Below are 72089 nucleotides of genomic sequence, written 5' to 3' on the forward strand. Positions count from 1 at the left end.
TGCAATATTAGTACACAACCACAATGTACTGGTAGGATCACACGGCTATTCCAGTAAGCGAAATATATATAAGCAGTCACAACAAAGTAAAACACGCATACAAAATATATATATATATATATATATATAAATATATTAGTTATCATTTTCGCAGCAATGTACAATTCCACATTCTGAATCACAAGTATATATGACAAGTCAATGGTCCTCTCATGGAACCCAATTCAATGGCCCTCTCATGGAACTCATACCCAAACTGTTAGTGTACCGGAACGTTGTACCCAATCCCAATTAGTGTGCCGTACATGACACCCCACAATCACAATCACAATGTACATTCTCATAATCATACAATCAAGTGTTGATTCATGGCATACAATCATTCATTCATACTCAATTACATTATGTGTGATCAATAAGCTTCATTCATATAGATACATGCATTACGGTGAAGAAATTACTAACATACATCACACAACATGAAATCACAACCATCACCTACCTCGAAACCAAGATTGAATCCTCCTAAGACACTTGAGCCTTCCCTTTTCGGATTCTTCCCGCTTATTCGTGGTCTAAAAACATACAATTGACACAAGGATCAGTAAACGAGGCCTAATTACCCGAATTATAATCAACATTATCAACCCTAGGCCAACCCAAGATTCCAATACCCAAATGTGTCTTTTTCCACCATTAAATTCAGATCAAAACCTTCTCCCAATGATGATTATGAAAGAAATTATGTTCTACGGATCGAAATGTGGATTAGGGGAGTTAAATCCTTAACTTTGGTGCCAAAAGAGGTGGAAGACTGTCAAGAACTTGCCCTGGGTCGTCCCTTAGGTCTCAAGAACGAAACATGTAGAATAACAACATTTTTGGGGTTTATTCCCGACTTTATTCGCGACTGGCCCGCTATGGCGGGCACTATCCCACCACAACATCCCCACTATGGTGGGCACTATCCCGCTACAGCAGCCCCGCCCTGGCAGGAATAATCCCATCTTAGCGGCTTGCACAAAGACAGAGAGATAAATTAAGAGTTCCAAACCCCCATTTCACAACACACCTTCAACCCATGACACTAAAAAAATACTCGTTCATGCTAAGATCAGTTTCGGGAGTTCTACTCACCCGAATTTGATTCTGTAAAGTCGTACAAATTCCTTAACGTCTTAGCTATCCACTCATGTGATCAAATTCATAGTTAGGTCTCTCATTCGTTACGTGATTTTCCTAGATCTCCCTGACTCCAATTTCGTCCAAATCTGGACTAGGTTAGGAATTCCCAAGTTACTACTCAAAATTTTTCTGACCCCAATTTTTTCCCTATTACTTTTCCCTAACGATGAAATCCAGTCGTTACAATAGATATCAATTTACCCATCACTTGTTCCCGAGTAATCAACTAGGAAAGACTGGCTAAAGTAAGGGTAGATTAGTATCTGAATCGTCGAATTACTGGGGATACTTATCTCGCATGTCCTTAGCTTTCAGACATCGCGATCAAGAATTGCAACCGGTTCCTCCTCATACCAAAAGTCTTGTCTAACCAAACTGAGTCCCATTTTATAATGTAATCCCCATCCCCATGATACTTCTTCAACATGGGCGCATGAAACACTGGATGGACTCCAGATGAATTCGGAGGTAAAGCCTATCTATAAACTCCTGGCCTTACAAAGTCAAGAACTTTGAATGGTCCAATGTATCGAGGACTAAGCTTTCCCTTCTTGCCCAATCTCATCACCAAATCAACCCCCAAAGGTTTCACATTTTCAGCCTCAAACCAACCAATTGAATACCTACACACCCTCTCATACACTGCCTCAATGAAGTCATCACAATACTCAAGTGATAATTATTGTTTTATGTAAACTTAACTAACAACAAAGCTATTTCCAACAACTACCAAAGTTGATCGTACCCATGTCCGCAACATGTTATCAAGGACCTCGACACAATCATCAGGATAAATCCTTTCTCACATAAGCATGATAAAATTCTAAATCAATACTCGCTACAATTAGAAGTGAACCTGAACCAACCAACACATATTCATAATACCCAAACAATCATAGTCCTTCTCCATCTCAGAACATAAATTTCCATAAGCTTAAGTTATTAAAAAAATTATCTTTAGACATCAGATACTCATCGAGGATATGCCCAACCATACAAACCCTCTAACCACACTATCGAATGCTAGATTTAGCAATTATGATTGTAGATGACCCTTAAGAATAGTAGAATGGGACCCAATGATTCCCACATTCAACCACACACAATCAATACATGATCTTGATGACTAGATGAAATTAAGATTGTCGGACAACCATGATTACGCAGGGTAGCTCTTCTATGAATTGTCATAAGAAAGTGGTACATGTAGAACCACTGAAATACTTTAACAACTCCAAGACGACGCCAAATATGTCTTATAAAATAACTAAAACATCCCAATCATCCCACTCAACAAGAAGAACATCGCAGGATCAGTACACCTGATCCACCATTAGGGATCCACCCACAAAAGTGAAAACACACGTTAGCATAACTAGTGAATCATACTCACAATCATGTACAAAATGAAATAGATGGTCACATAAGAATTTATGGAATAAGTATTGAATAACACCAAAGGTTTTCCTCTAAAGAGTCGATACCAGTCATTTTCATTCAGTTGACTCCACATAATCCTCACATCATTTCACTGAAGTCCACACTCTCAATACTAACAACCATTATGAACACTCCAACAATTTACCTTACTCTAAACTAACACATTTTAAGTGAAAACCTTTCTTAGATACTTTAACAATCAAAAGTAATAAACTTTACGAGTCAAACCAAGTGTAAATCCTTTCAAAGGTTCAATACCTGATATAATTGATCATTTCTCACCTAATAAATTCATACCTTGACAAAATATATCATCACGAATGTAGACTTACAATGAAAAATTTGAATTGTAAATTCAACCATATAACACAATCCCCTTATCTATCAACATTAGCTTATACCTTGAAGATTTTTATGAATTCATGGATCTTCTCTTATCATTGGTCGCATCTCCATCTATCTTACAATATCTTTCGCTAACAATTCAATCGTACTCATTGCTAAACTCAAAAACAAAACAAAGCACTTATCATCACACTCGAGCTAGTGCATGTACACTCCGTTCTCAAGTCTTTTCCAATAGTTTTCAACCAGTCTGACGGACTTGTGACACTATTACCATAGCCCCTGCAAAATGAATGAAATCACGCGTCTCTGAACCCAATTATCTACCCCTCTGAAGATATCTCTTTAGCCTTTGCAATCATATAAAATATTCGTGCTCTCGCCTCTCTCTAAAGGTTGTACTACATCCCAATATATTTTTCTTCATTATAACTCTAGCTCTTTAAAATTTTATTCAAGTGTTGTCCTACCATCTCTTAAAACTTTCATACAACCACGTTACTCACAAAATATTACAAAACCACAACCTTAGATACTCACAAGTCATAATTACTATAAAAATTCGCTTAACCAACAATCTTATTATATAGCTGCATCCCATCACAATCCATCATGAACTCTTACTACCATTACGCTCCGTTAGCCCTGGGTATCACTACAAAGTCAACCTTTTTAATGACACCTCAACTCAGGTATACCCATCAAATTCAAATTACTAACACAATTTTATACACACTTTCTTACTAAAATTTTCAGTTTCCTTCCTCCAAGTATACTCATTGGGATTTTTTTTATCCATAAGCTTGTCATTTCGGTATCAATCCACTCCTTTATGGCTTAAGATAAAATCACTGGTCCTCGTATTGCCCTCCTTCTTCTTAATAAACAAGAAGCAGGAGCACCCCACAGGGAAGCACTAGGACGGATGAAACCTTTATCAAGAAACTCTTGCATTTGAGCTTTAAGCTCTCTCAATTCTACCAGAGCCATGCGATAAGGAGGAATGGAGATGGGGTGAGGGCCAATTTCCAACTCAATGCAGAAATCTATATCTCTATCCGGAGGCATACTAGGTAAATCAGTAGGAAACACTTCTCGAAATTTTGATACCACAGGAATAGACTCAGTAGAGGGAGATTCAACCCCAATATCTCGAATATGAGCTAAATGAGCCAACAACCCTGCCCCACCAGTTTCCTAGCCCACATGAAAGATACGATCTTTAGATGTCTTAGGCTTGTACACCCTTTCCCACTCTAACCTTTCCCTACCCGAGATCTCTAGAGTTACCGACTTATTATTATAATTAAACTTGGTATAATAGGGGTACAACCAAGTCAAGCCTATGATTATATCAAGTCAGTCATATCCAGTATAACCAAATGAACCCAAGTATGAATATCCATAAACACACAAGACAAACACGATACACATGGGTGACTATGACAGACTCTCCAACTGGGGTGGAAACATTGATGGGGCATCAAGTATATCACAACTGCATCAAATCCCAAGGCAAACTTAACTGACACATATGAACAAGTAGAACCTGGATTCAAACATACAGTAGCCATCTGGTCACAGATAAAAATAGTACATGTGATCACTGCATCTAACGACTCAACCTCAGTCTTTGCCCGTAAAGGCATAAAACCGAGCCTTGTCATCTCGACGGGCAACCTCTTTGCCTGGCTGCACTACTCATCTACCTGCATTACCATATCCCCGGCCTCCACGGCCTTGCTGATTTCCTCCTCATATGCCCAGGTTCTCCACAATTGTAACACACTTAATAACTTAACCAAGTAAGCATTGTTGCTATTGTAGTAGTCGTATCATGACTTTCTTTAATATACAATCAATCGAGGAAATCGTAGTACAGCTTCTAACCTCAATTGGCATAACTTAATTTCACCATTCTCTAAACAACCCATACATGTTATGACAACAATACTAAATGCATTTTCCAAAGTAATGAGGTTCATTATCTAGCCATCACTTACCAAAACTTCTTGAATGTTGTCACCTATAAACTTGAATCTGCAAATCTGACCTTAATCCCTTCACAAGCCGGATAGTAGCTAGCGATCCCTATAAAACTCTTAATTTTAGTCGCAGAACTAAGTCAGACCTAATTCCTGACTGCTTCAATCTTTTGGGGATCTACCATTACCCCTTCCCTTGAAACTACATGCCCCAAAAAAGGCAACCAAAGTCAACTAAAATTCACACTTAGAAAATTTTGCATAGAACTTTTGTTTCCTATGAACACCCAGAATAATACGAGGATGGTCGACATGCTCTTCCTCACTTTTTGAATAAACCAAAATGTCATCAATAAATACTATAAAGAACGAATCATGAAATGGTTTGAACACACCATTCATCAAACTCACGATAGCTGCAGGTGCATTTGTCTGCCCAAACATCATAACTAGAAACTCATAGTGCCAAAAGCGGGTCCTAAATGCCATTTTTGGTATATCCTCAGGCATAATCTTTAACTGATGATAGACAGACCTTAGATCAATCTTAGACAAAAATGATGCACCCTGTAATTAGTCAAACTATCATCTATCTGAGGCAGCAAATACTTGTTCCGAATGGTGACCCTATTCAACTGTCGGTAGTCTATACACATCCTCCCTTGCTAGTGATGGTATTACCACTTTTGTTGCTCTAGTTTGGACCATAGAATGAAGGCGGAAAGATACCAATTTGTATCACCCAGATACCAATTGGATTCAAGACAACATGAAGGAGTAGCAAGAAGTGAGTTCTTCCTAAAGTCCTATAGCATCTCGAAGAAAAGTACAGACGTCTTCAAACTGTTTCACAAGACTCTACTAGACTCATTTTGGTACAATGATATCAACACACCTAGGGCTCTGATACCAAGTTTGTCACGACCCAGACCATCGTGATTAACACCCACACTAATCCTCCGGTGGGAGAACCATTACTACAATCCAACTAAGGAGCTTTAACCAAGATGCTACGCATTTAAAGATACAGAAGCAGATTAAAATGCAGAAATTATATAGAGTTCCAATAAACTGCAAAGGTTTAAATAAACTAGTCAAACTAATGTGGCAGAACAACCGCTAGAACCTGAAAGTCATTATACCAAAACTCTACTAACGATAAGTCTAAGAACTAGGGGTACAACCCCGAAACTAAACAAACACCTTTAATAAAAAGTTTGAGTCCGAAAAGAGTGGACTGAAACAAGAGAGATCCATGACAGCCTGAAAGAACTAGCTCACCCTTAAATCTGGTCACTCTCAATAGTCTCCTAGCTGAGGTCTATCAATAGCCTCTTCAAGATGCCCTGTACTCAACAAAGAACAAACAAGTGCAGTATCAGTACACAACAAGAGTGTACTGGTAGGATCACATGGCTATTCCAATAAGCAAAATATATATAAGTTGTCACAACAAAGTAAAACATGAATATACAATATATATATATCAGTTATCATTTTCGGAGCAATGTACAATTCCACATTCTAAATAATAAGTATATATGCAATTCAATGATCCTCTCATGGAACCTATACCTAAAATTTTAGTGCACCGAAACATGGTACCCGATCCCAATTAGTGTGCCAGACGTGACACCCGATCCCATATGTGCGCCAGAACCTCACACCCGATCCAAGTTAGTGTGTCAGAACGTGACACCCGATCCAATATATATGTCGGTACGTGACATCCGATCCTAGTTAGTGTGTCAGAACGTGACACCCGATCCATTCAACAAGCCACAATCACAATCACAATCACAATGTACATTCTCATAATCATACAATCAGGTGTTGATTCATGGCATATAATCATTCGTTCATACTTAATTACATTAGGTGTGATCAATAGGCTTCATTCACATACATACATGCATACAATGAAGCAATTACTAATATACATCACGCAAAACATAAAATCACAACCATCACCTACCTCAAAACCAAGCTTGAATCCTCCTAAGACATTTGATCCTTCCCTTTCTGGATTCTTTCCACTTGTTCGTGGTCTAAAAACATACAATTAACGCAATGATCAATAAACGAGGCCTAATTACCTGGATTATAATTAACATCATCAACCCTAGGCTAACCCAAGACCCCAATACTCAAATTAAGGCTTTTTCCACCATTAACTCCAGATCAAAACCTTCCCCCAATGATAATTACCCAAGAAATTACGTTCTATAGATCGAAATACGAATTATGGGACTGAAATCCTTACCCTTGGTGCTAGAAGTGGTGGAAAAATGTCAAGAACTTGCCCTGGGTAGTCCCTTAGCTCTCAATAATGAAACTTGCAGAATAACAACATTTTTGGTGTTTATTCCCGACTTAATTTGCGACTAGCCTGCTATGGCGGCCACCATCCCCTCACAGCGGCCCCACCCTGGCGGGAATAATCCCACCTTGGCAGCTTGCACGGAGACATAGAGTTAGATTAAGAGTTCCAAACCTCCATTTCACAACACACCTTCAATGGATGACACTTAGAAAATACCAGTTCATGCTAAGATCAGTTTCGGTAAATCTATAATGAAATCCATATTGATCATCTCCCACTTCCATTCCGGAAGATCTATATTCTGAGCCATACCACCGGGCCTTTGGTGCTCTACCTTGACTTGTTGGCAATTCGAGCACATAATAATAAACTCTGCAATACACTTTTTCATACTACTCCACCAATAGACTTCTCTCATGTCACGATACATCTTTGTGTAACCCAGATGGATAGAATATCTTGAGCTACGAGCTTCCTCTATGATCCGCTCTTGGAGTTCATCCACCCTTGGTACACACGATCTACCTTGATACCTCAATACACCGTCTCCCCTTTGTTCAAAAGCCATCACTTTTTGCTTCTAACATTTACCTTTAATTCAAGAAAAATAGGATATTGGTCTTGTTTCTCTTTCACTTCAGACACTAATGATAATTCAATTCCATTCATCACCACCAGTCCTCCTTCATTGGAATCCATTAATCAAACTACTAATCGTTCAAGTCTATGCACATCTTTTGCTAACTCTTTCTTGTCCTCCTCAACATGGGAAGTACTACCCATAGACAACCTGCTCAAGGCGTCAGCCACAATAGTAGCCTTACCTGGGTGATAGAGAATACTCATATCATAATCCTTGAGTAATTCCAACCACCTACTCTATTTGAGATTAAGCTCTTTTTGACTGAATACATACTGAAGGCTCCTATGATCGGTGAACACATCCACATGAACACAATACAGATAGTGATGTCATATTTTCAAAGAGAATACTAGAGCAACCAACTCTAGATCATCGGTTGGATAATTCCTCTCGTGAATCTTAAGTTGTCTGGAGGAATAAGCCATAACTTTGCCATTCTACATTAATATACAACCCAATCCAACTCTTTACGCATCACAATATACCACAAAACCTTGTGTACCTTTTGGTAAGGTCAATACTCGGCAGTAGTCAACCAATTTTTCAATTCCTGAAAGCTTTTCTCACAAGCTTTAGACCATTGAAACTTAACTATTTTCTAAGTCAACTTGGTCAATGGGGGTGAAATAGATGAAAACCCCTTGATGAACCTTCTATAATAACTAACCAATCCAAAGAAGCTCCTAATATCAGTTAGAGACGTGGGCCTAGGCCAATTCTGTACTGCCTCTATCTTTTGAGTGTCAACTCGAATTCCATCACCAGACACAATGTGACCTAAGATGCCACAAACTCTAGCCAAAATTCACAGTTAGAGAATTTAGCATACAACTCTTTATCCTTGAGAGTTTGAAGAACTATTCTGAGATGACTAGTATGATGTTCCTCATTCCTTGAATAGAATAGAATGTAATCAATGAAATACAATAACAAACATATCTAGATAAGGCTTGAATTTTCAATTCATATGATCCATGAATGCTGCAGGAGCATTAGTCAAACCAAAAGACATGACTAGAAACTCATAATGCCCATAGCGGGTCATGAAAGATGTCTTAGGATTGTCACTTTCTCTTACTCTCAACTGATGATAGCCTGATCTGAGGTCTATCTTAGAAAAACAAGTGGCACCCTGAAGTTGATCGAACAGATCATCAATTCTCGGAAGAGGATACTTATTCTTGACAACAACCTTATTTAACTGATGGCAATCTATACACATTCTAAGAGAACCATCTTTCTTTCTCACAAATAAGATCGGAGCGCCCTAAGGTGAGACACTTGGTCGAATAAAACCTTTCTCAAGAAGATCTTGCAACTGCTCTTTTAACTCTTTCAACTCTGCTGGAGCCATTCTATATGGCAGAATAGAGATAGGATGAGTATCAAGAAGAATACCTATACCGAACTCTATTTCTCTCTCAGGAGGGACTTAGGGAAGATTGTCTAGAAAGACCTCTCGAAACTCACTTACTACTAGAACTGATTGAATATGTGGTGTCTAAACACTAAAGTCAATAACTCAAACTAAGTGATAGATGCACCCCTTGGAAACCAACTTTATCACCTTAAGGTACGAAATAAAATGACCCTTAGGCAGTGCTGAACTACTGATCCACTCAATAACTGCTCATTAGGAAACTGGAACTTAACTACTCGAGTTCTACAATCGACTAAGCCATAACAGGCATGAAGCCAGTCCATACCTAGAATGACATCAAAATCTACCATATCTAATTCAACTAAGTCAGCCATGGTGTCCTTGTGATTCACGAAAATGGTACAATCACGATAAACTCTCTCCGCTAGAATAGACTCACCAACAGGTGTAGAAACAATGAAGGGCCCAAGAAGTTGCTCAGGAAGGATATTAAAATTTATAGCAACATAAGGAGTCACAAAATATAGACTCGTTTTTGGAACTAGCAAAGAATAAGCATCAAGAGTAAAGACTTTGATCATACCAGTGACAACATCTGGAGAATTCTCTTTCTCTTGGCGACTAGTGATAGTGTATAGACGGTTTGCCCCTCCACCTGTCCTTGAAGTTGTTCCACTAGGTGCAGCTCTGTCTGGTGGAGCAACTGAAGAAGATTGAGCTCTATTGCCCCCATTACCACTACTTTGCCATTTATTAGGGCACTCTTTCATAAAGTGACCATTCTGATAAAACTTGAAGCAACCAGTGGAGCCGTCACGACACACTCTTAGGTGGTTCCTACAACACTTAGCACATGTTGGAGTCCAATTAGCTCCTTGTGCCACACTACCTTGAGACTGTGCAGGTCTAGCTCTGAAATTTTGTGAATTCTGATTCTTGACCTCACCTTTGTTCCTTGGTGCAGGTACACTAACAGACGATGGAAAAGGTTGTCACACCTCGATTCTAGCCTTTTGATGTAAAAACGGGACCTTGGATCACGAGTGACCCCAAGCTAACCCTAAGCTGACATAATCATAAGCATACTTAAACAAATACTGTGAGGAAGCTAAAAACCATGAGATAAACTGAAATGATGGGGACTACCCAATCTAAGTCTGAATATATATAAATATTGGAATAGAGTTTATAACACTAAATTATAACTCAATTACTAAGCTGAATCTGTCTATGTCTGAAATAAGCCTCCAACTGACTAGAGATGCTGGGACATGCCCCCAACTAACACTAGCAAATAATGAAAACATAATTAAAAGACTAATTATAGAAATGTGTCTATTGTGCTCAAAATATGAGGACTCACCACTGAAGCTGCTGAACTGGAGATCGGGAATCGATCAATGCGTGATCTGAATGCTGGGCACCTAAACCTACATCACGAGAAAATGTAGCGCAGAGTATGCGTCAGTACTTGAAAGGTTCTTTGCAAGCATGATAGGATAAAGCTGAACAACATACACATAACTGAACATAAAGCATACTAAGTAATGATATAAGCTGAACATGATGAACATACTGGAATGATACTGAATATGAACTAAACTGAATGCAATGACCAAGTACATAACATGCTGAAATTGAATATTGAAATATGACTACGGACCTGGTCAAAAACACTAGAATTTGACTATAGGAGCTACTAATAACCGACATAAAACCAGATGAGCTAAATGTGAAGTCTGATGTATACGCCCCATCGAGAGGACCCAATATACCTTGCCAAGGGTATAGAGGCATGACTGGCGTGATCACTAAATATGATGCCCACAGAGGGGACTTACAAACCTACGGGGGCACGTAGTTCTGGGACTCTGAGGGTGACTTATCCTAGTCCAACTCGGTGTTAAGCATACTCCCAACTGAATATATGTACATTACAACATAACTAAAGTATAATGGATAGCTCACTCTTCTGACATGCTAACTGAAAAGGCAACATTAATGTATTGATAATGAAATATTTGGAACTGATGCATGTATATTTGTATAAACTGGCCTAGGAAGTGTAATTCATGGACTAAACGAATCAACACATCTAGGGTTTGAATTTCATGCAATAAACTAAGCAATAATGTTACGACAACATAAAAATCTGATTAGGAATATTCTAACAACTAATTCAGAACAATTTCTAACATTCAAGAAACCTTAGGTCTAGATAATATGAAGGGAATCAAGAATATGACTGAATTCTACGGACCTAGTGGATGAAAGGAACCCACTAGTGAAATCCCACATACCTGGTAACGAATTTCACAGAGAAATCATTCGATTTTAGGGCTGAAACTGATGAAAACTTGATGCATTCTTGGCGAGAAGTTTGGTCAACTCTTTCTCCTCTTTTGCTCTGAGTTTGCTAAATTTTGGTGAATGAATCGCTTAGGGTAGATTCTAATTAAATTACTAGGCTTAAACTGACCAAAACTACGTACTGTAGCTGTTAAATGATGTAGTGTAGGTGTCCAATGCATAGGGAAAATACCAAATGACCCCTGACTTAAAAGTCTGATGCAGCCGACCACGGCCCCTCTAACGGACCGTCAAGCTGGTCGTGGTCCTTAGTCCCGTGGCTGCTAGTTCTGGTACTCACCTCTACGGTCCACTTCATGTACCATGTGAAGGACCACAGACCGTGAAGGTCGTCGTGGTTCTTCACCTGGGGTTGGGATCTACTGGTCAAGGTTGACGAGCCTCACTACGGCCCATCGTCGAGACCACAGTCCGTGGAGGGCTCCGTGGTCTGACGCCTGAGCTTGGGAGGTCCCGTCTCCCTTCCATGAGCCCCAGTACGGCCCGTGTGGTGGTCCATGACCAGTGTAAGGTCCCGTGGTCCACCATTTCTGGGATGAATGTGAACCCACGTAAAGGTCGATAGACTGTGGTCCCTTTCACTGTCCTTGAATGCTGCCGTGGTTCACTATTTTTGGTGTTCTTTTGCTGCATTTTTCTAAGTTTGGTTTCCGCGGTATGAAAATATCTCCCCCTTGGGAACATCCACTCTTGAATGAAGCTTTAACTAGCTGAGAAAAGAGGAAAAAAGTTGCAATTCCTACCACTAAGTACAACAACCTAATTTCTGACTGAACTGAGTTCTAAGATCATGTAAATACGCTGAAAATGCAAGAATGACTGAAGGAACATGATATTAAGACTGAATTTACGCAGGATTAAACTGGGAGTCTGAAGAGGAACTATTACCTCAAGCTGAAACGGAATTGGAAGGAAAGAGATGAAGAAACTTGGCCTTCATGGCTGCTTTTGCTTCCTAAGTAGCTCCCTCTACAGACTGACTCCTCCAAAAAACCTTAACTGAAGCGACATTTTTGTTTCTCAACCTTCGAACCTAATGATCAAGAATTTCAACTGGCACCTCTTCATAAGTGAGACTATCCTTCACAGCCACACTTTCCAATGGTACTATAGACGCTGGATCACCAACATATTTCTTCAACAAGGAAATGTGAAAGACTGGATGGACTGCTGCTAGTTCTGCTGGCAACTCTAACTCATAAGCCACCTTACCAACCCTTTTCAAAATCTTGTAAGGACCTACATACCTTGGACTGAGCTTTCCTTTCTCTGCCAAATCTCATCACCCCCTTCATAGGTGACACTATCAGGAAAATCCAATCATCAACCTCAAATTCTAAGTATCCTCTTCTCACATCTGCATAAGTCTTTTGATGACTCTGGGCTGTCTTTAGCCTATCTCTAATGAGCTGAACTTTATCCATAGCCTCATGCACCGAATTCGGCTCAATCAGTGCTGCTTCACCTACTTTCAACCAACCACCTGGAGATCTACATCTATGACCATATAATGCCTCATAAGGGGACATCTGAATATTGGAATGGTAGCTATATTGTAGGCGAACTCAATAAGAGGGAGAAGATAATCCCAACTACCCTTGAAGTCGATCACACAAGCTCTCAACATGTCCTCTAAGGTCTAAATGGTATGTTCTGCCTGACCATCTGTCTGTGGATGATATGTTGTGCTGAGATTTACATGTGTACCAAGACCTTTCTGAAATGACTTCCAGAAATAATAGGTAAGCTGAGGACCTCTATCTGAAATGATAGATAAAGTAACCCCATGCAACCTGACTATCTCCTTAATGTAAATATTGGCGTAGTCTTCCATCGACACTATAGTCTTAACAGCCAAAAAGTGAGCGGACTTAGTAACTCTGTCTACTATTACCCAAATGGAGTCATGTTGTCTGCGAGTACGAGGTAAACTTGTAATGAAGTCCATGATGATCACTTCTTACTTCCATTTAGGAATGTAGATCTTTTGAGTCATACCCCCTGGTTTTTGGTGTTCTAACTTCACCTGTTGGCAATTAGGACACTTAGCCAAAAAATCTGCTATGTCTATCTTCATGTTGTTCCACCAAAAGACTTCCCACATGTCACGGTACATCTTAGTGGCACCTGGATGAATAGAATACCTAGAGTTATGGGCTTCTGTAAGGATCTGTTGTCTCAACTCACCCACCTTAGGAACACATAAACGACCCTTGTAGCGAAGCACATCATATCCCCCTTGCGAGAAACCTCAACTTTTTGCTGATGAACGACACCCTTCAATTGAAGTAATATAGGATCATTGTCTTGTTTTTCCTTAACCACCACTGCCAATGAAGGTTTTGACCCATTCTGAATTGTTACACCATCATCTACTATGCTCATAAGGCAAACTCCTAAGCGAGCAAACCGGTGAACATCTTTTGACAATTCCTTCCTTTCTTCCTCAACATATGCTACACTACCCATAGATAGTCTGCTAAGAGCATCAGCTACTTCATTGGCCTTAACAGGATGGTAAAGCACATTCATATCATAGTCCTTGAGGAATTCAAGCCATCTAATCTGGCAAAGATTCAACTCTTTCTGGGTGAAAATATATTGAAGGCTCTTATGGTCTGTGAACACATCTACGTGAACACCATACAAGTAATGTCTCTAAATCTTTAGGGAAAATTTTACGGCTGCAAGCTCGAGGTCATAAGTCGGATAGTTCTTCACATGCACCTTAAGCTGTCTAAAAGCATAAGATATAACCTTACCTCGCTGCATCAACACAAAACCTAGGCCAACTCTGGATTCATCAGAATAGATCACATAACCGTCTGAACCCTCTGGTAGAGTCAAAATAGGAGCTGTAGTCAACCTAGTTTTCAGTTCTGTAAATCTCTTCTCACACTCATTTGACCACTGAAACTTGACCTTTTTCTGCGTCAACTTAGTTAATGGAGAAGCTATAGATGAAAATCCTTCAACAAACCTTCTGTAATAACCAGCCAAACCCAAGAAACTTCTAATATCTATTGGAGAGGTGGGTCTGGGACATTGTTTCACTGCATCTATTTTCTGAGAATCTACTCGGATCCCTTCGCTAGACACTATATGCCCAAGGAAAGTAACTGATTGTAACCAAAACTCACATTTTCTAAACTTAGCGAATACTGGCGATCTTTGAGAGTTTGTAGCATAACCCTCAAACAAGTCGCATGTTCTTCCTCATTCCTAGAGTAAATGAGTATATTATCAATAAAGACGATACCGAACAAGTCTAAATACTGCTCGAACACCCTGTTCATCAAATCCATAAAAACTACAGAAGCATTGGTTAGTCCAAAAGACATTACTATAAATTCATAATGACCATACCAAGTTCTGAAGGCTGTTTTTGAGATGTCACTATCCCTGACTCTGAGCTGATGATAACCGGATCTGAGGTTATTTTCAAAAAGTGACTAACACCGTGAACTTGGTCGAACAAGTCATCAATCCTAGGGATAGGGTACTTATTATTGATTGTTACTTTGTTCAACTACCCATAGTCAATGCACATTCAGAGAGAACCATCTTTATTTTTCACGAATAACACTGGAGCACCCCATGGCGAAATACTGGGTTCGATGAATCCCTTATCTCGAAGGTCTTTCAACTAAATTTTCAATTCCTTAAGCTCAGATGGAGCTATTATGTAAGGAGAAATCGAAATAGGCTGGGTATCTCGAAGGTGATCAATTCTGAAGTCTATTTCCCTTTCGGGAGGAACTTTAGGAAGATCTTCTGGAAACACTTTTGAGAACTAATTTACTACAGGACTAACTCAAGAGTTGGGGTTTCGGAGCTTGAATTCTTAACCCAAACTAAATGATAGAGATACCCTTTAGAGATCATCTTTCTGTCCTTAAGTAAGAGATAGATCGACCCATAGGCACCCTTCCATTCTAAGACTAGTTCGTTTAGAAACTAGAACCGAACAACCCTGGTTCTACAATCGATTGAGGCATAACAGGAATGTAACCAATCCATGCCTAGTGATATCAAAGTATACCATTTCTAACTCTACTAGATCCGCTGAGGTTACTTTATGAGAAACTGTGATAGCGCCATTTCTGTATACCTGTGTAGCTCACCAACTGGAGTAGAGACTGAGAAGGGTTCTGAAAGAGTTTCTGGACTGACACCGAAGTTCACTGCTATATATGGAGTTACAAAGGAAAGAGTAGCCCCTGGATCTAACAAAGCATAAACATCTAAGTGAAATACTCCTAACGTACCAGTGACCACATCAGGAGAATCTTAATGATCCTGGAGAGCCTGGAGGGCATACAACCTATTCTGGCGTTGACCGCCATCTGTACCAGATGAAGCACCCTGGTGAGTTGGGTGACCTGTTGGGGCTGCTGGAGCTGTAGACTGAGCCCTACTATTGTTACCTCTATATCCCTGTTTAGAAGAAGGGCAATCCCTCAACCTATGGCCAGACTAACCACATCCAAAACACCCTCATTTCCCTGTAAGACATTCGCCCGGATGGTTCTTACCACACTTTGGACAAGTTGGGTAGGTTCTGGTACCTGAAACACTCCCAAGTGCTAGGGACTGCATCCGTACTCCTATTTTCTTTCCACTGAGTAAACCAGATATGAGCTACATCCTTAAGCTGGTAGGATGCGAACTCTACCCTGCCATTTACAGTCACTTTCATCATTCCAAAGATTTTCTTGACATCATCAATGAAGTTCTAGGGTCTTCTCCAACCTGCGACCCTAGAAATTCTGGTGGATTCGTACAGAAGAAGTCTCAGACCCTAGCTGCTACTGCCCCAACATTATTTTTAGTAGGAACTGGGGCCTACTGATTATTCTGGTTAGTCACACTCTGAACCAAAAGTTGAATGGCGTTTCGAAACTCTACATTCGAAACCTCATGGTCTGGATATGGAGGAACTACATTAGCATTGTGGGCATTTGCATTCGTTGGATAAGCTCTACGAGGAGGCATGATCTGAAATGCATAACTAGAAGGTAGATCATACCCACGCATGATAAGAATAGCAAGAAAGTGAAGTTTTCCTAAAACACTTCGTAGCCTCCCTCCCATTAGATATGGTGTACTTCACACCCATTAAAACACCTCTACTTGGTGCGGTTTTTCAGAAATCCTAGGACACTTAAACCTAATGCTCTAATACCAAGTTTGTCACACCTCGACGCTACCCCCTTGATGTAAACACGGGACCTAGGATCACGAGTGACCCTAAGCTAATCCTGAGCTGGCATAATCATAAGCATTCTTAAACAAATACTATGTGGAAGCTAAAAACCATGAGATAAATTGAAATTATGGGGACTACCCAATCTAAGTATGAATATATACAAATAGTGGAATAGAGTTCATAACACTGAACTATAACTCAAATACTAAGTTGAATCTGTCCATGTTTGAAATAAGCCTCTAACTAACTAGAGATGCTAGGACATGCCCCCAGCTAACTCTAGCAAATAGTGAAAACTGAAATGAAAAGACTAAATTAGACACATGTCTATTTTCCTCAAAATATGAGGACTCGCCACTGAAGCTGCTGAACTGGAGATCGAAACCGATCTATGCATGATCTGAATGTTGGGGACCTAGACCAACATCACGAGAAGATGTAGCGCAGAGTATATGTCAGTACTTGAAAGGTACTGAGTATGCAGGATAGGATAACGTTGAATAATATATACAAAAATGAACATAAAGCATACTGAGCAATGATATAATCTAAACATGATGAACATACTGGAATGATACTGAATATGAACTAATTCTAGGTTGGGTGTGAACATACGGGCAGGTGGGCCCGTGTGGTGGTCCACGACCTGTGAAGGGTCCCGTGGTCCACCAATTCTAGGTTGGGTGTGAACCTACGGGCAAGTCGACGGATCGTGGTCCCTTTCACTGTCTGTGAACCCTGTCGTGGTTCACTGTTTCTGGTGTTCTTTTGCTGCATTCTTCTAAGTCTGGTTTCTGAGGTGTTACAAAGGTCCATTTTGCTTTTGTTGGAAAGATGACCGGTTTGTATTACTTTTCTACTGCCCTGACTCATTTCCTGATATCTTTGCCTTTCCATTTCGGAACTCCTCTATATCCCTCAGCTTATGTTCCTCAACTTGTTGTACATGGATCATCAACCTTGATGTGTCCATATCCCCTATTAGCATAGATTTCTTGCCTTTCTTAGTTGACAGAGAGACAACCCAACAACAAACAGACTGATCATACTCCTTATATCAACAACCATCTCCGGAGCATAATGGGAAAGCTGGGCGAACTTAAGGTTATACTCGTGTAAACTCATAGATTCCTTCTTAAGAGTAAGGATTTCTCTTACCTTCACCTCTCTTAGCTCACGGGGAAAGAAACACCCCATGAAGGCACTCTAGAACACGACTAAGCTCATAATCGGTGCACCCTCAGATATACTCTTCTTCCATTGGTCAAACCAGATCCTAGCGACACATTTCAGTTGGTATGCAGCTAGTTCCACTCGTTCAACATCAATAACATGCATAACCTCAAACACTTTCTGCAATTCCTCTACAAAGTTTTCCGGATCCACAGTGACACTTGAACTATTGAAGTTTTGAGGATTCATCCTTAAGAACTCACAGATCCTATAAGTATCAACCACTTCATGTCGATTCTCTCTTTGCTGCCCAGCTTGGTTGGTCACAACTTGGCTCAACTTCCTGTCGAAGCTTAATATTGGTGAACTCTCCTTGGGGTTGCACTTCTGGTGCATTAGGTACCCCTTGTTCCTCGACATTCCTCCTAGCAGGACGACCTCTAACAACTCTTCGTGGAGGCATGATCTGAAAGATACGCACCAGCACGAGTTAGAAAGAAATTTTATAGAGATGAACTCTATCGCACAAATGGAGTAAGATAAAAGTGAGAAAGTTCCTAAATATTGCTGCCTCCGAATTATAGATGTGGTGCGCTTCACACCGATACCTAGGACTCTATAGACACGGCTTCATAGACAACCTAGGAATCTTGAACTATGGGCTCTGATACCAAGTTTGTCATACCCCGAGCCTACACCCTAGACGTGGCCGACACTTGAGAACCATTGCTGGCCCAAAGCGAACCCTTGGCCTGGATCACTACTTAGCAGAAGACTTTACTCAAAATATACAAGAACTCAAAGATAAACTCATGTAATGAACTTAGAATGTTTTAAAGGAACATTCAACTAGCCAAAGAGACAACTCAAGTCTCAACATAAACAATGAAAAATGAAAAGACTCATGAACTACTGTCTCTCTATCTATCTATGAAGCCTCTAATACTATGAGGGATGTCTGAGCAAGACCCTCGATCATCCTAAAAACTTAAATAACTAAAATAAAGAAGGGATCCTCCTCATGAACTACTACTATCTATCTATGAAGCCTCTAATACTATGAGGGATGTCTGAGCAAGACCCTCGATCATCCTAAAAACTTAAATAACTAAAATAAAGAAGGGATCCTCTAGAAGAAAGGAGGCTCACCAAATAATTTTGGAGCTCAACTGGATCAACGAAGTGCTGGATGTTGATCCTGGTTATCTGTATCTGCATCATAAAAGATACAGGCCAAATGGCGTTAATACATGGAATCTACGAGCATGTGAAGTGGAATCTAAACATAACCTGCAAGCTTGAACTGATAGAAAGGAAACATAACATACTCACCTTGGCTCTACTGAACTCATTGGTACTCAAATCATTGCAGAAATAAAATAACAATAAAGATGTAGTTTATATAAAGCATTTAAAATAGTATATAACAACTCGATGTATTGAAAAATGCAATAATATCTCGGTTGTATATAAAAATACTAAATAAACTCTGTTTGGAAGATTCTCTAACTGACAACCATTACGGTGAGCTATGTGATGATACAACATCTCGCCCACGCTGCAAGAATTGTCCTACACTTTGCCCGGCTATAGAACACCTCACCTATGTGGATCCACTAGTCTATGCTAAATGCATTAAGGAATCATCTAAAAAGTATGAACCTTTCTACCCACATTGACTATATAGTTTATAGAGACTTTGAGTTATCTGAACTCGTCACCATATCAGTGCTCATTACTACTCCCAAAATGTAACTAGCTCATATGTTTACAAACATAACTCTTTCTGTGGTTTGAGATTATTAATCAAAAGATCTTTCTCTTAAAAGGGATGGTACTAAAATTGCTCATGAAAACTCTTTTAGAAATTGGTGTTTCCTCTCATCTTAAATGTAAAAGAATTTACTCTTGGGAATACTTAGTTCCTATATATTATTTTTAAAGAAAATGAACTCACTCTACTCTTATCAACTTTGTATTAAAGTCATTTAAAACAAGTTGTAAAATAATTACGAAAGACCTCTTATAATGACTCAAAGAACTCTCAAGACTTAACTATCAACTGTACCTTGAATTTGTATTATGGATTCAAGGGTTATGATTCATGTATACAAATGATTTCTAGATGTTTAGAATTAGTTTAGAGTAGTTAGAATCAATAAGAAGTGATAGTACACTTTAGAACGACTTAGACGGGCGAAACGATGGAAAACGGGTGGGGGCAGGAGACCCTAGCGCACTGCTGGCGTGGGGCGCCAACCCCTGACGGTCAGAGACCCCAAAATGGCGCATTGTTGGTGCACCGCCCCAGACCCTCTGGCTCATTTGGGGCGCGCCGTGCCAGCCCTCTCCCAGGTTATTCTGACAAATTTTTCAACTCGTTTTCTGATCTTAATTCGACTAAAATCGATTCTTTTTCTCAATTTCTTCTGAAATTCAATTACCCAATACATGTACACAACAATCTACAAAAAACAACTCTTAAAATCGATACGATTATCTCAAGAACTCATCAATCCCATCCTAATTCAAGAACGAAACCAAATTCAAGAACACTTATCAAGAACATTAAACCTTCAATTTTCTAGAATGAACTTTACGCTGAAATTAATATGATTGGAGCATGGGTGAATGAACCCAGCACTATGTGAACTCACATACCTCTTAGGACCGAATCCTTGGCAAAACAACCTTCGAATTTGCAAGAAATCTTGAAGAACGCCTTTACTTTTATCCTTTATCCTCTTCTTTAACTTCTCTCAAAGGCCTAGCGTATTTTAGGATTTCTAAAACTGAAACAAATCAGTTAGACCCCTAATATTACCCAATTTCATTTTAAGTTAATTGGGTAAGGAAAAGACCAAAATACCCCTCTTAAATCAGGGTAGCTTTCCTTAACTAGGCAACCCGACTTCAGACGAGCATATCTCCCTCATATGAGCTCAAAAATTACCAAACTCAGTGGCATTGGAAAGAGGATTCCAAGAACTTTCATTTGATATCTTATGGGACACCTAATGCATCTTGTACTAAAAGTTATGGTCGTTTGAAGTTGACCCAAAACTTATACTTAACATAACTTGCCAAAATTTCCAAATTTACTCTTTCCAAAAATAGTTATTTCTAATTCTAGTTCTTTCAAATACCGAGGTGTTACAGTTTGGGAGTCAAGAAGAATCTCTCATATGAAGAGGTTCCGATTGAGATTTTAGACCGGCAAGTTAAGAGGTTAAGAAATAAAGAAGTTGCTTTCGTGAAAGTTCTTTGGAAGAATCAGTTAGTTAAGGGTTCTACATGGGAGGCCGAGGCCGATATGATGTCCTGTTATCCTCATCTCTTCACCTCCATCCCTACTCAAGCTTGAGGTATTTAGCTCGTAATGGTTTACTCATTAGGTGTCATATGTCTTAGATATTCCCATGATTTCCTCATTATGCATGATTCATGAAAAGCTTACTTTTTGAGAATATGAACTTACATGATTGATTCCTACATGTTTATGTGCATTTCAGTATGGGTTGCATATAGACTTCATGATATGATGTTTTGAACATTCTTTAGCTTTGAGTTAATGATTCCTCCTCGAATATGTGCATTTATATGATTACATTCATGTTGGGTTGTTAGATTGAGTTTCTACCTTCGTTACGATGCCTTAAATCTCATTCGAGGACGAATGATCCCAAGGGGGGATAATGTAACACCTCAGATTTAAAAAAAGTTAGAAATGTAAGCTTTTTCAAAAATCTGGTGCCACCCCAACGAAGCCACCAATGTTCTGTCGTCTGCCATACGGACCAGAGGTTTAGTCCGTGGATTGGCCAGTCAAGTTTTTTTTATAGAGAAATGTCAAGTTTAAGCGCTTTTTCAATAGTTCACCAAGACAGTTCGTCGTCCATTGCACGAGTCGTAGATAGGTCTCATAGGTGAGTCCCACACTTAGTTGAATTTGAATGATTAGGCTTGGGACCTACGACTGTGGTCCACGATCCGTCGATGGCCCCACGAGCTGTAGGTATTGTCCATCATTGGGAGCCATAATTAAGAGTCTCTGATCTCAACCAAGGCTGACCAGAAAGGTCCGTGGTCTGACCAACAGACAGTAGGTCCAGACGTTGGTGAGGTCCAACAGTTATTTTTTAAGGGTCTTGTGGGTATTTTCCTAATTATTCTAGCATAATTCTAAGTCATTTTACCCTTAATATAAAGTCCTATATAAGTACTTTTAGCCCCAAATTTCCCCAATTAAAATCATTCTCTCAAGTTCTTAAAAGAAGAACAAATCTTCCTCTCAAATATCTCTCTCTAGAAGTTGAAGAAGAAAGATAGGGTTTGCAAGTCAAGTCTTCAATTCTACCATTGAAGTTAATCTTTTGGCATTGAGGTATGATAATTTTCATCCATGGAGCCCTTTCCTCCATAGATTTCCCAAATTCTCCAATTATGAAGTTAGAAATCCCTAATTGATGTCTTTTAAGATTAAGATCATGACTTACGGGATTATCCTAGTCATTTCTATGATAGTAGAAGATTTATGTCAAACTTAATAGTATTCCACGTATTCTCTTATGTACTCTATTAGTATGTGTTTTTTATTTTATGAGTGAGACTTATATTTCTTATTCTCTCTTATTGTATTTCTTTTACGTCATGCTTATGTCAAGTGTATTATTTAGGATATCTCGTGGTCCTTTTAACCATGTATCATCTAGGGTATACTTTGGGTCGTAAAAACATTGGTATTCAAATTATCACGTTTTAGAAAAGGTCCTAAGATGTCTTACAAGACGCGTTCAGTAGAGTCTTTTTCATGAATGTGAAGCGCGCAATATTTATGAATAGGAGGGCCACAAGACATTAATGAAACTTCACTTCTTTCACTATTGTAAGTTGTGCCATAGAGTTCATCTCAATAAAGGTCTTTCTCCTTACTCTTGTTCAATGCTATTCTAGATATTCCTCCTTAAAACAAAAAAGAATATAGGTAATATTTTGGAGCCCAAATTTCCTTGAGTGCTGGTCGATCCTTTTACTGAGCAAGTTTCACATGATGAGTTCAGAGCCTCTTTCTAAGTGTTGGCTCAAGCTATGACTGACAAAGTTAATACAGAGGTCGTTGCTCCTGTTAACCCAAATGAGGGTACGATGGTGAAATGGGTGAGAGACTTCACTAGGATAAATCCTCTAGAGTTTCATGGATCCAAAGTTGAAGATCCCCAAGAGTTTGTTGATGAAATCTACATAATCGTGAAGATTAGGGAGTTACACCGATGGAAAAGGTGGAATTGACCGCTAATCAACTCAAGGGTGTTGCTCAAGTTTTGTTCAAACAATGGAAGGAGGGGAGGGAAATTGATGCAGATCCTCCTGATTGGGAGAAATTCAAAGGGGCTTTTCTTGATCATTTCTTTTCTGTTGAGATGAGGGAGGCTAAAGCTCTTGAATTCATTAACCTTTGAAGAGGAAATATGAGTGTGAAAGAGTATGCACTAAAGTTCACTCAATTGTCTTAGTATGCTCCTACTATGGTTGCAATCTTTAGGAAAATGATGAGTAAATTTGTATCGAGTGTGTTCAAAATAGTGGTCAAAAAGTGTCGTATCACCATGTTGATTAAGGAGATTGATATTTCTCATTTGATTATACATGCCCAACAAATTGAAGAGGAAAAGATATAAGTGAAGTCTAGAGAGTAAAAAAGGGCATGAACCTGTGATGGTGACTTCTCTTATTCAAAGTTTGGTGAACACGATCATTCCTAATTCTGACAAAAGTTCTCCATTCAAGGTTCTTCTAATGTTCCAGCTCTAAAGTTCAACAAAGATAATGTTCCTAACCCTAAGCCTCAAGGAGGTGGTGGTAATGAATCTTCCATTCTCTCTTGCCAAAAGTGTTGCAAAAGTCATCTGTGAAATTGATTAGCCTATACATATGTTTTCTATGGTTATGGGAAGAGTGGTCACAAGATGAGAGATTTTCTGATGCAAGATACTAGGGGAAAAAAATTGTAGGCAAGCCTAACCTAGTGGTTATGGTTCAGGTGCTCCTCATCTGAACATGTTATATGATCTTAAGACTCGACATGATAATTGGGGTTCTCCTGCTCTTGTGACCTGTATGTTGAAAGTCCTTCATCTTAATATATATAGTTTGCTTCATCTGGGTGCTACCACTACACCATTTTAGGTCTACATCCACACTAATTCTGGACTACATTTGTAAAGTGTTGCCTAAAGTAGTTTTGGGAACGCTTTTAAAGCGTAGCCAAAGTTTTTACCTTTTAGCCACGATAATAATGGTAACACTTCAAAAGTGTACTCTTTAATGGTATAAACTACACTTTATAAATGTTGTTACAATATGATATAATTGGCAACACCTATTTACATATATGGCCACACTTTTAAAGTGTCCTATTTTTATAATTGAAAAAATAACACATTATAAGTGTGGCCTTAAAATTTTCACTAAAATTTTATATTCCCTCCAATATTTTTAACTCTTCCTTCCATTTTTTATTGGCCAAAAAAAATAAAGATTAATAAATCATAAAACATTAGTCAGTCTTTCACGCTTCACTTTCCTCATTCACGCTTTCCTCTTTCACTGAGCTAGCTGAACCTAAGTGAAGAGAGGTGAAGAACCAAAGAATCGATTCTCTTCTCCGATACAGATTTGTGAGAAAAAGACGCTGAATAGTTGAGGTCGCCGAAGATGAGCTGAAGAGTTGAAGAGTTGAAGTCATCGAAGAGTTGAAGTCGCTGAAGAGTAAGTACGATTCTCTTTTCGAATACCTGTTTCGTCAAGCTTAAGTACTAAATCAGTCTTCTTGATATCTAAAGTGGTTGATTTTGTTTTAAGTTTAGAAGAGGAATAAGAAGGAATTGATTATTTGGGGTTGTTGGCAAGATGAACTGAAGCTAATTAGTCTCTCCGTCATGCTTTTCTCTCAAATTTCTCACTGAAGAACACAATTTCAGACAGATTTTGTTGGAATAGGGTTTATTAGGTAAGAAATTCTATATTTTAAAGTCTAAATTTTAGCTTTAGGGTTTTGATATTCTTGTGTTTTTATACGATTTTTGGGAGTGTAGCTAGTAATTTAGCTTCATCAGTTCAGTTCACGGTTAGGGGTTGGAAAAAAGTTGGGATTTATCTGAGCAAAAACATTTAGAGCAACTAAAGAAAATAGTTAAAATATATATAGAGAAACACATTCAAGGCAGGGAGAGTTAAGTGTCGATAAGAGTATCACATTTTCTAATTCGTTTCGCATATTAGTATTCCCAAGCTTTGTTCGAGTCCGAGATTCTGCCCAGAATTCTCATCCGTCGTTAGTGTTCGAGTCTCGTGGTGAAGATCGTTTCCCTGCTCGTCTCGTTCCAGTTCACTGCCCGAAGAAAGGGTAATGTCGTTTTCCTCATAGTACTCTTTTCGCCTCTTCTATTTTTAAGAGTTCATATTGTGACTGTTTAAAGCTGTTTTGATTAGTTTGTTTCTTTTTAGTTGATTTATGTTTGAGTTGATGTTGATTCAATATGAGATATTTGTTTCTTAATTAGTTACTTTCGCGGGTCTGATGAATATCGCTTTAAAGATTCGAGAATTTGTATTCATTGTTGTTATTCCCCTACTTGTCATTCAAAGTTTTGTTTTGTTGTTTCTCTTCCTGATCTTGCTTTTGGAATGTGCATTGGAGTACTTGGTTTTGTTCTGCTAAATGCTAGATTGCTCTCAGGGGATGTGCATTGTTACCGCACACTTTTATTCTCCCATAATCTCATAGGTTGCATATGGTTGTAGCTTGTGATATCTATCTATCTATTGTCTTATGAAGAAATCAGGAGCTGTGCTACTTCCATATTCTTGTAGTAAAAAATATCAATAGGTTTATCTATTGTAATTGTAATTTTATAGGAGGAATGAGCACTTATAGTTTCTAATGCAACATCAATTCAAAATATCATTTCTTGATAGATATTCAAGGTAACAATCCTATGTAGCCTTCATATGATTATATAAAAGCTTCTTTTATTTTACTCTCGTCTTATTTTTCATTTTTTTGGGGGGGTGGAAAGTGTGGGATGGCTATCCATCTTTCATTGTTGATATGCTTTTGTGGTCAGTTTATTGTTCAATTCCCAAGTTTTTTGTTCACATTGTGCTCCAATTCCAATAGTTTACATGGTTGACAATAGTTTATGAAGGGAAATTAATTTTTTAATAACAACAAGTGCACACTTGTTATCCACCTCATGAGTAGGAGAGAGACAAAAGGCAATCAATTCCTTTGTAGTAATTTTGATTTCTATGTGATTTTGACATTGTGTGTTTTGTACCTTTCATTTCTTTGGTGCTTGCCATGTGCTTGTACATGATTTTCTAACGTCTGGTTATGAGTCACTCTGAAAATATATCTTTCCCCTCCCAAGAAAAAAACGCCAATTTAATGAAATTATGACGTTAAAATAAAGCAAAAATTGACAAGTCAATATAAGTAATCAAATATTAAGTTTGCTTTGCTTTTTCTTTTAATGGAAGAGCATATAGTGAGCTAACTCCCTAGTCTTGTCCAATGAAATAAATAGTTTTACGATAAATACATCATATTATGTATGTCCATTACATAATTTTCTGGGAAAACGGCTGATGATGCCTTTAGGGCAGTGTTTGGAAAGGAACAGCCTGGCCGACTTAGATGTTATGGCAGATCAGTGACAACAAGTTCTCTAAAAGAAGATGAAGAAATTAACAAGCTTAAACAAAAGCATGCTAATGAAATCAGTTCTCTGAAGGAAGAAATGAATAAAACAATGAATGAAATGAGAGTAGAAATGCGACATTTTTTCAATCAGTTGCTGCAAAACAACCCTAGATTGAATGTTCAAGATATACCAGGGGTTGTTGGATCTAATCTTATTTCACCTGTTGATGCAAGTAGCGCACAAACTGTAAGAGGCAAAAATATTCCACATTCTTCAGGGTCAACTCATGATTCGGTTCTTCAAAAGGTATTTTCTTGGTTCCTTAAGGCTTTTCTCTCACTTTCTCTCCTCTAGAACCTCTCAACTGTATTTTCCTCAACTTTGTCTAGTTGTTCTTGTTGGCTGTTAGTTTGATCTTGCACAACAAGATCATTATAGTTATTATGATTAGAAATAGTAGATTTGGTTGCTGATTTGTATGTGTAATTGTGGCTCCATCTGGCAGTCCATGCTTGGTAGTGATATTTTAGATATTTCTAGCAAAGTGCCCTGCTAAAAAATTGTGATATATGGTGTCTTTTACTGGTTTATAACAGCAGAAACACTTGAAATGTTGTTGACCAAAATTGTGAGCTTGTTTCTTTTCTCTCTAATCTGATCCCAAGTAGATGAGCGTGTGAATTCTACATTTGCATTGGGTTTCTAGATTGGTTGATTAGAAACCATGGGCTGGTAGTGAATTTGAGTTGCAAGAATGGTCGGGACAAGATCCGGAGGTGCATTTTGATAGACAGTTTTTTGTTAAAGTTACACACTTTTTCTGTTCAAGTTACACACTGGAAATCTGGAATCTGGAAATCTGGAAATCTAGAAATCTAGAAATCTGGAAATCTGGAATCTGGAAATCCATCAAGTTTTGAAATAAAAATGAATATTGAGGATTCATATAGCTAAAGAAACTAGTTTTGAATTGATGTATAGTTGTTGTTTTATAAGGTTCCATGCTTATCTTTAACATCTAGGATTCATATAGCCAAACATCTACTTTTGATGTCTTTTTCAAATCAACTCAACAAGCAGCTGACTCATTTTGTGTCCCTTCCAAAGCATTATTTTCCAGAAGGAAATAATAAAAAACCCAGAAAGATTTTTGTAAGCTGTAACTTCTAGATTTCTGGTAAGTTAATGGATATGCATTCCCTGAAACTTTGGTCTTAGTATCATCTGTTCTCTCATAACATGAAGATCTATTAGGCCATCATCAAGCAAATTCAAGTTTATATCTTAGAGAAATTAGCAAAGGAGGCATACGGCATGTGTGCATGATATGCTTTTGGTAAATTCAACTAGGAATGACTAAAATTTTAAAAACTAGGATAGGGGAATAGAAAATAGGAGAGTGGAAATAAGATGCTAATGTTGAGTGTGAGCATACTTGTCAAAGGAAAGTTGAAATACAAGGAAATCACCACCCATTGAATGCAATAACAATATTAACAGCTCCTCTATTTTTTGATAACTGTGTGATTATGAGGGTGTTGTTGGAAAAATAGTGCAGCTTCACAAAATTGGACCACATCTTTCCGTAAAAATTTAAAATCCAGAACTGTTGTGCAATGTGGAATGTGGAACTCTTTGCCTCTTCTATAATTGTTGCAATCTGATTTGTCGTAAATTCTAAATGTGTAGGGAAATTGAGGTGATCAAATTTGAAGGGTTGCTACAAGTCAATTTGATCTCATTGAAGTGGCTGATGAAGAGTTTTTTGAACTATTGTAAAAGTTTGAATACATTATGTTTGATTTTGTGAAATATATTCTGTGATGATGAAGAGTTTTTGAACTATTGTAAAAGTTTGAATACATTATATTTGATTTTGTGAAATATATTCATTGCTAGAATATATTGAACTATTGTAAGAGTACTTTTTGAACAATTGTGTACACATATTTAGAATATTGTTGTATAAGTGTATGTGTAACTGCACAAGACGTACCATCTTTTGAAGTTTATTGCAAATCTATATATTTGAATTACTTATGAGCCAATTTAATGCTTGAGATTATTTATTGCAAAATAATATTGGTGTTTTTTAATTAGAAATTGTGGCATATAAATATTTTATAGCCAAAATGATATGGCCACACTTAGAAGTGTAGCCATAGGACTGTAAATTGTGGTATGCATATGGGCAAGGACTACATTTCAAAGTGTTGTCATACATTAGATAGAAAAGGCAACACTTACAAATCGTGGGCAATAAGGAAGCTAAGGACACGCTTAAAAGTATTTAAAATCGTTGTCATACATTAAATAGAAAAGGCAAAACTTTAAAATCGTGGTCAATAAGGAAGAAAAGGCCACACTTGAAAGTGTAGTTGTATGAGATAGAAATGTTGCTATTTGAGGTACATAAAAGCGTTGCCATTTTGCCTTTTAGGCTACGCTTTTAAGCGTAGCACTCTAAGGTAACACATCTTTCGAGCACCCATGGAAAAGTGTTGCTTAAAGTCCAAAAGTGTAGCCTTTTATCAAAGGCCACACTTTTTGCTAGTTTAGGCTACACTTTATTGGGGTGGCCGTAGGCCTAAAATGATGTAGTGTACATTGCCTTTCATGACTCCTTTTGTGGCTTTAAGATTTGATGTCTATCCCGATATTCTCATAGAACCTTTTTTTATATTTTACACCTATTAGTGATGCCATTGTTGCTAAACGAGTTTATAAAAGTTGCCATTTTTCTATTTCTCATAGAGTAACTCATGTTTATTTGGTAGAGCTTGATATGTTAGACTTTGATGTCATTATTGGGATGGATTGGCTCCATTCTTGTTATACCTTCATAGATTGTAGGACCCGATTGGTAACGGTCACAACCCAGACCACCATGATTTGCACCCACACTAACCCTCCGGTGGGAAAACCACTACCACCACCCGACTAAGCAACTTAAAGAAACTAAATCATTTAAAGATACGGAAGCAGGTTTAAATGACGAATTGAATATGGAGTTCCCATAAACTCCGAAGGTTTAACAAAAACAACTAAGCATGACCCTCACAGAAATTCAACCCCTCGACCTGAAAGTCATTGTACAAAAAATCGACCAATCAACAAGTCTTAGAAAAAGGGGGTGCAACCCCGAAAACTAAACATAAGTAAAAGTCTGAATGTATAAATAGCCTGAGTTTAAAAAGAATGGACTAAACTAAGGATGGATTCATAGCACACCCTCGAATCCGGTCTCGGTCAATGATCTCCTAGCTGAGGTCTGTCAGTAGCCTCCTGAAGATGCCCTGTACTCAACAACGAAGAGCAGGTGCAGTATCAGTACACGAAACAATGGTGTACTAGTAGGATAACGCAGCTACTCCAGTAAGGGCAATATAAGCAAGTAATTACAACACAGTAAACACACATATACAAGATGCATAATTGAATTATCATTTAAGGAGCAATGTGCAATTCCACAATATCAATAACAAGTAGATATGACAGTTACAATGGTCCCCTCATGGAACCCATACCCAAACTGTTAGTGTGTCAGAACATGACACCCGATCCAATATATGTGTGTCGGAACGTGACACCCGATCCAACATATGTATTGGAACATGACACATGGTTTGATATATATGTCAGAACGTTACACCCGGTCCAGTCAGCACAACTATAGTAACAATCACACCCATAATGAACACGACACATAGTCACACAGTCAAGTAACAAATTCATGGCATGTAATTGTTCATACATAATCATTTCATTAGATTCAATTTATGTTTACCTATTCACATGCATGCATGCATACAATGGAGCATTTAACAGGCATATACAACACAACGGGAAGTCAGACCATCACCTACCTCGAAACCAAGCCTCAATACTCCTTAAACACTTTAGCTTTCCCTTTCCGGAGTCTTTCAGCTTGTTCTTGGTCTAAAATAAGAAAATAATGCAAGGATCAATAAACAAGATCTAAATTACCGAGATTATAATCAAAATATCAACCCAAGGCCAATCCTTGATTCTAATGTTCAACTAGGGCTTTCCCAACCATTAATTTCAGGCCAACCCCCCCCCCCCCATGATAATTCACAAGGATTTTATGTTTGAAGAATCGAAATACGGATTAAGGGAGTAATTGTCTGTCATGACCCGAGTCTACACCCTGGACGTGGACGGCACTCAAAAACCATTGCTGGTCCCCAAGCGAACCCTCATCCTGACTTACTACAAGTGGAAGATTAACTCAAGCATACTAAAGCTTAAAAATGGAATAAACTCCAAATACACAACTTTAAAATAATCTAAACAATACTCAATAGATAAACTCAGAGTTAGTAAAAATAACTCAAAGAAGATACATACTGAAAACTACTCAAATTTGTCTATCTATGAAGCATCTAATATTACAGAAGGATACCGGGACAAGGCCCACGACATCTAAAAACTAGTAACTGTAGGATAAAGGTGAAGTCCTCTAGAATATAAGAAGGCTCACAAAAGCTGACTAGAACATCCCATGACCTCAATGAAACCCGTGTTGATGATCCTGAATACTTGTATCTGCATCATAATATGATGCAGGCCAAATGGCTCAGTACATGGAATGTTCGAGAATGTAAGGGGAATTCTAAAGCATAAACATAAGCTTGAACTGGTGGAAAATAAACACACTTACCTCTTTTTCACTCACTCAACTCAAAGAAACATAGTTCAACTCAACTTAAGGAAACACAGTTCAACTCAACTTAGAGAAAATAGGGCTCAACTCAATGATAAGATATTCAACTCAGTGTAATAAGGCTCAACTCAATAATAAGATACTCAACTCAACTCAAGATAAAGCAACAATAAAAGATGCAATACACGAAAATCTTTTAAAACAATAAATAGCAACTCAGTGTATTGAAGAATACAATAATAACTCAATTTGTATATAAAAATACAAAATAAGTCTGTGGGGGTTTCTCGAACCGACAACCATCAATATGAGCTATGTGATGATACAACGTGTCACACACGCTGCCGGAACTGTCATATACCTTGTCGGGTTATAGAACTCCTCAACTAAGTGGATCCACTATTGTATGCTAAAAAACACTAAGGAATAGTCTAAAAAGTATGACCCTTTCTACCCATGTTGGCTACATGGTTTTTCAGGGCTATGAGTTGTCTGAACTCTCCCTTATATCGGTGCTCAATACTACTCCCAAAATATAACTAGCTCATATGTTTAAAAACATAACTCTTTTTGTGTTTTGAGATTACTACTCAAAAATCTTTATCTTAAAAGAGATGGTACTCTAACTACTCAAAACTCTTTTGGAAATCTCAGTTTCCTCTCATCTTCAATGAAAAAACATTTACCCTTGGGAATACTTAGTTCCTATATATCATTTTAAAGAAAATGAAGTCAGCTCTACTCTTCCTCAACTTAGTGCTCAAGTCATTAAAAAATGTTTTAAAACTATTTGTAAAAAGACTTTTTAAAATAGGGTTCATGCCGAATTATAGGACGTGTACAACTCAATTCAAGGTTTCAATAACCATGCATAGAACTCAACAACTCCAGAACTCAAGGAGTCAATGATACTACTCATCTCAAGAATGCTCGACTCGGAGGGTTCATGAGGAATTATGGGAATGAGCTACTCAACTCAAGGACTTAATGATACCTCTCATCTCAAGACTGCTCGACTCATAGGGTTCATGCAAAATTATGGGCATGAACTACTCAACTCAAGGACCTTCATGGGTAACATGTAGTTTCCCCATGATTAGGAATATAATCCTAAAATGATTAGGAACTCAATACTCAGGACTTAGAACTTGAAGATACTTCTCATCTCAAAGATACTCAACTAATGGAGTTCATGCGGAATTTATGGGCATGAACGACTCAAATCAAGGGTCTAAATAACAATAATTAACTCATGTATATGACTATCCTCATGCTCATACTTCCTCAAAAATCATTTTAAAACTCAAGTGTTGGCTTTGAAAAACTTCTCAAAGATTTATAACTCAAAATCAGGTTCATGCTGAATTATAGAGATGAACAAATCAACTCAAGGATCTCAATAAAAATATAGAAACTCAATTATAAGGAATAGAATTTTTAAAAGAACCATGAACTGAAGAACTCAAATCAACTTATCTCAAGCCTACTCAAATCTAGGGGTAAAATCCTAGATTTCTCTTTTACTGATTTGAAAGAAGATGTAGTGTGTGAGGATGAAATAGTCCAACACTATAATAGCCTTACATACCTGAAAGAACAAGGTTCTTGGAGAATCTTGAAGAAGAACTTGATTAGAAGCCTTGAAACCCTAGCTTGAAGGTAAACGATCGAGAAAACCTTTCTTGAGATCTTGAATTAGTTTTTCTGAAATCTCTATGGCCAAAAATAATGATTTTCATTAGTGATTCATAATTGTATGGAGTAATTTGAGTTGAAAAGAATGAAGTTCTTGGAGAAAGACTTACCTTTAAGAATAATCTTTAAAAAGATTGAAAGAATCTTGAATGGAGTCTTCTACATTGATTTTTCCTTAGGGTTTGAGAGAGAAGAGAATGGTGGATTAAAAGATAAAAATTTGATTCTTTTGAGCCATTTATTAGTCAAGAAACTCATTTAGGGTTTTCTTGGAGGTAAAAATTAAAGACAAAAATTACTCTTTTTAATGTTTTCCCGTCAGCTAATTCGTAACAACAATCTATCAGGTTAATAAAATGGTCATAACGTTTTACTCAGAAATTGGATTGACGCAAAATTGGTGGCGTTGTAAATTAGATTCAAATACCTTTAATTTAATATTTTGTGGGCCACGTAACTCTTTATATTCTAAGAGATATGATGGTTTGAAGTTGACCCAAATAGAATCTTACATCAAAACTTAATTGATAAGGAAACTTCAAGAACAATTATCAAGAAATTAAATTGCTCAATATTTATGGATAGATTCGCAAAAGAAACTCATGATTGTCGTGTGGGTGAACAAACTCAACACTATGGAAGTTGACATACCTCAAAGAACTAGGTTGTTGGAGAAATCTTGAATTTCTTGAACAAACAGTTGAAACTTTGAACTTTTTCTCCTCTTGAATCTTCTCTCTAAAACCCTAAACTCTTTTGGGGATGAATGAAACTTATTCTAATCAGTTTAGTCCCTTAATTGGGTGAAATTCGCGTTTAGAATAAGTGGAGGTAAGGAAAAGACTAAAATACCCCTCCTATTTTCAAATAACTTTCCTTAAATGGACAGCCCGAGTTCAAAAGGGCATATCTACCTCATACGAACTCAAACATTAGCAAACTTGGTGGAGTTGGAAAGATAATTTAAAGACCTTTAATTGGATATCTTATGGACCACCTCATTCATCTTGTACTGAAAGTTATGATCGTTTGAAGTTGACCCAAAACGTAAAGGAACCTAGGAATGACTTGAATGAATTCTCTCTAGTTCTTTTTGGAACACACAGTGCTACATCTAGTGCCTTAACACTTAGGAAAAATTTAAATTCCTTTATAAAATCCTACTCATGATGGAGGATGGTTTGAGTCTTAGTTCAAAAAAATTCTAGGGTGTTACAGTATCTCCTCCTTGGGATCATTCATCCTCTAATGACGGCTGGACTTGGTATGGAATGGGGTTACTCTTACTAAGATCTGAGTCTAATGTTATGCTCTTACTATATTCAAGCTTAACCCAAATCCTTAGGTTCATGTTCTATACCTCTCTATAGGGAATCTCATCCCAAAACTATTACTCTTTACCACCACATTGGGCTCATATCAAGAACCACATAATGTTTAACAACACCACATTCAAGCTTAGTACTCTAACAACTCCATGGACTCCTACTAACTAGCTCCTTAAGAAATTCTCGACACTTGACTTTATTTCTCATATTATTATGTCCCCCTTAGGTCTAAAGCTAACACTTAAAAGCTATGGACCTATTGCACATTGACAACTCAATTATGCTATCTAGGCACACATGTAAAATTATAACTCCATTGGAACCTCATCTGGTAACATACCATCTCGGCACACCTCTTAATGCTCTTATTACTCTTGTGACTTAGCCAAACTTCACTGCCCTTATCTCAATGTTAGGGTCTCTCACTTGTACCACTCATATTTAATGTAGCTTATCACCTCAATTCCTCACCTACTCTATGTCAAGTCTTCTAGATCAAATCTCTAGACTAGCATCATCACCGTCATGTTGACATTCTTTTGGTCATGACACTCATCTCAAATTCAAGCTTAATATTTATGACTAAACCCGAATAACAATATGATTGCTTGCTTACTATACTAACTTACAACTACTAGATACAAATTCAGAAACACTCGTCCACTAGGACCTTATGACAAATAGTCAATCCTTACCTCTTAGTATTCATACTTAAAATTTACTATCACATTTCCCTTCACAAGTTGGCTCTGATACCAAATTTGTCACGACCCGAGCCTACACCTTGGACATGGCCGACACTCTTCACTACTACTGCTCATAATTTTGTAGCTCATGCTACCTTTTTGGATGAAATACTACCCAAACTCTAAACATACTTCCTCATAAGGATCTCAGCTGAAACAGGGCATAAAGAAGAGAGTACATCTTGATTTTATCTTGAACGCACAATTCATATGAACATGAGCGCAATCCTTTAAAACTCAACACTTGACTCACTCATGGACTTCTCTCAAGTCCCTCTAGAGTCTCATGACTTCCTCATGATTTTGCTAAGAGTAGCTCATCGATAAGGAAATGACTTTGCTTTTCAACCACCTCTAGTATGAGAGGTATTCAAATGGATATGAGAACACACGAGTTAGAATGAGTCTCTACGGCATAGCTCTATTGCACGATTAAGAATATGAAAGAAGGAAAAGTTTTCTTAAATGTCTATAGTCCCTCATTTATAGAAGTGGGGCCCTCACAACCATAAATAAGATCCTACTTGACATGGATTCATATACACCCTAGGACACTTGAACTCTGTGATCTGATACCAAGTTTGTCACGATCCGAGTCTACACCCTAGACATGGCCGGCACTCAAAAACCATTGTTGGTGCCCAAGCGAACCCTCATCCTGGCTGCCTACAAGTGGAAGACTAACTCAAACATACAAAAGCTTAAAAACTGAATAAACTTCAAATACTCAACTTTAAAATAATCTGAACAATACTCAATAGATAAACTCAGAGTTTGTAAAAAAAACTTAAAGAAGATACATACTGAAAACTACTCAACTTTGTCTATCTATAAAGCCTCTACTGTAAACATGTAATTTTGGATCGAACTTAAGTTTTACACCTTTTTTAAAGCTTAAATATTTTATAAAAATCTAAATTAAATATTTTGACTTTTACCTTATTTGATTAACTTTATTTTGAAAGATTTGGAAACAACAAAAATAGAATCGTGTTTTAAAGTAAGGTTTTATTTTCAATTGTTTAAAAAGAAATGAAAATTTACAAAAAATATATATGTGTTCTTTTAATTTAGATTAATAAATGGTAATATTTCTTAATTATCTTTTCAAATTGGTTATTTAACTTTTTAATCGAAAATAATTAATTTAGTTTTTATATATTTAATTTATAAAATAAAAAATAACCTAAAGTACTACCCATTACCCACTCCATTCCCCACTCCCCCATATCCCACAACTCTCTCACACTCACCCCTATACCGCCCCCACTCACACGTACAACACCCTTATACATACTACACCCTCAAACATATTAACAGACACAAAAAAAAGCCATACATGAGAAAAAGAATTAAAAAAATCAGCAAACATCCAGCAACACAAAAACTACTACACACACTCTCATTTTCCTCACCAACAAAATCAGAAACAAAACCTTACATATTACAACACATTCACACGCAAGAAACAAAAGATAATATCCTTACATTTTACTTTCTTTTTTTTCACTCACCAAAGGCCACCTTACACATTGGAGGACAAAGATTGTTATCGAGGTTTGCTTTCATGGTTTGGAGTTCGTGGTTCCTTATTAAGATTGTTTTCTTTTCGTAAATTGATTTTCGCAAGAGGTACCATTTAATTTTTATTGTAATTTGATTTTCATAATTCGATAATACTTGATTCCAATGTTATGAAGTTGTTCAAATTTTATATGTTGAACTTTGATGCTATAATATTGAAATATTTCCTCTTTATTTTATTCTATGTTATCTTCCATTTTGTACTATATGCTAGTATCAATTAAAATACCTTTTATATCCAACTAAAATTAAATCAAATCAATGAAAATAGTATTCTAATAGTATTTTTGGTCAAATATACCTACAGTAAAAAATGTTTATTTTAGAAAAAAAAAGAGTTACACATTTTTTTTAAAATATTTTTTGTCATAACTTATAAGTATACTAAAGAAAAAATACATAAAAAAAAAAACCCTGAACTTGGTCGGATAACTTACTTTAGTACTTAAACTACACGGGCATTTAAATACCCCCTTTAACATTTTTAAAGTGAATTAAAAACCACCCTGAGATTATTATACCACTCTCACTTGCCACATCATAGCCATGTAAGTGCCACAACATAGCCATGTCAGCACCACGTCATTAATTGATTTTTTATTAATTATTTTCACAATTTTTTCTTTAACACTTCTTAAAATTAATATACACTAAGTAATTAGTTACAAATGTATTTTCTAAAATTTAAATTTAAATTGTGGATCCATTTTTATTCCCCCATACCCTGCCCCACCCACCCCTTTTATTTTCCCCACATACCCAGCCCCTACCCTACCCCTTCACTTCGTTCTTCTTCCTTCTTCTTCACCATTTCTAGCTCTTAACTGTTCATTTTTTCCTCTTCATATTTTTCAATGAGCTTCACCACACCTCCTATTTCTCTTCCTTTTTCGTCTTATTCGGTGAACCAATAATTTTTTTTAGCTCCGATGAAAATCGATAAAATTTATAGGGCGTGAAATTGACGTCAATAATAAGATATTGGTGTTGGGTTTTGTGGATTACTAAAGAGATGGTGAAATTGAAGTAGTTGATAAAGTAGAAGATAAAGATGGAGGAAAAAAGGATGCTTCAATGGAGAAGAAACTTATTGGATAAGACAATAAAATGAAGAGAAAAAAATTATAAGATTTATGGGCCAATAGGAAAATTCATATAGTTTAATAAAAGTTAATATATTAAGAAAATAATATCTAAAATATAATTATATAGTGACCTATAAAAAAAATGACATGTGTATGATTTTATTAAAAAAAATTCGTTTTTAACTCCTTCACACGCTATTAGGTGAGAGAACTCACTCTCTTTGCCACGTCATCCTTTAGGTTTGCATTTAATTCACTCTAAAGATGTTAAGGGGGGTATTTAAACACCCGTGTAGTTTAAGTGCTAAAGTAAGTTATCTGATCAAAGTTCAGGGGTTTTTTTTAATGTATTTTCTCTATACTAAAACTGTAAATGCATCTATATCAAATTTGAATATGAAATAACTTTTTATTTGTTTTAAAATTTTGGACTTTTATTATTTAAATAGTGTTTTTAATATAAATAGTAAAAAGGTAATTTAATCAGTAATAAAACACTTGAACTTTCTAGTAATATGTAAAATATTAAAATATATGACTCGTTTCAAAAGTCCGTTTCGATTAAGAATGTGGTTACACATCTTTTTCTTGAGACATTAAAATAAACTCAAGGATACAGTGACACACCTTGTTTAATAATATAATTAACTGTCGTCAATTTAAAGTAGAAACTTATAGATAGAATTATTAAGTGAGATGTAAAGAAGACAATTATGTCTCTAAATGTCAAGACTAAAAATGCGGTTACACATCTAAGTTCAGACTAATAAAAATTCAACAATAACAATAAAAAAACAAATCATGGCTTGTAAACATAAATTATCCAAAAATATATTAAGGTAAGTATAAGTCAATAAAATTGACCGTGCTATAACCACGGGACTCGAGAGATGCCTAATACCTTCACCTTGGTCAACAAAATTCTTTACCCGAATTTTTAATTCGCGAACCATATATAGAGTCATTTCCTTTTGATTACGGATTAAACAAAAAAGTGATTTGAAACACCATAACTCAATTCTAAGTGACGACTCTGAAAATAAAAATAATCTCTAATAAATATCATCACTTAAATTGGTAAAAATCCTTCCGTCGATCCAAAAAGGAGTGTCACATCTTTGGCGACTCTGCTGGGGACTAACAAGAATTCGAGTTCTGTTATATTGGCTTCTACTTGATTTTATTACTTATTTTGGATATATTACGTATCATGGCCTAATGTGTTACTTGTTGCTCATTTATTGCTTTTTATATTGTTGAACTATACTGAATTATTTTCTCTCGCGCACACCTTATGAGTCTCTGAAAATACTTCACACACATTCACATGAATGCAATTATGCATCCAACTTTTTCTTGAGATAAAATTAGAGTGTTTTGACACTCAGTGAAGGATTCTTAGTCGCACATGTTAGGTGGGGGTGGACCAGCAATGAAGTCGGAATAGCGCTGTTATCGATAAGTTGCCCCTCCCTGACCCGATTTTTCAACTCGAGTAAGCATGTCTAGACACTAATCTCTTTAGGTTTAAGCCTATTAAACCTGATATATAGACATAGTTATTTCTAGTAGGCTCCGCTTATTTGCATAATTTGCATTTGACTTGGTGGGACTCGACATATGAGTCGTATTCGTCTACGACATGTACCCTTATCGTATTTAACCATTTAAATAATTTTCTATGCTATATGAAAATGTATTTATTTAGAAAGTCTGGCAAGTTAATTCATTTTAGGGTGATTAGTGGAGTGAGAGAAAAAATGTCATCTTTCGATTTTAACAAAATAAGAAAAGGGAGAAAACATAAAAATAGTTCTTCTTTTAGAAGTTATTATACCTTTTTTTACCAAAAATGAAATGAAAGATTTTTCACTACTTAACAAAAATTACAAAAAATAAAAAAATATTTTTAGTTTCTTTTGTACATTAAAAAAAATCAAAAGATTTTGCTTTCATAATTCTTAGGAAAATAATGCATTTGTTAAGTCAAGTCAATATCTTAAAAAAAAATTCAACTATCCAATCTGAACGAACTACGCACACCTGATTCTCACCTTGATGAGATACGTAGTCAACCCTCCTTGGGTTTTGTGATCCTTATTTAAAATTTTCAAAAGAAGAAGAAGAAGTTCTTAATCCTTATTTAAAAATTTAAAAAAATATTGGTCATCCTTTCTAAAAAATAGGATTTTTACCCTTCTTCTTCTTCAAAAAAAAAAAAACTAAAACAAATTTTTTACTTCATATATCAAATCTTTTTTAACTACGTTTGACCTGATTCTTGTTTCGACAAGATACGTAGGCAGCCTTATGTTGAGGTTCGGTCCAACTAAAAAAAAAATGTAAAAAGTCTTTGTCACAAAAACTAGGGCAAAAAAAAAGGAGGGATAAAAAAAAATTTGAAATTTTAATTTTTTTTAAAAAATTTGACTTGGTTGGTACCAACATAGTTATGAGTTTGCATAAAAAAATAATAAAGTGTTAAACTATTTGGCAAGACAGACCAACTTTGTTGTGACCTATAGACTTCTTTGGATATCTCTTGATATAGTTATGTAATACTTGAAAAATTATCTTGCTTAAAGTTAAGGCTAAAAGCAAATTCGACCTCACAGATTCATGTGCATTGTGTGGTGAACTTTAGAGATAAAATTCAATGACATGAATTTGTTGATCTAGAACTTGGCCCGAATGTTGGTTGAGGCAAAATTTTGAGCAACATTCAAGTTGAGAAAAGATTATAGGCTTTCTTTGATCCGATTGTGTCTTTCAAGCTTACCAAATGACATGTTATCAATAAAACTCTCATTTTGAGCATAAAACTTTTTTATTTGAATATCCACATCTTAGCATATATCCTTTTGAGTACATAAACAGACTATTCCGTGGTTCCACCTCCCTGAGCGCACTATCAATTATCTACACAGTGCAAAAGATCTAAGTTGGGTAACAACGTGAAAAGATCAGATATGTGAAATTCAAAAGCAACTAGAAAGAAAAATGAAAAAAAAAATCCAACGAAAAGAAGAGAAAATGAGAAAAAAAAGAGAGGAAAATGAATGTGGCGGAGCTTTCAAGAAAATAAAGGTCAAATGCGAAAATGAAAAAAACAGTGAAAGTTGTACTAATTTTAAGGAGGAAATAGTCACTTTATCCCAAATGAATATTCTACCTTTCCTTAAGCCTACATTACAAGCCAATGACAAGTCCTATTTGATCTAATTTTTTGTGTTCTCACATTAGTGGATACTTACATAAAGGCCAAACATATGACATCTCAATCTCATGCACTGAACATCTTTCAAAGTGTGAGTGACCTCTAAATTGACCTAAGGTCAGAACACTTTTATTGTGTGAAGTAGGACTTCATTTGTTGAGAGGGCACTTGAGACATGAGGATATGAATAATTCTATCTCTTAATTTAGACAAGATGAACTCATCTTGTAAATACTCAAGTATGTTCGACATACCATTTGAAACTATAGGGATTACTCAAAGTTAACCTCAAATTTGTCTGAAAGTAGTTGAAAGTGATTAATATACATCATACTAATTGTTGGTACCAACTAAAGTCAAAACATTGTCAACCATGAACTGATTCACTTCTCAAAAGATGTCTTTTGAAGGAAAAATCAAGAAAAAGAAAAACAATTTTTTATTTATATGAACTATTTTTGACCTGATTCTTGCTATACAAGATACGTAGGCAGTCCTACAATGGGCTCGGTCTCAGAATTCTTTTATACCCATGAAAGAGCGAAATTGGATCATTTCTTAAATTTTTTTGGAAAAATGATAAATTAAAAAGAGTTTCAAAGTTCCTCATTTTAAAAATTGGGGCATATTTTTATTTGTTAAAAGGAAATAACACTCTAGTTGCATTTTAACCTTAGGAAACAAACACTCGATTATCTTTCATTTCTAGGGAACAAACTCCCTAATTGCATTTTGTCTTGCATTTTTTCTTTGGTACAAGTATTTCTCATTCATGCTAATAGCATAAATAATATTTTTCTAGTGCAAAAACAATGTGGTGGTGAATCTATTTGATGATTCTGTTAAGAAGGACCCTCCTACATAATGGGATTAGCAGGACCTTCTACATAATGAGATTCGCAGGACCCCCTTCAAAATGGGATTAGCAGGACCCTTCAACATAATGAGATTTAGATTAGCAGGACCCTCCTACAAAATGAGATTAGAAGGACCCTCCTACATAATGTGTTTAGCAGGACCCTCCTACATAATATGTTTAGCAGGACCCTCCTACATAATGTGATTTAGTTTAGCAGGACTCTCCTCATAATGGGACTAGCAGGACCCTCCTCATAATGGGGTTAGCAGAACCCTCATACATAATGAGATTTAGATTAGCAGGACCATCCTACATAATGGGATTAGCAGAACCCTCCTACATAATGAGATTTAGCTTAGCAGGACCCTTCTACATAATGGGATTTAGTTTAGCAGGACCCTCATACATAACAAGATTTAGCTTAGCAGGACCCTCCTACATAACGAGATTTAGTTTAGCAGGACCCTCCTAAATAATGGGATTAACAACATTCTCCTACATAATGAGATTTAGTTTAGCAGGACCCTCCTACATAATGAGATTAGATTAACAGGACCCTCCTACATAATGAGATTTAGTTTAGTAGGACCCTCCTACATAATGAGATTTTAGTTTAGCTGGACCCTCCTACATAATGGGATTTTAGTTTAGCAGAACCCTCTTACATAATGGGATTTTAGTTTAGCAGGACCCTCATACATAATAGGATTAGCAGGACCCTCCTGGACAATGAGAATTAGTGTAGCAGGACCCTCTGGACAATGTGAATTAGTGTAGCAGGAGCAGGACCCTCCTGCACAATGGGAATTAGTATAGCAGGACCCTCTTGGACAATGGGATTTAGTGTAGCAGGACCCTCCTAGATAATGGGAATTAGTATGGCACGACCCTCCTGGACAATGTGATTAAGTTTAGCAGGACCCTCCCAGACAATGGGATTTAGTATAGTAGACCCTTCTAGACAATGAGAAGTTGTGTAGCAGGACCTTCATGGACGATGAGATTAGTATAGCAGGACCCTCCTAGACAATGTGAATTAGTATAGCAGGACCCTCTTGGACAATGGAAACTAGTGTAGTAGGACCCTCCTGGACAATGGAAATTAGTATAGCAGGACCCTCCAGGAAAATGAGAATTATTATAGCAAGGACCCTCCTGGACAATGAGAATTAGTGTTGCAGGACCCTCCTGGACAATGGGAATTAATGTACCAGGACCCTCCTGGACAATGGGAATTAATGTAGCAGGACCCTCCCAAACAATGGGATTTAGTGTAGCAGGACCCTCCTGGACAATGAGATTTAGTATAGCAGGACCCTCCTGGACAATGGGAATTAGTGTAGCAGGACCCTCCTGGAAAATGAGAATTAGTATAGCAGGACCCTCCTACATAATGGGATTTAGTTACATTATCCTAGGATAAACATTTCCTAGGCTGAGACCATTTTTTAATTTGATTTTCTCCTAGGATAAACGCTTCTGAATCTGAGACATTTAATTTATTTTATCCTAGGATAAGCACTTTCTAGTATGAGTTTATTTTTAAAAAAAATTCACATTTGCTAATAACTCACAAAAAATTTCCAGTGAAAACCGGGGATTTTTTTTTTGTTTATTTCTTTCGTTTATGATGGTTTTGAGGTTTGTGCAAGCGAAACATGGATTGGAAATTCAAGAGAAAAGTTTCAACTCTTTTCAGAATGTTCAATCCCCATGATAGCTAGAATCAACTTCTTCAATGCATGTAACAGCCTGATATCCTGACATTTATTTCTATTCAGCTTCTGATAAACAAAACATGTAGTCATTCAAGAACATACTCAAATTTTCATTTTGAAGTGTGCCAAAAACTCACTCTAAATGACAAGTTAAGCATCAAATTCAATTCAAGATCAAGATACTCACCCAAAAAATCAAGGTGATATTTGAAAGTCAAGACTCAAGTGAAGACTCCAGATAAGCTACATAGATAGAAGCTTGTACTTTTATTTTCCTTTTGACTATTATCTTTCATTTTTCTTATGTAAGGATAAGAGTCGCGACCTGGAGCCTCGATGGAACCTCACTTAACTTCCAACTCATGACCTCATCTTCTCGAACTACACTTGACCTGATTCCCTTATATCCTGGGACATGTAGGCTGTCCAAATCAAGGACTCGGTCGCATTTTTGTTTGTTTCAAATAAGAGTCCGGTCAAAACTTGTCTCGTTGGCTACTTCTTTTTCTGAAAACTCTTTGTGTTTCCAGTCAAAGAGGGGTAAACTGTAGACACGTAATTTTTGACCGAACCTAAGTTTTACACCTTTTTTAGAGCTTAAATATTTTATAAGAATCTAAATTAATTTTTTTCACTTTTACCTTATTTTATTAACTTTATTATAAAAGATTTGAAAACAACAAAAATAGAATCGTGTTTTAAGGTAAAGTTTTATTTTCAATTGTTTAAAAAGAAATGAAAATTTACAAAATATATATGTGTTCTTTTAATTTAGATTAATAAATAAGCTAATATTTGTTAATTATCTTTTTCAAATTAGTTATTTAACTTTTTAATTAAAAATAATTAATTTAATTTTTATATATTTAATTTATAAAATAAACAATAACCTAAAGTACTACCCATTACCTACTCCACTTCCCACTCCCCCCCATCCCACAACTCCCTCACACTCACCCCTTTACTGCCCCCACTCACACGTACAACACCCCTATACATACTACACCCTCAAACACATTAACAGACACAAAAAAAGCCATACGTGAGAAAAAGAATTTAAAAAATCAGCAAACATCCAGCAACACAAAAAACTACTACACACACATACTCTCATTTTCCTCACCAACAAAATCAGAAACAAAACCTTACATATTACAACACATTTACACGCAAGAAACAAAAATAATATCCTTACATTTTACTTTCTTTTTTTTTCACTCACCAAAGGCCACCTTACACATTGGAGGAAAAAGATTGTTATCGAGGTTTGCTTTCATGGTTTAGAGTTCCCGGTTCCTTATTAGGATTGTTTTCTTTTCGTGAATTGATTTTCGCAAGAGGTACCATTTAATTTTTATTGTAATTTTATTTTTCATAATTAGATAGTACATGATTCCAATGTTATGAAGTTGCTCAAATTTTATGTGTTGAACTTTGATGCTATAATATTGAAATATTTCCTCATTATTTTATTCTATGTTATCTTCCATTTTGTACTATATGCTAGTATCAATTAAAGTACCTTTTAAATCCAACTAAAATTAAATCAAATAAATGAAAATAGTATTCTAATAGTTTATTTGGTCAAATTTACCTAAAGTAAAAAATGTTTATTTTAGAAAAAAAAAGAGTTACACATTTTATTTTATTTTTATTTTAAATATTTTTTGTCATAACTTATAAGTATACTAAAAATATAAATCCATGTATATCAAATTTGCATATGAAATAACTTTCTATTTGTTTAAAATTTTAGACTTTTATTATTTAAATAGTGTTTTGAATATAAAAAGTAAAAGGTAATTTAATCACTAATAAAACGCTTGAACTTTCTAGTTATAGGCAAAATATTAAAATATATGACTAGTTTCAAAAGTCCGTTTTGATTAAGAATGTGGTTACACATCTTTTTTTTTGAGACATTAAAATAAACTCAAGGATGCAGTGACAAGCTTGTTTAATAATATAATTAACTGTCGCCAATTTAAAGTAGTGACTTATAGATAAAATTATTAAGTGTGATGCAAAGAAGACAGAGAATCTATTCAAATTCATATTCGAAAATGGGATTATCAACTATACTTGACTGGAAAAACCAGCCAATCTAGTTATGTCTCTAAATATCCAGACTAAGAATGCAGTTACGTATCTAGGTTCAGACTAATAAAAATTTAACAATTCTAAAAAAAAGCAAACCATGGCTTGTAGACAAAAATTATCCAAAAATATATTAAGATAAGTATAAGTCAATAAAAGCGACCGTGCTAGAACCATGGGACTCGAGGGATGCCTAATACCTTCCCCTCGGTCAACAAAAATCCTTACTGGAATTTCTAATTCGCGGACCATTAAAAGAGTCATTTCCTTATGATTAAGGATTTAACAAAAAGGTGACTTGGAAAACCATAACTCAATTCCAAGTGGCGTCTCTGAAAGAAAAAAATAATCCTTAATCAATATCGTCACTTTAATTGGAAAAAACCTTTCTACCGGTTGGAAAAGGGGTGTGACATCTACTATTACAGAAGGATATCGGGACAAGATCCACGCCATCTCAAAACTATTAACTGTAAGATAAGGGTGAAATCCTCTGAAATATAAGAAGGCTTACCAAAGCTGATTGGAACATCCCATGACCTCAAGGAAATGCCTGTTGATGATCCTGAATACCTGTATCTGTACCATGAAATGATGCAGGCCAAATGGCTCAGTACATGGAATGTACGAGTATGTAAGGGGAATTCTAAAGCATAAACATAAGTTTGAACTGGTGGAAAATAAGCATACTTAACTCTTCTCATCTAACTCAACCCAACTCAACACAAAGAAACATAGTTCAACTCAACTCAAGGAAACACAGTTCAACTCAACTCAGAGAAAATAGGGCTCAACTCAATGATAAGATATTTAACTCATTGAAATAAGGCTCAACTCAATAATAAGATACTCAACTCAAAGATTAGATACTCAACTCAAAGATATGATACTCAACTCACGATAAAGAAACAATAAAAGATGCAATACATGGAAAGCTTTTAAAATAATAGATAGCAACTCAATGTATTGAACAATACATTAAATAACTCTGTTTTTATATAAAAAATAAAATATAAATCTGTAGGAGTTTCTCTAACCGATAACCATCACTATGAGGTATGTGATGATACATCATCTCGTCCACGCTGCCAGAACTGTCCTATACCTTTTTGGGGTATAGAACTCCTCATATAAGTGTATCCACTAGTCTATGCTAAAAATAACTAAAGAATCATCTAAAAAGTATGACCCTTTCTACCCACGTTCGCTACATGATTTATGAGGGTTGTAAGTTGTCTGAACTCTCACCCATATCGCTGCTCAATATTACTCCCAAAATATAACTAGTTCATATGTTTAAAAACATAACTCTTTCTGTGTTGTGAGATTATTACTCAAAAATCTTTCTCGTAAAAGAAATGGTAATCGAGCGACTCAATTCAAGGTTTTTAATAACCATGCATAAAACTCAAAACTTGGAACTCAACAACTCCAATACTCAAGGAGTCAATGATACTACTCCTCTCAAGAATGCTCGACTCGGAGGGTTCATGCGGAATTATGGGGATGAAGTACTCAACTCAAGGACTCAATGATACCTCTCATTTCAAGACTACTCGATTCATAGGGTTCATCTGGAATTATGGGCATGAACTACTCAACTAAAGGACCTTCATGGGTAACTTATAGTAACCCCATGATTAGGAATATAATCCCAAAATGATTAGGAACTCAATACTCAAGACTTAGAATTAAAGATATTACTCCTCTCAAAGATACTCAACTGATGGAGTTCATGCGGAATTTATGGGCATGAACGACTCGACTCAAGGGTCTAAAAAAAAATATGGAACTCTTGTATACAACTCTTCTAATTATCATACTTACTTCCTTAAAACTCAAGTGTTGGCTTTGAATAACTTCTCAAGATTTAGAACTCAAATTAGGGTTTATGCCGAATTATAGACATGAACAAATCAACTCAAGGATCTCAATAAAAATATAGAAACTCAATAATTAGTAGTAGAATTTTTAAAAGAACCATGAACACAAGATCTCAAATCAACTTATCTCAAGAATACTCAAATCTAGGGGTAGAATCCTAGATTTCTCTTTAACTGATTTGAAAGAAGATGTAGGGCGTGAGGATGAACTAGTCCAATACTATGATAGCCTTACATACCTGGAAGAACAAGGTTCTTGAAGAATCTTGAAGAAAAACTTGATTAGAAGCCTTGAAACCCTAGCTTGAAGGTAAACGATCAAGAAAACCTTTCTTGAGATTCTTGAATTAGTTTTTTTGAAATCTCTGTTGCCAAAAATTATGATTTTCATTAGTGATTCATAATTGCATGGAGGAATATGAGTTGAAAAGAATGAAATTAATGGATAAAGACTTATCTTGAAAAGAATCTTGAAAAAGATTGAAGGAATCTTGAATGGAGTCTTCTACTTTGATTTTTCCTTAGGGTTTTCCCCTAGTGTTTGAGAGAGAAGAGAATGATGGATTAAAAAATGAAAATATGATTATTTTGAGCCTTTTATAAGTCAATAAATTCGTTTAGGATTTTCTTGGAGATAAAATGACAAAAATGACCCCTTTTAATGTTTTCCCGTCGGCTAATTCGTAACAACACTCTATCAGGTTACTAAAATGGTCATAACTTTTACTCGGAATTTGAATTGACGTGAAATTGGTGGTGTTGGAAAGTAGATTCAAATACCTTTAATTTAATAGGTTATGGGCCACGTAACTCTTTATATTCTAAGAGATATGATCATTTGAAGTTGACCCAAGTAGAATCTTACTTAAAAACTTAATCGAAAAAGAAACTTCAAGAACACTTATCAAGAAATTAAATTGCTCAATATTTATGGATAGATTCACAAAAGAAACTCATGATTGGCATGTGGTGAACAAAGCCAACACTATGGAAGCTTATGTACCTCAAAGAAGTAGGTTCTTGGCGAAATCTTGAATTTCTTGAACGAAAGCTTGAAACTTTGAAAATTTTCTCCTCTTGAATCTTCTCTCGAATACCCTTAATGCTTTTGGGGATGAATGAAACTGATTCTAATTAGTTTAGATCCTTAATTGGGTGAAATCCGCGTTTAGAATAAGTGGGGGTAAGAAAAAGACTAAAATACCCCTCCTATTTTCGGGTAACATTCCTTAAATTGACAGCCTGACTTCAAAATGGGAAAATCTCCTTCATACAAACTCAAAAATTAGCAAACTTGGTGGCGTTGGAAAGATAATTGAAAGACCTTTCATTTGATATCTTATGGCCACCTAACTCATCCTGAACGGAAAGTTATGGTCATTTGAAGTTGACCCAAAACTTAAAGGAACCTAGGAATGACTTGAATTAATTCTCTCTAGTTCTTTTTGGAATGCAAGGTGCTACATCTATTGACCTTAACACTTAGGAAAGATTAAATTCCCCGGTAAAATCCTGCTCACGACGGAGGATGGTTCGAGTCTTAGTTAAAAACTTTTCTGGGGTGTTACATTACCTTACCTTTAGCGCGAGATTTTATGGAAATTTGTTAAGAATCTACCAAAATTAACCCCACCCCGGTGGCTTGCACGGAGACAACAACTCGTAATTTGAGTTCCAAGCTTCCATTTTGCAACACACCTTCAACCCTTGACGTTCAAAAACTACCCTGTCACGCAAACATCAGTTTCGGGAGTTGTATTCACCCGAATTGAATTCTGTAAAGCCATATATACTCCTTAACGTCTTGGCTATCAACTCACATAATCAAACTCATAATTAAATCCCCCATACATTACCGAATTGCCCTAGACCTCACCTGACTCATATTTCATCCAACTCTTGCCTAGTCGAGAAATTTCAAAGTTACTAAGAAGTTTTCTGCTTCAAATTCCTTCTCCATTGGCTTTTCGATAACGATAGGAACAGGTCATTACAATAACATTTAAGGTTTCGAATGAACCTATATTGTAATGGAAATGGGGAAATGTTGCGCCTAAAGGTTAGTTCATAGATTCCCTAAAATCTAGGAAAATGGTTTCTACAGGTTTCATTTATCACCTTTTTAGGAATATGGATACAAATTCCAAAACCTCTACTCTCGAGTTAGTCCTGATTGTAAATGAGTTTCTAGAATTATTTTCCGATGATCTTCCTAGTATTCTTCCCAAAAGGGAAATATAATTCGTTATTGATCTTCTCTCAAATATGGAACCTATCTCTATATCTCCTTACCGTATGGCTGATTAACGTCTCAAGGACACTTCATCCAATTCTAAGTGTCAACGATCGCTAGTCAGTATAATAATCCAACTAAATGAGTTGGGGTCGAATCACACAGGGAGTGTTACGTGTTTAAGATTCAAAAGTAAAGTACGAATATGTTCAAGTCAATCATAGGAATAGACATTTACGAGGAAAAACATAATTCAAATTAAGGGGTGACATGAATGTCAAATATAGGGGTTTTGGTTTTAACTATCAGCTACACAACATCAAATAAGATGAATTTAATAATAATGAGACGGGTTCTTGGGATATGATTGGGTTATAGGCTAAGGCAGATAAATGGGTGATTGCAACTGTTAGTAAATAGATGTAAATCAGTGAATAATCTAAACTTTAGTGGGGATAAACTTTCTCTCAAACAATTTACCCCAAATCAAGTTGGTTTCTCTCGAACACCAACAAGTAGTGTCTGAGGATCTACAATCAGGGATGTATCCACTGGGGCAGCCTTCTTCTTCTCCGCCTCATCTTTCAATTACTCCACCTCAATCCTCCGTATGTCAGTAAAGGATGTGGGAATCGATTCCACATTCTTCTTCTTATCTCTAGGAACCCGAGTTCGTCTGTACAACTCAATGATCAACATCGGAAAGGGAAGTGACGTCTGCCTCTGCTTGGCCCTCATAAGCATCTCCTCTGCCATAATCATCAGCAGATTCAGCCCTGTCCCATTAATGATACACCCAAAACAGGCTGTGTTGGTGTGTTGGAGAATTGACTCGTTCTACGATGGCATGATGGTACTGCTGATGAAGCCAAACCATTACCTCGCAACTACATTGAGGTCGTTCTTTTCAATGGCTCCCCCAACCTCAAGCCATTTGGGAGTACCATCTGATATTAACGGCGCCAACAACTTCTTCATGTTTTCCAGCATTTTTGTCCTGATCTTGTGCTGACAGTCATCCTCAAGCCTCGTCGTACACTCTAGGACTGCATTAATGGAAACATAATCACACTGCACCCTTTTACCTCTGACGACCACATAGTCAACCACTAAAATACTTTAACAACTACAAGACAACACCAATTATGTCATTCGAATAACCAAATCTTCCCAATCTTCCCACTCAACCAAGAGAAGATCGCAGGATTTGGTACCCCTGATCCACCACTAGGGATCCACCCACAAAAGTGAAAATATACTAGAGCATCGCTAGTGAATCTTACTCACAACACTAACAACCATCATAAGCACTCCGACATTTTACCTTATTATAAACCAACACTTTTAAATGAAACCCTTCTTAGGTACTTTAACAATCAAAAGTAATAAACTTTACGACTCAAACCAGGTGTAAGTCCTTTCACATGCTCAATACCGGATACAATTGATTCATTCTCACCTTGCCAAATCATACCTTCATAAAATACATCACCACGAATGTAGACTTACAATGAAAAATCTGAATTGTAATTTCCACCGTATAACACAACCCCTTTCTCTATCAACATTAGCCTATACCTTGAAGATTTTTATGAAATCATGGATCTCTGCTTATCAATGATCGCATCTCCATCGATCTTACAATATCTTTCACCAACAATTCAATCATACTCATTACTAAACTCGAAAACAAAAACAAAACACTTATCATCACACTCGAGCTAATGTCTGTACACTCCTTTCTCAAGTCATTTCCAATAGTTTTTAACCAATCTGACGGACTTGTGATACTATTACCATAGCAATAACAAAACGAATGAAATCACGTGTGTTTGAACCCAATTATCTACCCCTCTGAAGATACTGCTTTAGCCTTAAGAATTAAATAATATATTCTTGCTCTCGTCTCTCTCTAAAGGCTGTACTACATCTCACTATTTTTCTTCATCATGACCCTAGTCTTTTAAATTATGTTCGAGTGGTGTCCCACCATCTCTTAAAACATTCCATACAACCACGTTACTCACCAAATATTAGAAAACATCAACCTTAGGTACTCGCAATCATAATTACTATATAAAATTTGCTTAATCAACAATCTCATTATATATTTGCATCCCATCACAATCCATCACAAACTCATACCACCATTACAGTCGGTTACCCTTGGCAATCACTACAAAGTGAACCTTTTCATCAACATGACATCTCAAACTCAAGTATACCCATCAAATTCAAAGGTCTAACCCAATTTTATACACATTTACTTACTAACTGTTCAATTACCTTCACCCAAGTATACTCAATGGGACTTTCTTTATCCACAAGCTTGTCATTTCGGTATCAATCCACTCATTTATGGCTTAAGATAAAATCACCAGTCCTCATACTACCTTTCTTCTTCTTAAGAAACAAGACATGAGCACCCCACGTGGAAACATTAGGACGATAAAACCTTTATCAAGAAGCTCTTGGATTTGAGCATTAAGCTCTCTCAATTTTGCCAGAGCCATGCGATAAGGAGGAACAGAGATGGGGCGAGTGCTCGGTTCCAAGTCAATGCATAAATCTATATCTCTATCCAGAGGCATACCAAACAAATCACTAGGAAATGCTCCTCAAAATTTGGATACTACATGAATAGAATCAATTGAGGGATACTCAACCTCAACATTCGAAATATGAGCCAAATAAGTCAAACAACCCTACACTAGTTTCCTACCCGCACGAAATATACGACCTTAGCTGACTTAGGCTTGTACCCCTTTCCCACTCTAATACTTCCCTATTCGGGGTCTCTAGAGTTACCGACTTGGCTTGGTATTACAATTAAGCCTGGTATAATAGGGGTACAACCAAGAAGTGCCTAAGATTATATATCATGTCAGTCATATCCAGAATAACCAAATCAACCCAATTCTGGCAAATCCATAAACACACAGGACAACACAATATACAAGGGTGACTATGACTAACTCTTTAACTAGGATAGAATATGGATGGGGGCATTAAGTACATCTCAATTCATATCAAATCCCAAGGCAAAATGAATGGACACATAAGAATAAGTAGAGCCCGGATCAAACAACACATTAGTCATCTGGTCACAAACAAGCATAGTACATGTGACCACTGCATCAGACACCTCATCCTCGGTCTTTCCCAAAAAGGAATAAAACTGAGCCCTGTCATCTTGACGGGCAACCTCCTCGCCTGGCTGCACCACTCCTCTACCTTTATTACCATTTCCCCGACCTCCATGGCCTCGTTGATTTCCTCCTCATATGCACAGGTTCTCCACAATTTTAACACACTTTATAACTTATATCCGATTGTTGAAGAATGAATTAGATCGCAGTGGTTAGTTCAGGTATGATTCGGGGTCCATAATTTTGGCTAGGGGAAAACAGGAGAGACAAGTCTGAGATTCTTTCTCGCCTTGTCCCGCTCTAGTGAGAGGAATCCCGCCCCAGCGGCCCTGACGGAAATAGAACCTCTTCCTACAATTTCTGGGGTTTCTCTCTTTTATATATTTCCCCTAGATATATAGGCTATAAGTAGGCATTTAATAAAATCCCTTTAGCTAGGACAATCATTGTCTGCCCCCCGGTCAACCCAACGAAGTACGCAATTTAAAGTCCTTTTACATCGTTTCAACACTACCACACACATATCCCCAGGATACACCCAGACTCTCACACGGTTATCAATTAGTCGCAACGCACGTCCAGATTTCTCGCTTACGAACTACATCGTAATTTATCTAGACCCTTGCACCTATTCTCGTGATGACTTTCTTTTCACAACATGTTTCACGACACTCAAGCAATTACAACCTGCAGATAAGTCCAAATTATTTAATTAGTCGTTCCATAGATGACCATTACTGATCATCTATGCCTTATACGGTCACTAAGGGCAAATACCAATTGGAACCTTCTCAATTCCAATTAACTTTCTTGTGTCCCTTCAGCCGGGATTACGACATCTAGTTCACTTCGTTGAGATACCAATTGGAATCGGGAGATACGAATTGGACTCAACTCATATCACAAGCGACAATAGTAGCTAGCGAGCCCCACAAAACTGCTAATTTCAATCATAGAACTTGGTAGAACCCAATTCTTAACAGCCTCAACCTTTAATTGATGGTAACCAGTTAAATCAATCTTAGAGAACCTAGGACTCTGATACCAACTTTGTCACGACCCAGACCGTCGTTATTGGCACCCATGCTAACCCTCCGGTGGGCATTACTACAACCCAAACTAACAAATTTTATGAAAACTAAGGCATTTAAAGATAAGACAACAGGTTTAAATGACAATAAAAATGGAGTCCACATAAACTCTAAGGTTTTAGCAAACAACTAACCAAACTAATACGGATATTCAATCCCTAGAACCTAAAAGTCATTGTACCAAAACACTACTAACGACAAGTCTAAGAACAAGGGGTACAACCCCAAAACTAAACAACACCTTAAACAAATAGTCTGAGTCCGAAAAGAGTGGATTTAAATAAGAAAGATCCATGGCAGCCTGAAAGAACTAGCTCACCCTTGAATCTGGTCACGCTCAATAGTCACATAGCTAAGGTATATCAATAGCCGCCTGAAGATGCCCTGTACTCAACAAAGAATAAGCAAGTGCAGTATCAGTACATAACCACAGTGTACTGGTAGGATCACGCGGCTATCCCAAAGGTGAAATATACATAAGCAGTCGCAACAAAGTAAAATACGCATATACAATATTAGTCATCACTTACCAATAATGCACAATTTCACAAGTCTCAAGAGATACAATTATCCTTTTAGAGCAACATACAGTCTTCCAATATCAATCATCATTAGATATGAATGTAATCATCACAAGTATATACACAACATAATTCAATGACCTTCTCAGGGAACCCAATTCAATGGTCCTCTCTTGGAACCCAAACCCAAACTGTTAGTATACCGTTTCGTGGTACCCGATCTAAGTTAGTGTGCCGGAATGTGGCAGCCGATCCCATGTGTATGTCGAAACGTGGCAACCGATCCCATGTTTATGCCGAAACGAGGCAACCGATCCCATGTTTATGCCAGAACGTGGCAACCGAACCATTCAACAAGCCACAATCATAATAACAATGTACATTCTCATAATCATACAATCTAGTGTTTATTCATGGCATACAATTATTCGTTCATACTCAATTACATTAGGTGTGATCAATAATTTCATTCATATGCATACATGCCTTACAATGAAGCAATTACAAACATATATCATACCAACATGAAATCACAACCATCACCTACCTCGAATCCAAGCTTGAATCTTCCCTTTTCGGATTCCTCCCACTTGTTCGTGGTCTAAAAACACATAATTAATGCAAGGATCAATAAACGAGGCATAGTTACTGGGATTATAATTAGCATTATCAATCCTAGGCCAAACCCAAGATCCTAATACCCAATTTAGGGCTTTCCCCACCATAAATCATAGATCAAAACCCTCTCCAATTGATAATTACCCAAGAAACTAAGTTCTACAAATCAAAATATGGATTCGGGGAGTTAGAATCTTACCTTTAGCCTCATGAATAGTGAAAAATGCTCAAGAACTCATCTAGGGTCATCTCCTAGCTCTCAAAGTCGAAAAGTGCAGAATAAAGACATTTTGGGGTTTATTTACTACCTTAAGTCGCATCGGACCCGCCACAACGGTCCTCAGCCCGCTACAGCCCCCCCGGCGGTAGAAATCCTGCTCCAGCGGGTTGCACAGAACCAGTGAGCTATTTTAATAATTCCTAGACCCCCATTTCACAACACACCTTTAACCAATGACGCTCAGATAATACTGTTCACCCTAAGATCATTTTTGGGAGTTCTAGTCACCCGAATTCAATTCTGTAAAGTCGTACAGATTTCTTAACGACTTTTCTAACCACTCATGTAATCAAAATCATAAATAAGTCACCCGATTGTTACAAGATTTCCCTAGACCTCGATGACTCCAATTTCGTCCAAATTTAGACTAGGCTAGAAAATCCCAAGTTACTACCAAAAAGTTTTCTGACCCCAATTCTTTTTCAATGACTTTTTTCTAACGACAGAATTGGGTCCTTACAACTATACTTTATATTCGGGAAATGATATGGTTGCATGCGGTGCCTTTATCCATTATCACTGACTGTGGTACTCAGTTTATGTCATAGTTTTGGCCAGTTTAGAAAGATCTTGGTACTAAGTGAAGCTTAGTTTGACTTTTAATCCTCAGAAAGATGGGCAAGCTGAATGTACCATGAAGACTTTGGAAGATATATTGAGAGCTTCTGTGATTGACTTCAAAGGTTATTGGGATGATCAATTGCCTTTGATCGCATTTTCTTACAATAATGGTTACCACTAAAGTATCCAAATGGATCCATTCAAGGCTCTTTATGGTAGGAGGTGTAGGTTTCTTATTGGTTGGTTTGAAGTTGGTGAGGTTGCTTTGATTGGGCTTGAGTTAGTGCATGAGGCCATGACAAAGGTTTGACTTATTTGAGAAAGGATGAAATGGTTCAAAGTCGACAAACATCATATGCTGATGTTAGGAGAAGTGAGCTTGAATTAGATTTTAATGATTGGGTTTACTTGAAAATCTCACCCACGAAAGGTCTGATGAGGTTTAGAAATAAAGGGAAGCTTAGTCTGTGGTATGTCGGCCCATATTACATCAAGTATTCCATGTTTCCTTGTTGAAAAAGTGTGTTGGGGATTTGACATCTATAGTGACATTGGAGAGTTTGGGAGTTAAGGAAAGTCTATCATATGAAGAGCTTCCGATTGAAATGTTTGACAGACAAGTTCGGAAGTTGAAAAATAAAGAAGTTGCATCCATAAAAATTATTTGGAGGAATTAATTAGTTGAGGGTGATACATAGGAGGCTGAAGTCAATAAGATGTCCAAGTACCCTCATCTCTTTCCCTCCTCTCCTATTGTATCTTGAGGTATTAAGTTCTTCATTGTTCATTCTTTCAGATTCATGCATTTTAGTCATTCTCATGTTTCCATATGCATGTATTTTCATGAAAACTTTATTTTTTAGTGATGATTTAGCTTGGAGTGTTTTCTTCTCGTACATTTGCATTTTGATGTGATTGCATTCATGTTGGGTTGTTAGTTTCTCTTCCTACTTTATTCATTCTTTCTTGAGTCCCATTTGGGGATGAATATTCCTAAGAGAGAGATATTGTAAGACCTCAGAAATTGGAAAATCAAATTTTGAAGGTAAAAGTGTCACAACCCAAGGTAGCCCCTAGGCGTAACATGGCGTATAAGACCCTGAGAGGCCCCACACAAGCCACTTAACTTTCATAATATAAGAAATAAAATAAAGAGATTTAAAAGACAATTTTAATGTATCAAAGTTTTATAAAGAAAAATGGAAATTCTAACATCGTCTAAATAGCCATCTAGTACATAAGAAACTGGACCAATGGGGCATGTTCTAGGAATCACCAAGCACGTATTCCAAGAAAATCTCACCATTCAATGCATTTAACACAATCATCGATCATGACTCTACAAGTTAAGATCGCATGCAATGATCATTACAAGACTCACTTCGACAATCGACTAGTCACAATGAGATGCTAAGAGTTCACACATGACTTATGCAACTCAAATTTGCCTCAATGGACCTGCACAAACATATCATTCAATCAAGAGAACTACTCAAGTCATCGGTGGTGATCGCAACCGATACTCAAATAGGCAAGAGAACAGACATAGACCTTCACAAATTAATTAATCAGGAAGTGGAATCAACCAACATTCAAAAAAAATTCCATAATAAATGAGAAGTCTCGAACACAACCAAAAGTACTAAAACAAAAAATCATCCCAAAACAAAACAAAGCACATACAACCCAAGGAGAAAGGTATGAAGATACCCTCACCCACCATATAAAACTAAACAGCGTCCTCAATGTAAAATAAAACAAATGTCCCAAAAGTAAATAAAAACAACGGAAAAGGGTCAAAATTGCCCCTAGACTATGTGAAATAGATCACTTATACCCTTCATTACATTTTGGGATCAAAAATACCCCCGCCGTTATCTCAAGAGACCACAAATACCCTCAAGAGTTAACACCCCAAATTATTATTGACGTGGCAATCCACATGGGACTAATCCCTCCACCTAAGCATTGCCAACTAAGATTCACTACAAAAGAACTTGACCTTTAGTGGCAACAAAGTCGCCACAAAATCCCAAAATATTGCCACTAAAGGGTATGAGTGATTTTTAGTGGCGACCAAGGCTGCAACAATCATTCGCTAGTAAAACCTATTTTTTCAACCAAAAAATATGATAATTAATTTTTGATTGCAACCTAATTTTCTAAAATAAATACTTGCAATATCAATATTAAAAACATCCAATATTATTATGAAAACTCATCAAAATTACTTCTCGATTCAAATCTCCTACTATATAATGCATCATTGTACATTTTATACATTTACATATGACATAAAAATAAAACATACAGTGTCTTAAAACTCCTACTTAATCGATATCATTTTTGGCTTTTTAAAAACAATGAAGAAAAAAACACAAAATTAGAATTTGATGTTAACAAATTTTAGTGACGATTTTATGGGCTTTTGTGGCGACTGTTGTCGCCGCTAAAGGTCTGGTTCTTTTCTAGTGAATCCTAGTTGACAACACTTAGGTGGAAGGATTAGTCCCATGTGGCTTGCCACGTCAATAAAAATTTGGGGTGTTAACTCTTGAGGGTATTTGTGGTCTCTTGAAATAACGGCGGGGGTATTTTTGATCCCAAAATGTAACGAAGGGTATAAATGGTCTATTTCACATAGTTCAGGGGCAATTTTGACCCTTTTCCGTAAAAACAAAATAGGAAAAGAGTAAAGATCCCCATGTTAGGCTAAGCCTAAGAGGACTGCTGCATCTCTGGTGCTTTCTCAATATGGACAGTACTTTCTAGCTATCCTCTAAGAGTGGGATGTTATCCACTGGGACCAATCATCGATGTGTCTCACAATGAGGCCTCCATAGCTGTCTAGACCTAATCACTCTCAAGGTCCTCCAAGTCCTCATACACCGCCTTATCACGAGTCGCTAAGGCCTTCTGATGAGTCTAAGGAGTATCAAACACATCACCATCATCAGCTACAGCAGCATCTCCAGCCAGAGTAGCCGGAAGGATCTTAGAAGTAGCTGGTATCTCTGAACTCATACACTCAGGAATAAAAACTCCACCCCACAACATTCAAATATCAGTAGATTTGAGCTCATCCACATCACGCCTCAATCCTGCAACATCAGCCTTCAAGGCTATCACATCTGCAGACTGTCGACCACCCTACTCACATGCCTTAACTCGCACGATGAGTGCATCTAATGCCTTAACTCATCCCAGATAGGGGAAAGGGCAGCAACAATGGCTTGCTCAATCAACCCCGAGACAGTTGCCTCAACCCGGGAGGCACACACATCGACTGAATGGGCTTGGTGGCCCATTCCATATAGCATGACCTATGTAAATGGGGGGCAAGAGACATCAGCAGCAACAAAATTAGTAGGAAAAGACGAGCTAGTTGTAACTGATGGCTCGACGATATGAGATGGTTCACCGGCTTGAGTGGCAGGAGTAGTGTCTATCTCTAAAGTGTCTTCACTGATAGGAAGGGATGTATCTACTGGTTGTGTCCTCTTTCCCTCGAACTCATCCTTCAAATACTTCGTCTCAGTCCTTTAAATATCAGCAGAAGAGGTGGGACTGAACGCAACATCCATCTTAGCCACGAATGGTACTCTAGTCCGGTGGCACAACTCATTGATCAGAACAGGGAAAGGTAATGAAGCCTGACTCTGCTTGGTTCTCATGGAAATATCCTGTGCTATAATCGACCTCAGATTCAGCCTTTCTCTATCAATAATGCACCCCAGAAGTGCATCCTTTGGGTGCCAGAGGATGGATTCATTCTACGATAGCATCATGGTGCTGCTGATGAATCTGAACTAGTACCGAGCCATAATGTGAATGTCACTTTTCTCAATTGGTACCCCTGCCTCAATCCATGGAGGAGATCTATCAGTCAGCAATGGAGCGAACCACCCCTTCAAGTCATTTAACGAATTGGTCTAGAGCATAGTTGTCAAAGTGTGTGTCACTCGGATTGTGCAACCAAGCAGCTCATTTATGTCATTCTCGCTGCATTTAACCTTCTTCCCCCTCACCTCTACAAACTCTAGTGGTGCCCCTGCTCTGGCCTTCTTCTTTCCATTTTGAAGTAAATTGGCATAACTCTGATAAAACTCTCGAACCCATTTTGGCACATACGGGTTTCGAGGTTTAGCGAACTGCTCAAATTTGTGGAATTATAGTGTGTCCCACACTGCTAGGTACCTGTCTACTACTCCATCACTAGACAACCTCTTTTCTTCCAAAATAGTTATCATACAGGTAGCCTTAACCTCTTCATCGAGCGTGGCGGAGGTTCCTGGGCTGAGGGCACATGTGGTGCCTGCTCTACTGCTTGTACTGGAGGTGGTCGAAGTGTCGAGAGTGTTGGGAGTCTCGCCAGATCATGTGGTGCTTTGGAGTGAAACTCAGCCTGTCTCAGCTTAAGGGTCTGATAATCCGTTGGCTATGACTCATAGTTCGGAGTTCTGGACCCAACCTCTTCCTCAAGATCAGACTGAGATGTAGTGAGGCGGGTGGAATAGACACCCATGCTATTGGAGTGGAACAACTTTAACTCGGCTCTACAGGTTATTTTCCCTTGCCTTTGACCTTCCCCTCTGTCGGAGGAATTTTTGGTCGCGCTGATCTTTGAGGAGAAACCTCCCTAGAAATGAACACCCCTTTTGCTTTCTTCTGAGGTAGTGGAACCTTTCCATGAACCTTATTTCTAGCCATATCTACAAAAAAACACAAATCAAACAAATGCGGTTGCTAAGGGTTAGTAAAGTATCAAGATTGAAAATTTGCAAGAAAACTCACCGATCAACTCGGTGAGTCGCTGAGCTCATTAGGCGAACCATAGAGGGCTCACCAAAAATTACAAATCGAAAATGCAACAAAATCAGCACAAATCAGTGAGGTACAGGGTTGGTCGGCAATGCACCGAACTATATCGGCAAGCCTAAGTAGCTCGCCGAATATGACAAAATGATTTTCAATAATCAGGGCTGCAAAAAGGGGATAAAAAGGAATTCAGTGAGTCGCTGAATAAACTTGGCGAGCACAGGTGTATCGCCGAATGTTACAGAATCTAACAACTATATTTTAGGGTAAAAAGGGTGATATAAGGGATCAGTTGGCGAATCACCGAGCTAGACTAAGTTTGCCGAATGGCCTCTCATGCCAGATTTTCACCCGAACCCCAATTTTCAATGCACAATCTATGATAACCAAATGCAAGCCCTATCCTATGCAATTCACGCCTAGCCCATATAATTACCAACCCCACGGTACTATGACTTCCCCAAAATTATCTAGAATCGATCATCAACGTCTTTGGCCTTAAGAACGACGTCACCCGATCCATCATTGGGCAAATTAAAGTTGTTTAGTGCGATTCGGGTTACTCAAACTTCACCCATACAAAACCCAACATGCCACAACAACAAACTAGTAATTTAAGAAAATTAAACACGGAATTCAAAATACGGTGGGTTAAACACGATATCTAAGAAGTTTGATTAACAACCCGAAATTCAAAATCAAATTAAGCACACAAAAATATATGATAAATCTTAGAAATTACGACACCCACACAAAATTTTAACATAAACTATGATCTACTATGAAGTTGAGAGGATGCAAGAGTCAAAAAATGAAAAATAAATAGGAGTTTTGAATTTAAAATGGTGGGAAGCCTTTTGACTCTTCAGTTCGCGCCTCAGCCGGCAGTTGATACTAATGTTGCCGATCCATTCGATGACGTGCCGAATGGAACTTTTCTCGCTGAACTTACCAAAAATCCAACCATTTGGTTTGTAAAAAGGGTGATTCACTTTGGGCTCACCGAACCACTTGGCGATTTGCCGATTGGGTTTTGAGCTCGTCCATTAGCCTATTTCTCCCAAACTTCAAATTTTCAACTTGCACATCCAAGAACTGTTATTCAAATAACATAGACTAAAACTTGGGTTGCATCCTAAGAAGCATCTTATTTAACGTCGTGGCACGATGAAGACATGCTTTCAAGTTTTATTCTTTGGGTTAACCATGGTATCACTTGGTAAACCTCCTTTTGGCCATGGATTTAAATGAGCCTAAATTTGACCCATCTGTATTTCAAGCTGCTTAATAGACACTGAGTGTGAAGTAACCATTTGGTTCAAAGAAGAGACATCATCTTTCATTTCCTTTAGCATTTTGTCCGATCCTTCCACTTCGTTAAGAATATGAATAAGAATATATTCGGTGTGGAAATTTTCAGAATCATCCCTTGGCACTTTTGGCTTTTGATGCTTATGGGGAGGCACATAACGATCATTGTTACCATCCCTTTCCCTCCAATTTGTACCACGGTCATGTCATTCCCTATCTCGGTCTCTCCAACCATCATCATGCTCCCTGTTCCCACATTGATTCTCGCCCGGCCTTGGATAGTTCAGACGAGATCCCCCTGACTAGTTTGTTAAGAAATGCACTTATTCATGGTACATTGACTAAAATGTGCTTCATCAGTCTTTCTCTACTATTAATTCCGACCGCATTCACGGCCTTGCAACCACTTCCCATGACATGTTTGGTCAATAGGTCCATTTAGGTCATCATTTTGGCTATGTTTTCTTCTCGCTCTTGGTTCTTTTCCATTTGTTCCTTTGTCATCCCCAAAGTTCAAAGGAGACACCTGATCTTCTCTAGTATACCAAGCGCGATTGATTTTTGTCATCTCATCAAGAAGGGTAGATGCTATGTCAAATGGTTGTTGCATGATTCTTCCTCGAATGAGTTGGTCTGCCACACCTTTGTTGACCGTGTCGAGGCTCCGATAATAATATTGCAACAACACATTGCCGGGTAGCCCGTGAGTTGGGCATTGGAGCAACAATTTTTGGAACCTTGACCACATTTCATGAATAGGTTCTTCATCTACTTGCTTGAAGTTCTGAATATTATCCCTCAATTTGACCATCTGCGAAGGAGGGAAAAACCTTTCATAAAATGCATCAGTGAGCTACTCCCAAGAAGCAATTGATTCCCTTGGTAAATCGGCCAGCCACTTTGTTGCTTCCTCATTAGAGAAAAGGAGAAACATACGAAGTCGGACTAACTCTTGAGTGATGTTCTTGAAAGATAATGGCCCACACATTTCCACGAAGTTTTGGATGAGGTCATAAAGGTCCTCATGAGCAAGTACTCCAAAGAGACCCTTCATTTGCAAAGACTACAACATTGTGCTGGTCACGTGAAATACCTCATTTCCTACAATTGGGGTAATCAGATGGCACCCACACTTCCCAACTGATCCTCATTTACATCATGAAAATTCTTAATGTCATTGTTTTCCCAAGCTGGCTAGCATTTCTCCCACTAACACTCATCTCTTCACATGTTTAAGAGCACAAATAAGATAATTCAACTACATCAAAATCAGTTCACGACCTAAACTTCAACAAAAGAATTCTAAATACCACTCCCTGGCATTGGCACCATTTTTTAGAACACTCATCTACACTTCATCCAATTCTATTTGTAAGCAGTCGCTAACAATTATAAACCAACTAAGAGTAGGGTTCGATTCCACAGGGAGTGATATAGTCGAGAATTCGATCAAGAAGTAAAATTGTGTCCTAATTGTTTGTAGAGGTAGAAGTTTCATAACATTTAAGTTACTCACAAAGTTTTGACAATTATATCAAATGGGGGGATTTGGGTAACCAATTTATGACTAGTAAAACAAGAAGTCAACAAGTAGAGAAGGTTAATTAGGAGTGTGATAAGTTGAATATTAATTTCGCGTAATGGGTGATTACTAGTTACTCAAAGATATTGAATCTTGGTGGGTAGGCTAGGTTATGAGTGCAATAGCCATTTCTCAATAAACCATTGCAAATCAAGTGAGTTCTTTCGAACCTCAACAAGAAAAACACAATTGAACAACCCAATACCTTAATCAATCCACTTTTTTCAAGCTAGATTTGTAAGATTGCATTCAAACTCACTTTCTCAAGATTGATTTGTAACAATGCGATCAACACAATCATCAATTAATAATTTGACTGTACCACTTCTTTCTCAAGAAAGTATCGAGTACTAAGCTAGAATTGCATTTGCAACTACAATTCCTCAATTAAAACATGAACAATTAATTGAACCCACTTCAAATCAACAATAAAATCAGTAACAAACAACACCCATTAGCTAATTAATACATTCAACTACATAATTACACCCCAAAGAATGGGGGGTTTTATCCAAACATAGTAAAGAACAAGAAATTGTTACCAACGAAGTTTTCCATCAGGTCAGACAACGATTCACAAGTCCCCACCTGCAAAATCGTCTGTGGCAGAGCCTCCAAAACTGGAACTCAAGGCTCTACCTTCACACTAGAGGTACGTATTCTTGGGGAGATATAACATTTTACTGTAATCATTGCTACAGATTTGAGCGAAGAGCAAGTTGAGGCCTTGGTTTCTATTTTGAAAAGGTTCAAGAGGGATATTGAATGGACTATTGCGGATGTTATTTCTATTCCACCGGGTATTTGTTCTCACAAAATCCAACTCATGCCGGGAAGTAAGCAAAGTATTGATCACCAAAGGTGATTGAATCCCCCTATGCAAGAGGTTGTGAAAAAAGAGATCATTAAGTGGTTCGATGTTGGAGTTATATATCCTATTATTGATAGTAGTTGGGTTTTGTCCTGTTCAGTGTATGCCCAAGAAAGGGGGAATTATCGTGGTTCCAAATGCTAAAAATGAGCTTGTTCCAATGGGGACGGTCACTAGTTGGAGAGTGTCTATGGACTACCACAAGATAAATGCATAGACAGAGAAATACCACTTCCCTATGCCGTTAATGGATCACATGTTAGATCGTCTCGCATGTAAGGGTTGGTATTGTTTTCTAGATACATATTCAGGCTACAATCAAATCTCTATAGCTCCGGAAGACCAAGAGAAGACCACATTCACTTGTCCTTATGGGACTTTCGCCTTCAAAAGGATGCCATTTGGGTTATGTAATGCTCCAGTGACCTACAAGCATTGTATGATGTCGATATTTTCATATATTGTGGAGGACACTATTGAGGTGTTTATGGATGATTTTTCTATGCTAGGTGACTTGTTTGATAGTTGTTTGATGCATCTGGCCGAGGTACTGAAACGATGTGAAGAATGCAATCTTGTGCTCTATTGCGAAAAGTACCACTTCATAGTGAAAGAGGGGATTGTTCTGGGTCATCAGATTTCTGAGAAAGGTATTGAGGTTGATAGATCCAAAGTTGAGGTAATAGAAAAGCTTCCACCACCTATCTCTGTAAAGGGTGTTAAAAGTTTTTTTGGGCATGCAGGTTTCTACCGGAGGATCATAAAAGATTTCTCAAGAATTGCACACCATTGTGCAAACTGCTCGAAAAAGAGTGTAAGTTCAAATTTGATGATGCTTGTCTTAGAGAATTTGGAGAGTTGAAGGCCGAGTTAACTTCCTCACCTATTATTATTTCACCAGATTGGGGACAACCATTTGAAGTTATGTGTGATGCGAGCGGGGTGGCGCTTGGGGTAGTATTGGGCCAGAGGCGAGAAAAGATTCTTCATCCGATTTACTATGACAACAAAGCTCTGAATGTGGCCCAAAAAAACAGGAACTCCTTGTTGTGGTTTTCGCATTCAAAAAATTTAGGTCCTACTTTCATGGTTCTAAGGTCATAGTGCATAGTGACCATTCTGCATTGAGGTATTTGATGGCTAAAAGGGATGCAAAACCGAGGTTGATTAGATAGGTGATGTTGTTGCAAGAGTTCGAGTTTGAGGTGAAAGATAGAAAGGAGACAGAAAATCAAGTTGTCGATTATTTGTCCAGATTAGAGGAGGAAGCTATGATCAAGTTTGAGGATGGAATTGAGATTAATGATGCATTCCTTAATGAACAAGTATTGGCCGCTTCTTATGATCTTATCCCTTGGTTCGCAGATTTTGCTAAATACTTGGAAAGTGATTTGGTTCTGTTGAATTTGTCATTCCACCAAAGAAACAAATTCATCTCTGATGTGAAGAAATTCTTTTGGGATGACCCCTACTTGTTCCGTATTTGTGCTGATAGGTTTATTCATCGTTGTGTGCCCGAGGTTGAGATGATGAGTATACTAGAGGCGTGTCATTCATCGCCTATTGGTGGGCACCATAGTGGTATCTGAATAGCTCACAAAATTTTGCAGTATGGGTATTACTGGCCTACCATCCACCAAGATGCTCATGATTTCGCCAAGTCTTGTGACCGTTGCCAAAGAGAAAGAGAAATTTCAAAGAAGCAAGAGCTACCTATTAATCCGATATTGGTGTCTGGGGCCTTGACTTTGTGGGTCCATTTGTAAGTTCTCATGGGATGAAGTATATTCTTGTTGCGGTTGACTATGTGTCGAAATGGGTGGAAGCAATTGCGCTTTCAAACACTGAGGAAAAGAGTGTCACCACATTCCTGAAAAAGAGTATCTTCTCCATATTTGGTACACCTAGAGCGATTATCAGCGATTGAGGTTCTTACTTTTGTAACAAGTTGTTCAAGGCATTAGTAGAGAAATATGGGGTTCATCACAATGTAGCCACTCCTTATCATCCACAGTCTAGTGGGAAAGTTGAGGTGTCAAATAGAGAGATAAAGCAAATCCTTTGAAAGACTGTGAATGCCAACATAACTGATTGGTCAATAAGGCTTGATGATGCTCTATGGGCCTATCGCACTGCATTTGAGACTCCCATAGGTATGTCCCCCTACCAACTTGTATACGGGAAGTCATGTCATTTGGATTGGGGCACCGCATCGAGTCAAAGACGGAATGACATGAATGAGCTTGATGAATTTCGCCTAAAAGCATATGAAAGTTTAGCATTATACAAGGAGAAGATAAAGAAGTACCATAATCAATAGATTAAAGAGCGTGAATTTGTTGTGCGAGATCTGGTGCTCTTATTCAACTCAAGGTTGCACTTATTTCCTGGCAAGCTCAAGTCCAAGTGGACCGGGCCATTCAACGTCACTCAAGTATTTCCACATGGGGCGGTCAAGCTCGAGAACAAGGAAGGAACGAGGTTCAAAGTGAATGGACAAAGGATCAAAGTCTACTTGGGAAAGTCTGAGAGTGTGGAAGAAATGATTGAGGCCTATTATCTTGATGAAGTCTGAGTAATCAAGGTGTCTGCGTCGTGCCGTGACGTTAAATCAAGCGCTGCTTGGGAGGCAACCCAAGATGTACATCTAGCCAACTATAGGATTTTATTTTCAATTTAGGAGTTTTCTTCTTGCTTTTTGAAATTTGTAGCTCTTTAGATAGGTGTTTATTTTTATGTTTTAGTGTTGGATGGATATAAAATAGGGTCCGTGTCTAAAAAGTGTCTAGAAAATGTCAAAAGAAAGTCCTAATGGTTGCTACATGTGCAGGGACGAAAAGCAAAAATCTACAGAAACTTGTTGTACGGTGGTCTACAAACCCCATCGACGGTCTGTTGGTCAATCCACAGACCGTGGATGGCATCCATCAATCCTTGCTAAGTTATCTAATTTTTTTTAGTGTCAGAGTGACCTACGAACCCGATCGACGGACCGTAGGTTTACCCATGGACCGTCGATGGGGTCTCGTGGGTCCAGACTAGGGTTTTTGTCCGACCCGACCTAGACCCCAATTTAATATAACTCATCATTTTTAAAACCATCCCCACTTCCATATTTTCATACCAACCATTTTAAACCTTGCAATTACCCATTTTCATCCCATTAATAACCCCCCACTCACTCCCTAATTGATCCTACTAAATTCCCCCATCAGTCCTCTCTCCCAAATCATTTCCACACTCCCATCTTCTTCAGCAAGCGAATTCACGGTTTGGGTTTGGTGTCCACGTTATTCTAGTAGTTTTTACAGTCGATCACACACTCACCATTGTTGATTACTTGTAAGGTATGTTGATTTCTCCCAAAGTTTGAACATTTGATAGTTTCATATTTAAATCACAACAATGAACTTGACCTTGGGTTATTAAATCAAGTGTTTGAATGTTGAATTTGTATTTAGAAACACCTTTGGAATGATGGTACGTGAGTGTGTTGTAAATTAAAACCAACTAGATCAGTTAATAGGTCTAATTGGAAGTTTTGACTTAGGATTGTTCAATGGTTTTGGGTGAATGTGAATAAAATTGAATGATCACAACCCTAAGGATGATGAAATACCAAAATATATGTTGAAATGCATGATTAGACCTAGTGAGATGAATTTTTTTATTGAAATTATGGTTTGTACAAAATATGAAATGTGATGCCTTGCACATAATTGATCCACGAGCCCCACCCACAGGACGTAGGTCCACCTACGGACCGTAGGTCAGGGACCGTGGATCAGTAGCACACAAAATTTGTATAATTCTGGAACCACGGTGTGGACAACGGTCCGTCATTTGATTGACAGAACGTTCTGCACATCCGTGGTTCCCCATCTTGAATCCAAATATGTGACCTCCCAACCTACGGAGGGGACCCATGGACCCACCGTAGGTCACCGGTTCAGCTACTGCCTGAATTTTTTTTGAGTTGTTGTCTGGGTCCGAATCTTGTTCTAAAACTATTCCATGTGTATTATTGTCTTGTTTTCGTACTAACAAGTCTTCCACAAGTATCATGGCTCTGAAATAGGCTCCAACTTATGCATAGAAGGGCAAGTCCAAATCTGTCGCTCCCTCTCGATGTCTGCTTGATGAGGACACTGATACCGAGTACATTCTACCTACCACCAGGATCTCCCCCACTGCCCCCGCACTACTAGGTGATCTCTGCAGGTTGTCTCTACCTGTGATGAGGTCGAGGTCACTGCCCCTCAGTCTGAGGAGGGGACCACACCTTCCGGTTCTGAGTTGCAGTCCGGCTCTAGTACTAACGACAGCGCCACTTCTTCTTATGATGCCGATAGTTTAGGCGATAGCCCGGTACCTACCACAGTTGAGCCTGCCCCCAACGCCGATGAGCCAAACAGATAGTGCGTTACGAGCCATCATCAGTTATATGAGAATGGCACTACATTGAATGAGCACTAGAGGATGGCTCAGACTGTTATTGAGGAACGTAGGGTCCTCAGAGGCAGCCTCCACACCACACCAGCTTTTGAAGAGCTCTTCAGGAGGCACATATGGAAGTTGATGGCACGGAGCCCCGGCACCTACACCAAGAAGATGACCAGAGAGTTCTAAGACTCTTATGTTGCCACCATCTAGAATTCCATATCTAAATAGGCCAAGCCCGTAGCTCAACCTCCACTTTAGTCCACATTGGTAAGGGGTTTCTCACTCGACATCTCAGAGGCCACGATCTGCCGATTTATCTATGGCACAGCCCACACTCTACCGATAAATACACCAGAGTATGACTACAAGATGGGCATCATTCAGAGGAGCCCATTTCAGAGGGATGCCGAGCAGAGGGAGACACTTTGGAGGTGGCTGGAACGTGATATACCGTGAGTTTACGGTATTACTAATACATTTAACTTACAAGTTGTGTGTGTCTAGGGCCTTTTTGTATTGGTTTTTATGTGTTTTTATCATATTTTGCAAGAAAGATGTTCAGGCGCGAAAGTATAGAGACAGCTGAAAGAAATGCAGAAAAAGGGCATTCACGGAGGTGATCTACGGACCGTAGGTCCATTGACGGTCCGTAGGTGATGACCGTAGATCAGCAGGCAAAGTATGGAAGACAAAACAGGGAAATCTGACCAAGTGTGGAACCACGGTGGCCATTTACAGTCCGTAGATTGATCTACGGACCGTACTGTTGATCCGTAGATTGATACTGCGAGGGTTCCAGTACCTTATTTTTGAAGATTCCAAGTGTGGAGCTACGGAGGGGATTGACGGACCGTAGATCGATCTACAGTCCGTCGTTTGCTTCAGAGAAGCTGAATTTTGGAAGCTTAAATATTTTCTAAGTCCTGGCTGACGGAAGGGACTTACGGACCGTAGATCCATTGACGGTCCGTAAGTCAGTCTCGTGGAATGAAGACGCGTGCCTGAACAAATTTTCCTTAATTTGTTTCCCTTTTTAATTTAGGATTTTTTTTCTATAAATAGGGCATGTAAACCTCGTTTTTAGGGGTTAGACATTATTATTCTAGTTTTACTTGGTGACTTTGGAGATTAATTTGCAACCCTAGCCATTATTGATTTCCTAAGTTCGTTTTGAAGATTTTGGCTTTGCAATTCAAGTTGAATTTCTGGGTTGTGGGATCCATGAGCGATTAACAAAGTATGAATAGTAAATAAGCAATTCTTGAATAGTGTTTTGCATGCATTTAAAATTCTTTCGTTCAAAAGTCTTTTTAACAAGTGCACGCGTTAGAACTCGCTTTGTTGCTACCTGCCAGACCAAGGAGGTAATTAACAAGAAAAGAATTATCAACATAGATTTAGTGTGATACTATTTAATAGGCTAGTGTTGATTGGTGCGAAGTAATAACTAAGACAAACATCGATTATGATGTCTAATATGAGGTAAAGGTAAGGGTTAGTAAATTATACACATGTAGCCGAACCAAGGTGCGGGGTGAAATTCTCTAGATGCCGGACCAAGGATTTAGAGATACCTAACTTATCACTTTGCATGTAATTCACTAGGAAAGGGTTGCTATTACTAGGATTACTGAGTTATGAGCTTGTGGTGAACACGTATACCCTAGTTAATTTTCTTATCATGATAACAACAAAAAAAAATTTGACTTTTGTTTACTGATTACTTACTGAATTCTTACAATTTGTTTCACAAATTCCCCCTTTTTTATTACTTGTTTCTGGAAGTACTTTGACTAATTTAATATAATTGTCGGTTAAAGTAAAGTCTAAACCATTTTCCTCGTGGGATCGACCCCAACCTACAAGTTGGGTTCTTTACTTGATAACGATCGCTTATGCTTCTTTAGGGAGGTGTAATTTGAGCGTATCAGCACGTCATATTGCCGAGGATAGGGAGTGCACTTAGTAGGTACAGACTCTTACTTTGGGTATTAGGAAGGCGACTATGATTTTCACTGCAAAGTTCTTCTGGTTATTGCTTCAGAATCCACTGTCCCCTACTCAGGCAGAAAATGTGGTTACATGGGATCGGGCCGTTATCATAGCAGCCATTATGCGGGGTTGGAGATTGATTATGCCCACATTCTGATCGCAGAGATCAACGAGAGGGCCTTCAAGGCCACCACCACCCTGACTTTCCCGTTTTTGATATTCCAACTCTATAAGGATGTTTCAGTACCTATTTGGCATTGTGACCGGTTGCCTGAGGTGACCAAGACTCTGGACATCGGCCTCAATCGGGATGATTCCAACCTAGCTGCACCATGGAGCAGATGCAGGCATATGACACCACTATTTTGGCCCCTACAACATATGCTCAGGCTCCACCATCTTCGACCACTACTCAGGCCGTGAGCTCCTCCCGAGCCACCCCCTCTTCAGGGTCCACTATCGTGCCTTTAGCCCAAGTCTAGAAGCTGGAGACATAAATGGTCACTTTGCTGCAACATATACGGCGATTGATGCAACGTTCAATTGAGGAGTGTGAGGCCAGGATGGAGCAGATGATGGATCGGAAGATTCAGGCCATTAATGAGCGCCTAGATGCTTTCGAGTTGAGGGTCCTAGAGAGGCCTACCCCTACTATTGATGTGACTCCCTTCCAGACGGAGTTGGCGAGCCTCCATGCTGATTTTACTGCCCTCCTAGCCCCCACTGAAACTGCACCAGAGGCTAGCCCTACAACGGAGGAGGATCATGTGGTGATGACCAACCTATTCGGGAAACTAGACCCACCTGCTTCTTGAGAGGTCTTCGGCACATTTGCGCCACAGGTTTGCTTCACCCTATGCTTTACTTTTGATTTTTTGTCATTGAGGGAAATTGCACCTTATTTTGTTGGGGTGGGGTAAATGGATTGTGAGTGATATGATAAAGTTTGAGTAACCAACTC

The sequence above is a fragment of the Solanum tuberosum genome, unplaced genomic scaffold (genome assembly GCF_000226075.1).
Source record: "Solanum tuberosum cultivar DM 1-3 516 R44 unplaced genomic scaffold, SolTub_3.0 scf00049, whole genome shotgun sequence".
NCBI lineage: Eukaryota > Viridiplantae > Streptophyta > Magnoliopsida > Solanales > Solanaceae > Solanum > Solanum tuberosum.